This window comes from Molothrus aeneus, chromosome Z, assembly GCF_037042795.1.
Source record: "Molothrus aeneus isolate 106 chromosome Z, BPBGC_Maene_1.0, whole genome shotgun sequence".
Taxonomy (NCBI): domain Eukaryota; kingdom Metazoa; phylum Chordata; class Aves; order Passeriformes; family Icteridae; genus Molothrus; species Molothrus aeneus.
In genome coordinates, this window is record NC_089680.1 from 8,845,486 (window position 1) to 8,912,958 (window position 67,473).

At 50.2% G+C, this 67,473-nt stretch overlaps 1 protein-coding gene across 3 annotated transcripts; it reads left to right on the forward strand.

Moving 5' to 3' along the window:
* The first annotated feature begins 5,954 nt into the window (after window positions 1–5,954).
* Window positions 5,955–41,913, forward strand: RUSC2 (RUN and SH3 domain containing 2). 3 transcript variants are annotated; one of them, XM_066568732.1, is made up of 12 exons: window positions 5,955–6,185; window positions 25,172–27,244; window positions 29,520–30,308; window positions 30,801–31,001; window positions 32,144–32,287; window positions 33,203–33,279; window positions 35,335–35,509; window positions 36,187–36,292; window positions 37,281–37,327; window positions 38,248–39,220; window positions 39,825–39,998; window positions 40,319–41,913. In XM_066568732.1, the coding sequence occupies exons 2-12, from the start codon at window positions 25,279–25,281 to the stop codon at window positions 40,497–40,499; spliced, it is 4,833 nt and encodes a 1,610-aa protein (XP_066424829.1). In that variant the 5' UTR covers window positions 5,955–6,185; window positions 25,172–25,278; the 3' UTR covers window positions 40,500–41,913. The 3 variants fall into 3 exon arrangements, with proteins under 3 accessions (XP_066424829.1, XP_066424830.1, XP_066424831.1); XM_066568733.1 differs by having other exon boundaries at window positions 25,172–27,142; XM_066568734.1 differs by lacking the exon at window positions 30,801–31,001.
* Window positions 41,914–67,473: the final 25,560 nt, after the last annotated feature.

Consider the following 67,473-nt stretch of genomic DNA (forward strand, 5'->3'; position numbering starts at 1 on the left):
TATCCCTGTTACCCCAGCCTCCTTTGGGGTGCAAACATACTGGAATCCTGAGCTGGAAAGGACTGGAGACAGGCAGCTGGTTGTGGGCAGGGTTTAGTTTTCCCATAGATGCCTCAGTAGTGTGGAGGTATGTGGAACTGAGCCCAGCCCTGTGCGAAGCCGTGCCAGCACTAGCCCTATCTGGGAGTTGTGACTTTTTATGGAGCTTGTGAGGGCCTCTGTTCCTGGGCAGTGAAGCATCAATTGCCAGTACTAGGAAGGATTTGACCTCAGTACTGCAAGTTGGGAATTCAGATGGTGATTGGGATGGAGGAACCACCTTGCCCAGTATGATTTTTCTAGAAGTTGTTGCAGATGGTCAGCAAAGAGAGGGAGCAGGACACAAAGTACCCTATTTTGTCTATTTGTTCCAGGACATTTGCTAGTATGTTGTTTGTTTAATAACCTGAAATGGATCTCTTAAGTGCTTGTCCTGCCTCCCTTTAATCTGTGTGTAATTCTTCCATTCATAGCACCCTTTGAGAAGTAAGAGGCAGTAAGCAGACTAGAGGAAGATAACAGGAATGTTGAAAGAGGAACTACTGCTCTGAAGGGAAGTTGTTAGTGGAGATCAGCCTCAAAATGGAAGCTGTCCAGTACGTGAAATGATGCTCTGTGCTCCAAAAAGTAAGACTTCAATAGTAATATTTCCTAAAGACACAAAGCTAAGGAAGCATCATCAGAGGCTGTTCAATGTTATTCAGCAGGAAGGGCTGGGATTATTCCTTAAAGAACAATACAAGCAGGAACTGGATAGTTCAAAATTGAATGGCTGTGTGCCTGAGAAATGAGCAAAAAGTTCAGCTCTGTCTGAAAGCTCACTGGGAGAAAGTGACAGCGGGGGGAAAACTCAGGGTCTCAGAGTGATGTACAAGATAACTGTCAGCATCTAACATGATGTAGCCATGGAAAAGATACGTGTCATCCAATGGGACACGTTGGACAAAGCATTTCTAGCAGACATGGGGAAATTTTAGTATATTAAGGCATGGGAGACCTTGCTTGGAAGACTGTGAACATTTCCAGTCACTCTCTGAAGGCTGTGTGCAAACTGGGTCGGGTCCAGAGAAGGAATATGGGTATGATCAAAGAAATGGAAAGCCTACCTAATGTGAAGTGATTAGAGAACTCAAATGATATGACTTTAAACACAGGCTGGATAAATGCTGACGTTAAAGCTCATTTTTGGAACATGAGTGAATAGGGGTGAGCTGTGCATGGATAAAGATAAGCTGGAAATTCAGAGAATGTTCTTAAACATCAGAGGACTGAACTCAGGGAATTAATTCTGTTAGAAGACAGCAAGCAACAAGAAATGTCCAACTTTTTAAAAAAAACCAGCAACAACTTTCCCCTTTGAAGCCATTTCCTCATTTGGTGGTGTGGCTCCTGCCTTGGGTTGCTAGTCCTGAAGAAATCAGTACTGCTTTTGTGGGCAGTGGGCAGAGTTCACTGGGACACAGGGTCATCATGGTGGGATGGTGAATTCGGATGTTGAGAACGTGTCTTTGACCAGCAAAACCTCACAGACTCCTGTGCCTCTGTCCTCAGTTCCCCTTGGAAAGCAGTCTCAGTGTGGATCGGTTGGGGATCCCCCAGGGAAATGTGAGGGCTAAGGGCAGGCATTTCCACTGTGCTAACATATGTTTTTATCAGTCTGCTTGGATTTTTGACCCCTCACTCAAAAGCTCCTGTGTCTGTTCCCACTGAACAGAAAAGATGCCAAGTGTAGGTCAGTAACAATCAGCCTGCATTGATCTTTGTGTGTCAGTGAGAGAGATGTTGTTTGACCTTGAAGGAATGGAGAACTATTTTAGTTTTCCTTTATGATGAAGTTTCATCATCTGCTTTTGTATTGGCTCCTGTTTTCTGGTTCCTCCTTGCTCCAGTTGAGCAGACCCATGCTCTTAGTTCAACTCTGACCAACATCCCTCTCTTCAGCATTTCCCAAACAGCCTGGATGGTGTTGGTGCTGGGTGGGGTTGCCATGGGATTTAGATTTCTGCCACAAACAATGGGTAAGCAGGGTGGAAAGTTTGAGCTGCATTTGCCTTGCTCTGAGTGGTCCAGCACATAGGAAAGAGTGAAGATGTCCCTGTGGCCATGCTACAAATGTGGCCAGAATGTATATCCTAGGCATGTTCCTGCTGTTGCACATGCAGATAGCAAGGCACAGGTTTTCTGTTGTGATGGAGAGCTTGCTGTTGCTTGTACCACCTTCTGTTTGCTCGAGAGGCATGGACACACTGAAGGTAATGAGGGATTGGTCAAAATGCCCACCCTTTAGGAGGAGGTGTCAGACTCCCTTTGCTGGGGTACAGCTGTAAGCTGGAGGCAGCAGCTGGGGCTGCCTGGCAGTTCCAAGAGTGGGCAGGTTGTGCCCCACACCTGATGGTGAGAGGTGATTAAAGACCTGTCCTAGCATAGTGCTTGATGTCAAAACTACAGCCCAGACAGCTGACTGGAATCTGGGGCTGAGCTGTTTCCAGTTCATGCATCACTGGAGCAGATTTACAGCAAATAGGTGGGAGGCTGGGTCCACTGGTGGGTGATTTTACTGCGCAGTTGTGGCAAAAATGGAATGGGTTCTTCTTGTACGTGGGCATATGCTGACCTTAGCAGCCAATTCCTGCATAGTATATGAAGGAAGAAGCCCAAGACTGAAATGTATTGGGCTTTCTAACACCCAGTTGATCTGTTTGTGACCTAGTTGTTGTCGGCAAGAACTCCAGGTACATGTACAGCTCACTTCCAGTGTGAGTGCAACACCTGTGGCTCCTGCAGAGTGGTAAGCTTTGCTGCAGCCCAGGACTGGGAGGAGGATGTGCCTCCTTACTGGAATTCACAGGTGGGAGATTGTGTTGATTCAGTTCTGACAGCCCTGAAACATGGGGTAAGAAGGCAAGATTGCAAAAATCCTGCCCAACACCTGGGATGCTTGTGGACAGTGAGACTGATATTGCTTAATAAGGAATTTTCTCCTGCCAAGCTACCTACACTGCAGGGTGCTGGAGTCTGTGAGAAGCACCTGACCAGGTGAAGCAAGATGGGAGCCCCTGTTACTGTAGGGGCAGGCATGTCTTGACACCTCCATCTCTCTCACCCTGATTCTCCAAGGAATACAGTCACCAGCCTGCAGAATCCCTGCTTCCTCCTTGCATGACACCGTGGAGTCAGCCATGCTTCCCTTCTTGCACTGACTCATCTCTGTGATCAAATAGAAGTCATCTCCTAGAAGACAGTCTGCAGGAAAGGGCTTTGTTCTTCCTTATTAATTAGTACCTGAGATCTCCTGCTGCCTGCAGAGCTTTGGGACAGGCCGTCAGCTCCTAGAGCTGTTGCTGAGGGAGGCACACTGGGGAGGCAGATGCTGCAGAGGGGCGTGTGCTGCAGAGGGTCGAGGCCATGTGAGTTTGAGATCTGGGGAACATGCAGAATGTATTTTGGGGAGGAGGGTACAGACATTTATGTTGGGAACAGACCTGTAAATAGGAGTGCTTCTTCAGGAACCCCTTGTCTGCTTCACTGCTCTGGCTGATTTTAAAGAAAATACCCCCCGACTCCATCTGCTCTGGTGTGTGTGTGTCTGCTAGCCCAGACAGGCATTGCTGTCAATGAATTGGTTAATGCCAGTGTCCTGTGGCAGGGGCAGGGATGAAGGCAAGCACTCAGCCTGCCAGCATTTGTACCTCCTGGCGTCAGCATTGGCAATGCTTGTGGAGGACTGGGGAGGGCACCGAAATAGTTTCCATTCTCCTCTCTGCTGTGGGAACGAGTCTCCTGGGTAACAAATGCTCCTTGTTCTGCACAGGGCTCCACAGCTGAAACTCTCCATCTCTTTCCTCGCTGTTGCTCCCTGACTGTCCCAGCTGAAGGGGCCGGAGATGTCTGCTTGAGCCTGCCTTAATTAACACTGACAGTACAATGGGACTGGCCAAACGGGGGTCCTGGGGCTGCACGTTAATGGGAGCGCAGTAAATAGTCTCATTTACAGCAGCTTGGCTGGAGCAGAGCCTGCCAGGACTGGCTTTCTGCTTGCTGCAATGGCCAGGCATGGAGGTAGGTCCCTCACTCCTGCATCTTCCTGGGGGATTGTCCCTGCCTCTTGAACAGGACCAGCTGGTGGAGTGGGTCCCAGGCATGCCAGGAAAGGTGGGCAGTGGGCTGGGGAGCAGCAAGTGCTGCTGATAGGACCAATAAACCGACTGTGGAGCCTGACCTCTGGGACTGGTGGAGGGGCCATTCACTGTGGTTTGGAGGTGAGTAGCGGACCTGCATCTGTGATGCTGGCACCAGTGCATTGCAAACAGTCTGCACAGCCTACAGCCCAAGGCCCTTCCTCTTTTCCCAATGGAGTGGTCTCTGAGCTGGGGAGAATCCTGGACTCCTGCCTCTGAAGCTGTTGGTAGGAACCACGCCCCAGTCCCATGGTTTTCTGACAGAAATATGATTTAAATATTTCTTGAAAGACATTTTAAAAGTTTATATCTGAGATAATTGGCAGCCCCTTCCAGTAATAAGTCTAACACTTTTCTGTCATAGCTTTTTATGTCATAACTTTTTTTATTTGACCTCTCCAGAGGCAGAAGCTTCCGTAAAGTTTTATATTGTCTGGGTTGTTGTATTTGTGTTACTTGTTTGCTGCTTTGGGTATATCATCACATAAAGTAAAAAGTACTCAGCCATGTGGCAGTTCTTAATTTCTTAGAATTCTGTGTCCATGTAACAATTTTACACCTTCTCTGCCTTGCTTTGATCTGCTCACTTCCCACAGAGCCTCACTTTAGGAGGCTAGGGTTCACAGGTTTTGCTTTTTCCAGTGTGAGTGGTGCAATTTCTGGGCTGTGCTTGGCTCTATGCAGGGCTGTAGGCATGGGGCTGGATGAGAAAGGGCAGTAATGTGAGTGGTCCCTCCAGGATGGATGCTGCTCCAGTGCTAGAAACATCTGCCCTGGGACAGCACAGGCCAGAGCACAGCTGAGTTTCGGGGGTGTGTGGTTATGCCCCTGCGAGTAGAAAAGCAAAAGCAGCCACATTTGTCCCTTGCACAGCTACTGTGCCCTGTCGGGAGCTGCACTACTCCGCCTATGGAGCAAGTTCCATCCCCCCTTCTCACCAGCTGCCTCTGGAAAGGCAGATATGGAAAAACCCTTCCAGATAGCAAGAGAGCCTGAGCTTTGCAGGTGGTGACCCCCTGTTTCAGGTAGGAAGATCTGCTGTGAGTTGTGAGATGCTAGGATCTAGCCCAGGTCATGGGCTTTAATCACAAACTGCAGCTAAGAGTTGGTGGGACCTTGATTTGAGGTCCCCTGTGAGAGCAGGGACTGCAGATATCCTGCCCCTGCCAGGTGGGTTCAGCACTGTGGGAAGTGGTGGTGGTTGTATCTTGCTCTGGAGGTGTCTGCATTTCAGGGACGCTGTATAGATACTGTTGATGAAGCTGTCTAGGGCAAGCCACTACCGAAATTTAAAGAAGCTTCAGGAAGCTTCTTGCAGTCTTCCCATCCTCCTCCTCCTCCTCCTCTGCATTGCTTTGCAGAATGCCATTTTATCTCTAAGGGTTCTAGCTGCCATTATCAACAGTAGGAACACTCCAGTCCCTTTTGCTTTCCTTTGCAAAGACAGGGTGAAGAGATCAGGCAGCCTGCAAACACACAGCATCCGAAATCCAGTCTCATCACAAAATAGGATGCTGCAGCTCTATTTTACGGCACAGGCTTCAATCTTTTTATTTCTCCTAATGCTGCCTACCTGATTTCCCTGTTCCTGTAAGAATCAATCCTCCATTATCCCCTCCTTTTCTGCTCCCTCCCATTCCCTGCCTTGTCTGAGTTCCACAGGGACTGACTGCAAGCTGAAGTGGCGGTGCTGTGGGCATGCTTGCTCCTTCACACGCAGCAACGTCACAGCAGCAGCAGCAGCAACAGCAGCAGGAGCATCGGAGATGTGATTGCGCAGACCCTCTGCATTGCCAGGGATGCAGCTGTGAAGAAAAAAAAAAAATTCAGGAAAAAAAAAATTGACTCTGTGTTTCCCACAGCATCCTGGTGAGAGAGCACGGAGCCTTCTGGAATCTGAGCGCTCAGGAGTGCCGGAGCAGAGTGTGTTCGCTGACGGGAGACGGGGGACGAAGGATCTGTGGAAAGGTGAGATGGACGAATTATCGGGGTGGGTGTCAGCTGTGCTGCTGGTTTTCAGGCCGCTCGGTGGCCGGTTTGTTTTTGCAGAGGATGCCAGCCAGCCGACGAAGCTTAAGGATTTTAAGGGTTGCTTTGTCTCTTCAGAGGCTGCATTGCTTTGGAGCTGGCTGTGGCTGTCATGGATGGGAGCGAGCGAGGAGGCTGTGGCTGCCGTGCAGAATGTGTGCTTGTCCATTGTAGCTGTGAAACAGCAGCTGTCATGTCCGGGGCTGGCTGTGCAGAGGCGAGTCGTGCTTCGCCCTGGCAGTGCCTCCGCACAGCTCTCCATTGTGCCTGCCATGGCAGCCGAGCCTGCACGCATTGGGATTGTTGTGGTTCCACCGCTGCCATGCTCCCCGAGCATCCCTGGCGGTGATGCTGCTGTGCAGCTCAAAAGCTGTTTTGACAGACAGTGCTTCCATGAAAAGACAGAGACAAAGGGCTCAGACAGAGGAAAGGTTGCTGTCACTGTGGCTTTTGCCTTCTTTTTTCGGCTTTTTTTTTTTTTTTCCTTCTTTTTTCCCTCCCCTAAATACTGGTAAATTGTTTGTTCAAAAGGCATTAGGGTAAATATCATGTCATGTAAAACAATGTTCTTCTGCTGAGTGATACACGGGCAGTGTGCAGGCTGGAGTCCTTTGTGTTGCCAGGGTGTGTCTGTGCTGGCTGTGTAAATGGATGCACTCTCCCTGCCTCTTTTCACAGATCAGATGAGAAAGGTTATCTAGGAATGGAGAAATTACTGCTTTTAATTATTGAAATGAGGGGTCCAGGCTGGGTACCAGTTACTGGAGCTTAATTACATGGTCTTGTTATAGCCAAATCCCTCTTTTCCCTCTCTGCCTTCCTTCTTCTTCCTCCCTCCCCCACCCTCTGCACAAATCCTTCCATTAAATTGCCTCTGCAAATAGAAGAAGGGCTTGAACAAAGAGAAGAATATATGTGGGACAGGGATATAGATGCTGGAGGGGCAACGTTCAGCATGACAGTGAGAACAATAAAGCAAAAGTATAAAAGAATGAGATTTTGGTATATGTGTTAAAGTGACGTGGCTGTAGGGGAATGTGCAAATGGGAATGTCATAACAAAAGGAGATAATCGAATAGCAGATCCAGTCTTTTGGAGTCATGGAAAATGCTGAGTGTGTGGGGTTGCAATTGCAGGATTTTGGGTGAATCTGAAGTAAATGGGAGCCACAGAGTAACATATCATACAGGGTGTGGATTGATGGGTGTCATAAAGGTGTACTAGAGTGCAAGGGAAGTAGAGATCTGTATTTTTATCTCCACACACCTGCAGGCTTTTATACCAGTGTTGCTAAAGAGTGAGCTTGGCTGGTCTTACCTATTTATGAAATTTTTTTCCCATTTGCCAGTGACCCAAGAGTAATTCAGACAAAGCTTTTTAGGCCTATAAAGAGCAACAGGATGACAGGAAAAATGTAGATAAAATGGTAGATGTTTAGCAGAGCTGCAGAGGAACCATGGAAAGAGGAGGCAGATGAGAGGCATTGCAGAGCTGGGGGAGCAGGAGGTTTGGGTCAGAGACCAGTGGGAGAGCACACAGAGGGGAAATTCAGGGTTGTCATTGTCAGAGAATGCAAATGTGTTGTTTCTGTTGTCATTCTCCAGCCTCTCACTGTGTTCCCCGAGACGCTCAGTGCTGTGTGCAGCCCTGCAGGGTTTGTGGGGGTGGGGGTGATCCTCAGCACAGCCTTTTCTGCAGTAGTTCTCCGGAGGAACCATTTTGATGCTGCAGGTTCTCATTTGGTTGCTTCCTCTCTGTCCCTATGGAGTGACAAGGCTCCACTGCCTTTATACCCAGTGATGATGGCAAACCCAGAGTTTCAGTGCAGGGTGATCCAGATGAGGAAGAGACGGCTTCCAGCAAAATCTCAAAGTGGCATGTTGCCTTCTTGCAGATCGATGACAATGTCCTGGAAGCAACATAAAGCTTCCTGAACTGCAGCTCCTTCTCACCCCTGTCTTGCTCTTGGACCTGGGAAAACCTCTCTGTGGCTCCCAGAGTCCAACCCTTTCAGGCTGTTGGGAGCAGAGAGCGGGATGTCTCCTGCAGGTATGCACCAGACTGGGTTTGTGGTGCTGCTGCAGAGCAGGTTCCTATGGGAGATGAGTGGTGGGTAACAACAGTGTGACTGTGTGCAGCACATCATGGGCTGGAGGGCAGGATGTGCAACAGAATGTACAGGGCACACATATGTGCATCAGCATGTGGAAAAAAACTCATATATATATATGTGTGTGTCTGTGTACAATGCCTGCCTTAAGGAATAAAAAAAAGGTGATGCAGCCTCCTCTGTGTGGGGTGGGAATGTCCCCAGGGCATACAGGCTGTGCCTGGCTGGTAGGTACCACTCTTACAAGAGCATCTGTTAAGCAGTGAGAGTGCACAGATAATCTCTGCCTTGAAAGATGGGCAAGAGGTTCTGGTGACTGGAACTGATTGAAATCATCCACAGACTGTGTCTTCCTCACTGCATCGATGCAGATGATGGAGATAAAGTACAGCTGGATCTCTAGATACGAGGGACCTGGACCTGCATTGCAGAAAGTGCAGGTGGCCCAAGAGAATATGCTGTGAACTCAGGAATGGTCTGCCCACTGCTCCATTACTGCTTGCCAGGTGTCTGAGGCTGTGTGAGCAAACAAAGAACAAATTTTTAGTCCCAGACACCTCAATTTTCTTCCAGTCTGATGTTCCTGGTGAGTCAAGATCTCACTCTGGTGTGGTTCCTGATACCCAGACAATACTCTGACTTTTGCAACCCCTTCTTGTGCTTTGCCCTGTTTTTAATTTATTTCCCTGTCTTATTTTTTTTTCTAGTGTTTTCTGAAAGACTTATGTAATAGTAAGGGCAGGTTGATAAATCTAACATGGGTCACTTTCCTTGCCTTTGCGGAACAGCTAAAGACTTTTACCTTTAATATTTGTCAGCCACATGGTTTCACCTTTTTCCTCTCTTTTCTAATGGGTATTTTTATCAATAGTGCAGTTGCCAGCTGTGAGCAACCAGCAATTCTTCCATTGTTCTGGGATCAAGAATATCCTGTCCTTCTGACTTGAGTGCTTTCATCTTTTTGAATTTGTTTCCAGTCAAAAGCTAATTTCCTTTTCTGCACCTTCTTCCTCCTGTATTATCCAACCTGTCATTGCTGCAGCTTCAATATTTGTTTTGCCAAAACAGCACTGAAGGTGCTGTTTTTCTTACCACTAATATCCTTCTTGGTGTTGATTCAGGTTGATCAGGAGCCTTTCTCTTCTAATTTCCTCATCTTTCTTGGTGAGTCTAGATTTTTTTTTAACTTAAATTCAAAATATTTTCTGCAGTACTTCTCCAAGCTGTTTATTCTTGTTGGCATTATAACTGTTTGTTCTGACGCGCCAGAGATCTGCTCTTTAAAAATTAAAAACGTTTCATTACAGCTCTGTTTGCTTTTTACCATTCTGTTTAATATAAACTGGGTCAGCTTGAGATGTTCAATCCAAAGCAACTTCTGTATCATGGGTGCTGGGTGAAAACTCATCTCAGGAGGCAAGGTTCTGATAGTTGAACCCAAAAAAAGTAAATCCAGTGTAAGAGATGTGGAGATCTCTGCTGGTACCTGAGAGATGGAGGATTGGAGGGAGAGGTACCTTCCTGTCAGCTGTGGAATCAAAGCCCATACTGGACAAGATTTTACTGTGGAAACCATTGGAATCATGCTTGTGGAAACCGTTGGAATCTGACTGGGAGTGGAAAGCCTCATTTCTACCTCTGCTGCTTCATGGGCAGTGTTCTGATGGGGATAAAGTGCTTCTGGTTGGCCAGTCCGTAAGCCAAAAGAGCCAGAAGCCCACCAACAGATTCCAGCTGTGTGAGAGGCTGGCAGGGGGTGAAATCCATAGCAATGATCAATGACAGCTGTATTGGTAACAAACCTTAGCAGGGATTTGCCATTACTGTTATTATCTGCCAAGCAGGTTCCCTGCATGCCCTACACTCATCTCAAAGTTGCTTACCCTCCAATGAGAAAGAAAGGGGCTCTCAAAATACCTCTGGTCTCTGATTCTGTTTCAGTTTTCTCTCTTGATGAAAATGATTTTAATATTTATTTTCTGAAAAAAGTGGGTCAAAGCCAGGATATGTGTTAAGATGAGCACAAAAGCAGGCTGGCCCACAGCTCTTTGTCTTCTCACCACAGTTGCGTTGCAGCCTCAGGATCATGTAGACAGTATTTTTTTCTACCCCTCAGACACATGCAAGTACTCCTTACTGGGCAAGGCTGTTGGTTGCTAAATTCACAGGTAGTGGGATAAAAAACCCAACCAAAACCCACTGTGTTTGTTAACTGCTGTAATGGCATGGAGGGGGAAGGCAGAGCTGTAGTGTTGGTGAGTGGCCATAATGTGGCTGATGGCAACTTCTTGCTCAGGCTCAAGTTCTGAGTTTGGGCTCCTGGAAGAGAGACCATGTGTTGGGTTTTGGGCAGTGCTGAGGCTGTGGGGCTGGCAGTACCTTTGAGTGATAAATAATCAATATTTGAGCCATATTGGCAATGCTTTGTACTGACCCTTGGCAAGTGATGGGAAACTGGCCTTGCCACCAAACTGCCACTCTGTGCTCCAACACAAAATGCTCTCTGGAAGCAGAGAACAAGTGTCACTGCCCTGTTATGCTTTTGGGGACAGTGTCAGAGATATTTCACAGTGTATGAATGATACCAGTTCTGTTTGGGAGGAAGGGAGTTTCTGCTCTGGGAGTTGTAGGGAAAAAATATTCAATTAAAATTTGTATGGAAAACCCTAGCAAATATCAGGTTTTCAGCTGATACTTTCCTCAGACCCTCTGTTACCTCAGACTAGAGTCCTTGCTCCCTACCCAATTTATACTAATCTCATCAGTTTGACTCCACAACCTCACCTTATTCTTTATGAACTCACAGTAGCTGCCATTGCTTCTGGGAGAACATGCCCTAAATGCTTTCAGTGTGCTCATTCTTTTCTGTCTGGTCTGCCTGCACTGGTACAGGACCAGCCACAAGGCTGCTTTGCCTCCTTTTGCCTGTAGGCCCAATTCCCCCAGGTTTGTTTAGCAAGATAACTTCTTTTGGTCCCTCTCTAGGGTTCCCTTGGCAAAGAGCAGGGATGCTCAGGCTTCATTGCCACGTGTAAGCCCCTGTGTAAGCTCAGATGGTATAGCTGTACTCCCAGATGCCCTTCTTAGCAGGGAGAATGACCCGTCTTGATTATTGTGCTAGCACAATTTTCTGCTCTTAGCAGGCAGGTTCATTACAGTGTTTGCTTACATGGTGTTTTTCCCTGTAGCCCCACCCTCAAACCTTTTCCAGTAACTCAGGTGGCAAAATGATAAGCCCATACAAGGAGAAGATCCAGTGGGAGGAGTGAATATTTCATATCTCTGGTCCCAAGATGCTGTTGACCCACACAGTGTATCTTCCTTGGCTTGGCCTAATTCATTCTGATGATTGATACCTGGAGTGACACATCTGCCTGGGGTTAGGCTTACTCTGGTCGACCTCTCCTTCACCACTTGGTCTCCTGTGAATTGCTCTTGTGGCTTCTAAGGGGTTTCTTGCCCAAGTATGTCTTAGCCTGAGCAGTGATTGTAGCTCCCTTCAGAAAACCACCAAGATGATTTCAGCATGCATCTGCACTTAGCTATTTCCTACTGGCAACATGCTGCTCTCACTCATCCACAGTCAATGGCATCTAACTCACTCTACTGCTGAGATTTGGCATCTAATTTATTCTACTGTCCTCCAACTGCAGGTTGCAGTGCTTCGAATGTTGTTGAGGAGAGCATTGTCCTTACGCAGATGTCTCCTCCACTTTCAGCCCCTTGTCATGTCCCTCATTTTCATTTCCATAGGCCCTTGCTATTTATAATTACTGTATAAAGCACTCTGAGGGTGGGGACTGCTTATTACAGTAAGCTGACAGCTTGTTTGCTCCAATGTGCTCCTCAGAGTGGCTGGTTTTGGTGAAGCACTTGGTCAGAGGAGAGGTGAGGAGCATGGAGCACAAGGTGACCTCCAGCATCCTGACCCTGGTGAGGAGGGGTAGCCAGTCCGTAGCACAATAGGAGAGGAAGAGGGGGGAAACTGCATGAAAACAGATGTGTCCTGGCACTGACAGGCAGTGGCATGGGCGTGGTTGATGCACAAAGGTGGCAGTGCTCCAGCCACAGCCATTCAATTTATGCTTGGCTGTTATCTGCTTGAGACACCGGGAGTCATTTTGGATCCACTGAGGTTTCTGTGATCTCTGGTTTTCTTGGTGACTTTGAAAAAATTTCAGAGACTGCACAGAATATTTCCATCTTCGTAACCCTGACCTCTCCCAGGCTTTGTGCTGGTGACATGATTTGGTACCCCAAGGTAGAGAAACACCCCAAACTGAAATGATGCATTTGTGATTGTTCCAGGGCACTGAGGAGTGATTCTGCTCTGTACCAGAGCACATTCAACAGCCAGGATTTTGGTCCAGTGCCTTGTTTCTGCTTTCCCCTTGGCAGAGTTGAGGTTGAAAAGAAAAACCACAACAACCTCTCCGCCTGCCCATCAAAATGAAAGGGGAACATTCTTTCAAGGGTACAGGCCACTAGACCTCACTGCTTTAGTGAGAAAAATTCACTTTGGAGAAATATCCCTCAGCCCAGACCCTAGTAAGACTTTGAGGACCCTTTTAGCTCTTGAGGGACCTCAAAGAGAAATTGCTTGTTGACATGCTGAGAATGTATGCAGCCTGAGAGAGCAAGCTCCAAAACCCACACTCCAGAGACGAGGGAAAACCAGCTGCTTTCCTCAGAGAACAGATATATTTAAAAACATCCCCAAATTTATCCAAGGCTACTCTTGTTGGAAATCTTGAAATTTTTTAGCTTGCTGATAAGTTACATAAGTGTGTGTAAGAGAAGATGGTCACAAAAATATACTTCATCTGATTCCAAATTATTAAACTGATTAAATGCATTTCAGCTCATTAAAGCGATATTATTAAACTGCAAAAAGTAACTGGTTGTCACCCTGGTCATAAGGGACATTAACTGGCAGGAATATACATATGGATGTTAATGTATATAAGAAATGGAATGGAAGATTATTTTACTGCTTCTAATCCCACTGCCAATTGGAAAACTGTGTGAAATTAGTCACCCCAGCTCAGAAGCATGAATGCATAGCTGGAGGGAATTGAGAAACTGCCTAGGAAACTGAAAAAGTCTCTGGAAAATGTTCCTAAGAGGAGAGATTGAAAAAATGGAAGTTACTTGTGGTAAATGGGAAACTGTGAGGTTTGTGATATGAAATACTGAACAATCCAGAGAAAGAAAATCATGATTTATGAGGTGCCCTGATTGTAATGTGAAAGCACTCCAGGAAATAAAGGAGGATTATTTGAAACTGATAATATGAATACTTTTCACATAGTGTGATTAATTAGTCCGTGAATCTTGCTTTCAAACTTCAAAGCCCAGCAGTATTCCCAAATGGCTTGGCATTCTTGTGAATAAGACTACCCAGTGTATTTATAGAATGTGTTCAGAAGTTGCAGAGCTTTAAAACCTTGTGGTTTTGTTAAGGCCCATCTCTCAGTGCAAGGGCTTAACACAGGCAAAGGTTTGTCTCAGCTACATCTTCTCTGAGACTAATGGTCCAGAAAGGATGCAACAGCTTCATCAAGAAGGAAGATGTTCAAATGTGAACATGTCCTATCTGCAAAGATCTATGAGCCTGCAGTCTTAAAGTGTCTCCTCAGTTCTCTCAAACACCCTTGAAGTGATTAAAAGCAGACTACTCACAGAATCATAGGATAGTTTGGGTTGGAAAGGACCCTGGAGTTCCCATCTCATTCCACACCCCTCCATGGGCAGGGACACTCCCAGTAGACCAGGTTGCTCCAAGCCCAATCCGACCTGGCCATCCTTTCAGTAGACTTGGTAGGTCTCCTGGAACTCTGACTGCTCTCAGAATCAAGGATCATCCTTGTTTGCCCTCTTTTTTTTTTTTTTTCCCTAGTCAATAGGTCTGTGTGGCCCAATATGATCAGCAGAAGACCTTGGTTAATCCAGGGTTATCAGATTTAGTTTACCCTTAATGCTCTGTTGAGCCCAGTCGTTCAAGCCTAATTAGCACATGAGCTGTCTTGTGGAGTGATATCCTAAAATAAACTGTCCTGAATAGAGCTTTACAAACTGAGCTCAGTTTGGGTTGCCAGCCCCTACAAGGGATATGGTTTCCCTCTCAGAAGGAAAGTATGTGTAATCATTAGGAATGTCTGGTCTGCTTCATAAGTATTTTATTAAGATTCTGGCTTGCCTTTTGTTAGTTCTGCTGCATGGAAAATATTCTGTTATATAAACTGATGTTGTGGTTTCATCCAGAATCTCTTGAGTTCTGCCTTGCTGCCAGCCATGTGAACATACAAACACACCCACACTTCAGGAGGACACTTAGAGAGAGGTTGGTAATCGGACCAAGGATCTGGGAATACTCTTGTGCTTGAGCAGAACGGAAATCTTGGCACTGAAGGTTGGCAAATTGAGTAGAAAATATGATCCTCTCCCTGCCCTAGCCCAAGGACAAGTAATGAAGTTAAATATCCCTATGTTCAAAAGAACTGACAGATAACTACTAGTGTGGCATGTAATTTGGAGTGGAAGGCAGTGGTTCAGGAAGTTACAAGCTCTAAAAATTTGCAAGAATTCCAAAAAACAAAAGGGACACTGAGGGATGATTGTATAGTCTTGTAAATTTCGATGGGCAGTTACAGTGCTCTGCAATGTAAACTACTCCCAAATGAAGGAGGCTGGTTGTGACAGGGTAGTCTCACAATGGCCCAAGGATTTGTTCCTACATCAGACACCTCTTGTCTCAACATTCCAGAAATAATTCTGCCTTTTTTATTTTTACCCACAGTGAAGTGAAGATTCAGGCATGACTGAATCTGAAATGAGATTCAGACATGACTGCAGAGGACCTGTTTGTTCAGCTACCTGGCCAAAAATAGGGTCAAGAAATGCATGATCTTAGCAGTAATCAGGCAATTTCCATTTTCAAATATGAGTGCTAAACAGTCTTGTCCTCCAGCTGCCTTCAAGGGACTGTAAAATCCAGCCTGGGTGTAAAAGCATTTGGGTATCAGTGTTATTATCATATATATCCATGTATTAATATATTATCTATATAATGTATTTCTATTGTATTATAATATATATAATATAATATAATACAATATAATACAATATAATACAATATAATACAATATAATACCAACATCTATATCATATGTGGTCTTAATGTCCTTCAGAAGGCAGGATAAATTCTACATATTAACTCCTCAGATGCTGCTTTTATTGGGCTACTGATCTTTTTTGCTTTATACAATGCTATCATTCCCAAATCAGGGAGTTGCCAGCCTCCAGACAACTATGTATTCCTGCAGAAGCGACACAGGAAAATGTCTTCCTGTGTATCCAGGCATTTCTTCTGGTCTTGGTAGAACAGCCTAGGGCTAGAAAGGGTTAAAGTCTCCTGTAGCCTGAGCAGGAGTCAGCTGTTGGTCACAGCTGCTGATTGAAAAACCATTTAGATGTGCATCGTGGAAGAGGAACATCGAGTAAAAGCAGGCTGCTGCTGGGATGTGTTCTGTTTGTGCCTGATTTTGGCGCTCCTGATTTGTTTGCACGCAGTGTGCATTAAATTCCGTGTAGGATTGCATCATTTAATGCAGCTTTGCAGATGCAGGCATTCAGGCTGCCTGGCAGACCCGATGTCCATCACTCCTAGGTAATGCCATACCTGTACTGCTTCTCCTGTTCACTGGGGTGTGGCAGCAAACCATTGCAGCACCGCTGTGTTCCAGTCTGAAAATAATCCTGCTGGCACTTTTGGACATTTCTAGCTGCTTTATTTACCATTACTTGTGGGGTGATTTTTTGTTATTCCAAGAGCTTGGCCTGGATGTGGTTTTACTTGACTCCCCTGTAGCCGCTTTTGCTGTCTGTTCTGTTTCTGCTGTTGAGCTGCATGAGGTTGCACATCTGTGACCTGCCATCCCAGAAATGTTTGTTTTCACTTGAGAGTGATTCCTATATATGTGGCGCTCTGGGCTGAAGAGACAGTAAACATAATTTTACAGCCTCTTTTTACAGAGTTATTTTAAAGCTGAGTTCTTTATTTGTCAGGCTTTTTCAAGTGGTCACTAATGCTTTTGTCTTGCAGGGAGAGTTTTTGTTCTTGCAGGGATTGTTTTGCAGCTGTGATTCCTGCAGTACATAGTCTGGACAGAAGTGCAATGCCAGTTTTAATCTGCACAGAAAGGAAGCAATAGGGAAGATATACAGCCACAGAGTGGCTGGAGTCTATGTGGATGTGCTAAGCTGTGCTGCAGCAAGACCTTGTTCACAGTGAAGACAGACTGTCTTTGTCTCCATTTTAGGCCTTAGCTTGTCTTTTTCCCCCAAGTCATGAAGATGGTGGAAGATATAGGACTACTTGAGGTAGAGCTGGCCTTGTATGGTTTTTTTTGTGCAGATGAAGACTTACTCCTGAAATTATCCTCCCATAAGCTTTGGATAAGTAGGTCATCTGCTTTGCCATGGTCTGGCCAACACTATGTTGCCTGAAGCCAGATTCCAGTAAGGGTCAGGGAAGAAAATCCAATGCAAGTGATATGTCACTTCTCTTTGAGAGGTCTTTCCAAAGCATGGTGCAGGGTTGTTTGAACTGACAGATGCAAGTAACCAAGGTGACCACAATCACAGCTGCAGTGCAAAGAGTAGATTTATCCCATCACTGTGCTGGCTGGAAGGTTTCAAAAACAAATGGGGATGCATACACTGCTGAGCTTACTCCATCTTAGCAGGGACCAAAAGCACATGGGCCCATTCCTGGGCCTCCACATCTCAAAGGGCCTGGCCCATGTGCAGTGTTTCACAGTTCTGTGCTTTCTGTAACCTCCAAGCTTCTCATCCCTCTTTCTCCCAGCCAGGAGACCCAAGTGTGTGAAGAATAAAGTTTAAATCATTGACAGCATTCTGTTGTCTTCTTCTTCTACAAGACAGAAAACAACACAAAGAAAACACATTACATGAAATTTCCCACAGTGTATAGTCTTAGCATCCCCCAGCTGCCAGGTTGTCTTGAGTGACAATTCTCTTTTTCCCCCTCACTAAATTTTCCACTTTCAAGCCTTTTCTCCCTGCAGTGGTATGATTCTTGGGGTGCTCTATGCAGGGCCAGGAGTTGGACTTGATAATCCGGATGGGTCCCTTCTAACTCAGCATATTCTATGAATCTGTGATTCTAATTATAGGGATGCTACATATCCCCAGCAAGCCCAGAAATCTCCAGTCCTGTTGAGACTATCATGTCCTCTCCATTTCTTGATGTCATCTCAGGAGCCTTCACCCTGCTGTGGACACCTGAATAAGAACAGCTGCCCATTCACCATTGCATGTAGCCCCGTGACAGACTTAGGGAACAGTTTTGCCACCCTGTGCAGGCACAGATCAGGGAGCTGGCCTTGATTCCTGAAGCCGAGCTGAGTTTGATGCCTGACTCCCTCAGCCAGACACTCCATTCCTTGCCTCCTGTGGCTGCTGTGGTGGAGAATTTTGAGCTCACAGTTCCTAGGCATAGAAGGTGGTGGGAAAACCTTCAGTCCAGCTTTCTGCTGGCTTTGACTCAGGTTCACCCACAGCTGATGGCTGTGGTTTTGTCACCACTCAGCTGCAGCTGCTGGTTTGTGGGGTCCTCAGTTAGGCAGGTCAGTAGAAGGAGCACAGTGATGGGGCAACCAGCTGGCAGCCCTGCTTTGCACAAATCATAGAAGCATACCATGGCTTCGGTTGGAAGGGTCATCCAGTTCTGTCCCCCTTGCCATGGACAGGGAAGCCACCCTTTAGGTCAGGATCACTAAGGCCTGACCAAAGCTGTGCAGTTAGGGAGGGGTAGTCTTGGCAACTTTGAATACTGAGTGTGCCCAGAAATTTCATGTACTTACATGATTTTCTTTCTTTCTCTGTGGGTTCTTGAGTGCTCTGGTGACCCTGCAAAACCCAGGCTCCAGCACCCAGTCAGATCTGCACTTCAAAATGGAATTGTGTGATTTCTGCTGTTTTAAGATCTTCAGGAAGCTTTCAGAGTGCTCAGGCAAAAAGATGCTATGCAAGCATAGTCCCTCCTGCTGCTACTGCTGCTGCTACTAGAGAGTCTGTGATAAGAAAGGATTTACTGTGTCTGCAGTTTAATTCATTAGCAATTTCTGTGTGATATGAACAGCTAGAAACATCAGTCTTTTTCTTCTCTGCGGATTTGCATAAAGTAATTAGGAGCATATGTGCTGGGGGCTGGGGCCGGGAGGAGGAGGAGGAAGAGCAGGTTCCATCCCAGAGCACCTCAGTGGATGCTCTGAGTCATGGCCTGTAAATGGCTCTTGCCGAGTGCCACATGCCAGATGATGAGTCACAGAGCAAGGGAGCCCAGAAAAGGGAGAAACTGGTTGGGTCACTGTCCTGGCTCCTATATTAGCTGGTACAGATCTGCTGCTTGAGCTGTTTCTGATGTCTTGTGTAACTCTAAATACACAGAGCAGCTGGGGCTTCTTGTCCTCTGGCTGGGAGGCAATACCTTCCTCACGCTGCCTGTGTCATCATCAGCAATACACACACGACAGCCATTGCTTAGTTTTGTGTGTGCTGGTAACCCCTGGCCCATGCAGCTCCTTTCTGCCAGCAGCAGAAGGGCTGTGACTGACCGTCACGTGCTGTGGTTTCCATTTGGAACACATCATGATCCCATATAGTTCTGGGATGTAATGATACATTAATCATGGGCTTAGTCAGGCTGTCCTGGAAACCACTGGAAAAAGCCCTGGCCAAGGCAGGGCTTTGTGGAAAGAAAAGGGAAGTGGTCTTTTCAGGAATCACTACATAGCATCACAAGAGGGATCAGCCTGAGCAGAGGCAGAAGTTTAGGAATTATTTAGTCTTTCTATTTTTCTGCACCTCCCTTTAAACGTAAAGTGCTGGAATATTCACCCTGGGAGCATGCAGACCACCCTGACTATGCTCCCTGTCCCCTGAGGCAGGGAAGGAGAGCTGGAGGTTTAGGATGAGTTAAACAATAAACATTTCCTTTTACACCTCTTTTTTTTTTTTCATTAAACTCACTGGATGATTTAATAAAGCACTTAATGAAGGTGTGAATTTGATAGAGATGTATTAGCTGGCAAGTAAAAAACAGGTGTCCAAACAAATACCACTAAGTAGACTCATCCTGCAACAACTTGCAGGCTTCCTCACCTCCTCCCTCTGCTTACACATTTCCATGGTTCAGACCCATTCCCAGGCCACTCACCCTGAACCACTTATCCTCTTCTCTGATGCTGCTCCCTGAATGCCCTCCAGTTTTCTGGAATCTTCCTAATGAATTCTTGTTTAAAACCATCCAGTACTTTCTGGCAGCTTTTGTAGTGGCAGAGCTGGGGGCAAGGATGAACTGCAGCATTGGTACGGGATGCAGTGAGCCCTGAGATCCCCCACACTGTTTGAAGGGTGGTTTTTAGTTTGGATCAATCTCCCAACCCTTTTGCCTAGAGGTAGACATACAGGGAGTAAACTGAAAATATCTCTCCCGTGGAGCAAAGGAGCAAAGAGGAGATGTCTGTATTGTGCCTTTGTCTGCAAGATCACACAAACCGTTGCTTTTTGCAGCATTTCTACTGGTGCTTGTTTTGTAGGGCTGTGAGGTTTCTTCAGGCATGTTAGTGCAAATGCATTGTAGGAGTCAGGGCTTCACATGGAACAACCCTCAAAGAACAAGCAGCTCTAATACAAAAGAATTTTTTCTGCTTCTTCTGTGAAACTGAATGCCTAGCTTTTAACCCTGTTTTTGCATATTTCACCCTTGAATGACATGATGAATTTTGGTCTGCCTGAGGAAGGTGATGATGACAGTGAAACCAAAGCCATACAGAAGGAGTCAGCAATAACCCTCACAGTTAAAGGTTTCCTTTGGACACTCAATTTCATGGATGAAGTGACTGAGGTTTGTAGAAACAATAATCTGTTCAGAAAAGCCATCCTCCAAAAAGCCAGCATTGCCTCCAGCTGACAGTTCTGATGATGCTGTGCTTGCTTCCTCATTCTCTGTGCTCTGTGTGCAGTCTTTTTACATTAAAATCACATTTATCTCTCATATCTCTGCCTGCCTCCTCCAATGCATTACATTTTAGGAGGAAGCCTGTGTTACCATGAGCTGAACCCTGTCGCCCCATGTGTCTGCAGGGGATAGCACAGAGCAGGATATTAAGAGTTCAGCTCTAGAACTCCAAAATCCTGGCTGGAGCCATAACAAGTATCAGAGTATGCCTGGAGGTGTGCAGCCACCACACATGACTCGTCAGCCCTTGGAGGCAATTGCAGCCAGGTCTGGTGGCTTCTGGATCTTCTCAGCAGTTTTGCAGAGGCAGGAGTTGGTACCTGAGGCTGAGGAGTCATGAAGCTGCACCAACCACCTTTGAATTAGCAGAGTGTCCTCAGTCTTAGGGGTGTGACAGGACAGGGATTTGAGGGCCTCTTTATAGTGGTCAGCAAGGACTTAAAAGGCATGGTGTGCAGAGCCCAAAGGATTCTGCATGCTCCTATTACCTGCAGCATGCAGCCTCCTCTCTAAAGCTCAGGCATGACCTGATAGGCAGCTCTCAGATCAGTGCTGAACCATCCTTTGCTGCTCAGCACTCACCAGCTTTTTACCTAGAGTTTTGCTGCAGTTAAGGAGTTTTTGTTGTATTTATTTCTGTGGGGGTACAATCATGCATGAGCAATTCCGTACCAAATGCAGGCGTCTCACAAAAAGCTGTTTTCCCTGCTCTGTATTATCCTGTTTGGAATGAAGCATCCACAACGTGGCTCTCACCTTCTCCAGGTAACCATTAGCACCTCAAGGAAGAGCTCCCTGAATAAACAACCCATATCTGCCATGTTGCAGCAGATGGTGTCAGTATGGAGAAGGCAAGAATTCTGACATCTGAAAATAAAATGGCTGATGTATAGGCGTGTCTAGAGTCGTGGTGCTCCCTGCATGTCTCCCTGCCTTGCACTGCTATTATACCTTCTTCTAGGCAGGAATCAGTGCTGGATGCTGTGTTTGTTCTTGTCTGTGTAGCATTGAGCAGGATTCATGACAACAATAAGAACAATTAACTGATTTGGCAAAAAATGTTCAGGTATGAACTGCCTAACCACATCTGTAAATTTCCTGTTGCAAAAGTGAAGTGAGTGCTTTACGAAGAACTGATCAAAACCAGCAAGATCTGAAACTGGTCTGCTTGCTGCATTTTATTCCCCAACGTCAATCCCAGTGTAGCAGACCCTGAGTAGGAAGAGGAAGGATACTTCTGCAGTCTTCCAGAATAAGGAAGGGTCAACTAATGGTGCAGCCTGGGAGGATGCTCTGGTGTTGGGAACCGAACAATCCCTGTGGTGGCAGTGCCATTGCCAACTTCCCTGCACCCCTAAGTCCAGAGGAAGCCAGGAGAGGTTGCGAGGGAGAGAAAAGGAGTAGCTATGGTACAAAATGTCCTGCCTATCCCTAGGGAAGCCATCAGAATGTCTCCTGGCAGGAGCTGTCTGCATGTCACCTATGATCCTGCACCTAGGAGCCTGGCTCTGGGAGCAGGTCGTGGGTGAGGGCAGGGTGGGCATCTGTCTGCTGCAGGTCTCTGGTGGGCAGTGAATTGCAGCCCACCAGGGAGCCTGTGCTGCTGCTGGAGCCAGAGAGCTGGGCAGAGCCCTGTGTTGCAGCCAGAGCACCGGAGAGACAGATGGGAAATGGCTGCATGTCAGTGCTGACATTTTGCCGTCAAATGTCAAAGTGTGTCTGTGCAAGCCTGTCCTCCCACAGTAGCTTCTGTGCTGACGTGAATTGTGTGCTGCTCAGCAGGGCCTGTCAGCAGATGGGTGCTGGTGCTGGGAGCCTGCTCCAAGCAGCCATTTCCCAGAGGCAGCAGAGACCTGGTTCTTCAGCAATGAAGTGCGCTGCCATCGCGGTCTGTATCTATAAAATGATGCTTTTCAGGTGGCTGCATTGTGGCAGCACTTGAAATACAGCAAAGCCTGGTGGGGAGATGTGATGTGAGCATTACAGTCATACACAAGAGCAGAAACAAAGGTGGGGTGGGCTATATGAGAAGATAGGCACTGAGAGACCAGCTTTTTACCCAAAATGCTTGTGAGATGGGAGTGGGAGGACAGGATAGGCTTCTGCTGAGTGCAATAGAAATAAACTCAGATAAACCCAGAGCTCCTGCTGTGCCATCAGTGGTGCACAGGGTCCAAATTGAGGCAGGACACCCTTCCAGCAAGAGAGGGTGTGTGTGTGTGTGTCTGTGTGTGTGTTTGTGTGTCTGTGTGTGTGTGTGTGTGCTCTCAGGGTCAGGAGCTGCTGTCATCCACCGTGGATCTTGAGCAATGGGGTCCTAGGAATCCTTGATGAAGAAAATCTGCCCCCCAGGATCTGGGCTGAGTAGACATCAGCCTCTGTGGCAGCAGCTGTGGGAAAGGAGCCAAAGGCTTGTAAGACTTTGGCTTGTAAGGCAAAGGCTTTTACACCCCTGAAAGGGGTGTAAAGGCTAATAGAGATTTTAGGGAGACTACAGGTGAGGGGGACTTTAGGGTTACACAGTTAATAGTCCGGTTGGATATCCACCACCTGGTCCAAGTGGTCCTCTCTTCCTCAGAGCCTAAACCTGGATGAAACATCCCAGGAGAAGCAGACATGTAGGTGAGGGTTCCAGCCATGTAAGACTCTGGTGGCATCTACCAGAAGGCCTGTCTGTTCTCTGACACTGGTGTTAGCATTAACTTTTGCATTATTGGGTGTTTACTGCAAACATTAGCTCTGTGTCCCTCTTTGTGTTTTTATTTCCTGCCAACATCATCCTGTGCCTCTGAGAAGCACTACTGTGCGTGGGAGGAAAGTATTTCTTTTGATCATTTTTATAATCTTCTAATTGCTATTCTTACATCTTGAAAGAAGTGAAGTTCCTGATGTTTCTGTGTAGCTGTCTCATTGCTCATACTCTTGTTCTAACTTCATTTAACCCACTTTTCTCACTTTCCCTCCTGTGCTCCCATGTGCCTTTGCAGGTCTGCTCCAAATCCATTATCACCCCACAGTAACAAAGGCTGAGGGTAGGTAAGGTAGGCAAAAGTCACTGTGAATACCATTTTCTGGAGTCTGAAGGTCAGTGATGGAGGCCTTGGAGTCCAGAGCAATCCCAGGATCCCAGGATGCAATTTTCAGGGTGCAGTGATCACTGGGGATGCCTGGATGAGTTATGGGATGTCTAATGCTGACCAAGGGTGCTTGGGCCAAGGTTTTCAGAACAAGTGGTTGGTCTATGAGAGCATTAGGTAATTTTTTAATCTCTCAGACTCATCCTGGATCACTGCTCTCTTTTGTGGTTTCTCCCTCTCCTTGCTGCCCTAGCTGCCTGCTGATGCACTTGTCTGTGTTGGATTATCTGATCTGTAGAAGGGAAGGCAAGAGGAAAACCCCCTCCAGGCTTGTGCTGGAGGTGCTTGTAGGCTGGACCTTGGGGTTAGGTGAGGTGGGAGAACTGGGTTTGTCCTTTGCTCTCCCATGTCAAACGCTGGTGAACATCTACAATTAAGATGAAGAGAGACTTTTGGCATGAGCAGAGAGTGATGGGACATAAGGGAGAAGCTTTAAACTGAAAGATGGCATGTTTAGATTAGATATTAGGAAGAAATTCTTTACTGTGAGGGTGGAGAGGCACTGGAACGGGTTACTCAGAAATTGGCCCATCCCTGGGAGTGCTCAAGGCCAGATTGGATGGGGCTTTGAGTAGCCTGGTCCTATGAGGGTTGGAAAAAGGTTTTCTTTAAGGTCCCTTCAGTTCAAACCATTTTGTTATTCCTCTGGCTCTGTAAGAACCTGCTATTTTGTGAGCATGGGGAGAGTGGGACTCTTAGTGCCCTGCCTGTGCTGTGCCCTGCCTGTGTGGCTCCTGGGACTGTGGCAGTCACACTGTTGTGAAGTGCAGCAGGTAATAAGCAGGTAAATGACACAGATACTGTAGCAGAGAGATATTATCCCCTCCCATTCCACAGTAGGGACCTGTTTGAGCTGAGATTTCACCATCAGCCAGAGGTCAGCAAAAGTCAGTGTGCTGTATGGGACCTATTTGACCAATGCCAGTGGCTCCCCATGGTCCCACTGAGGTCATCCACTCCTTTTCACTGGGGAAATCCTTGTGTACATAAGTAGTTGCATTTTTTGGCATGTCCCCCTGACACCATTAAAAGGGCTCAGGACCTCATGGAGTCTCCTGGATTTTGGAAAGGAATGACTTTTTCTGCTTTTATGTTCCAGTCTGCTCCTCTTTCCAGTCTCTTCTGGGACATTTGTGTGTGTCTGTTGCAAGACCTTGCCATGTTTGGTTCTTGGAGGAAAGTTCAATGTACCTAAAAGGAAGCAAAGATGTTCAGTCCAGTGTGAGAAGACAGACTGCTCTCACCAGAGTGCAGTGCTTCCCTTCAGACCCTGTGCAGTTTTCCTATGAGCACACAGTGCCATCTGCAGTGAGGTGTTTGTTTGGCCCAAATCCTGTGCAGCCCTTTGGCCTCATGACTAAAATCAGTTACTCTCTTCAGATATCTTTGAGAGGGGTCAGGTGAAATCACAAGTGTTGTCCCAGGAGCCTGCATAGAGGGTGACACGTTTGTTTTACTTTTTGATGGTTTGTTTCCCAGAAGAAGAACCTCGTGCTCAGGGACTTGTGCTGACAAGGAACCAGTCTGTTTGATCCTTGTCAACACATGAAATCTTCAGTCAAACCAAGGATGCTTTAAATAGCCACTGCCTTTCCTGAGAGGTGACTTCCTTTGTGATTTTGTCTCTCTGTAGGTATCTGAATTCCCTCATGAGAAGTGTCCTCCCTGCCTCTCATGTGCAGCCCTACCTGTTCATGGGTGGTACCAGCTTCACTGATGCCCTGAAGAGTGTTCCTCACCATGGATAGTCCACCCAAACTGACTGGTGAGACGCTGATTGTCCATCACATTCCCCTGGTGCATTGCCAGGTCCCTGATAGACAGTGCTGCTCCATGAGCAAAAGGACCAACCCCTTCTGCCAGCCAGAGCTCACCATTACACGGACCTCTGCTCTTCCAGACAGAGACCTCTCACAGACTGACTCCTTGGTGTACAGCAGCTTTCTCCAGACCTCTGAAACCTCAGCAGAGGCCTCAGATCACAAAGAAAGGAAAGCAAGGGATCTGATTGTCCCTAGCGTCAGTAAGCGACACAACCCTTTCCTGCTGAGTGAGGGTGAAGACCTCAGTATTTTTGGGGATGACTTGGGTCAAAAATCTTTCCACCTTCACAACTCACTCGTTGATGGCAAGCCTCCCTTCAATCTGCAGGATCTGGCCTTGCCCCCTTTCCACCTCCACGACTCCAACCACATTGTGAAATCCTGGAACATGGCCAGCCGGTCTGGTGTGGTGGATGGGCAGGAGGACAAACTCGGCAGTGATGACATCCAGAAGAGGAACAATGCAAACAGGTGCCATCAGGCCTCAGAACGCATGGAGCTGGATGAATGCAGCTGCCATCGTGGCAGCTCCTCCAACTTCTCCTTTGACAGTGGTGACCAGGAGTGGAACCAGAACATGGGTGAACCGCTGAGGAATCAGGATGCCCTGCACAGGACATGCAGTTGTTCCAGCTCAGAGATCCAGCACTGTCGCTGCTACAGTTCGTCAAGTCAGTCTGAAGTGATTGACCAACAGATGGGCTACATCAGTGACTCTTCTTGCAACAGTTCTGATGGGGTCCTGGTGAACTTCAGTGCTCTCTACAACAAAATGAATGGTCAGCCTCAGTCCAACCTGAATTCAGCTAACCTGTCCTGTGACTCTTCCTTCTGCAGCCACTCAGACACAGGAGCTTTTTACCTGGATTTACACTCATCACCCACTGAATCCAAGATGTCTTGCGAGTCGCATAACCCAGAAAGTTCGGGGAAGGTGTGTGGGTGTCAACACTCCTCCTCACCTGTCCTTGATGCTAACTGCAATTCCTACCATCTCCACTGTGAGCCTTGCACATCGGAGAGCTCAGACCTCACTGCCTGCTTCCAGAGCCAAGCGCGGCTTGTTGTGGCTACTCAGAATTACTATAAGTTAGTCACATGTGACTTGTCTTCCCAGTCATCCCCCAGCCCCGCGGGATCTTCCATAACTAGCTGCTCAGAAGACCAGACCAAGGGTAGCCCAGCCCAGCCCACAGAATACTATCTGTTCAGAAGGCCCGACCTGAGACAAGAAGGCAATGTAGAGTGCAGTGAAGAGGAGCCAAAGGGAGAATCCAGCCAGAACATGATTGAGGGTCAGGTCTATGTCAATGTGTCACCACCGAACCTCAACACAAGCCGGCAGCGATCCAGGAGCTACGATCAGAACCTGGACAGGAGTCCTGGCAGCAGGCTGGGCTCCTTGGAGCGCATGGTGAGCTGCCCAGTCAAGCTGAGTGAAAGTCCAGCAATACCCATTCAGAGCTCTCCCCCCAAGAGGGTGACATCGTTCGCTGAACTGGCTAAAGGACGGAAGAAGAATGGCACCTCCCCTCCGCACCGCTCCAGTGGTGATTCTTCCCTGGAGTTCTCTCCTATCCCTGAGACTCAGCGGGATTGCCCAACCTTCCTTGAAGAAAGAGCTCGGCGCAGCCAGAGTCTTCCACCCATGCCCTTCATCCATGGCCTGAACCGGAGCTGCGAGGGCTTCTGTTTGAATCATGCTTTTGGGGACAGCCAGGCTTTGTGTTCCACCAAAGACTCCGTCTCCAGTGAGAAGGTCCCCAGTGGGCATGGGGCAGGTGAGCAAGCCTCTCTCTCCCTGCTGACGGAGGCAGATGCCAGCTTCTCGGGTGGCTCTGCCAGTGGCCACGGACAAAAAGATGTTAGAGCCCGAGCAGACGGTAAGGAGCCAAACAAGGCAGAAGGGAGAAGTAAAAAGGAAGGCAGCTCGTTGGGATATGAGGGGAGTAGCAGGGAAACCTGCATGGTGATAAGAGACCAGTGTCGGGGCAGTTTGGTTCCTGGTCTGCCAGACCCTGGGACAAAGCCTTGCTGTGCTTTGTCACAGAAGCCTTTCAGTCTCATATCAGGGCAAGTGTCTTGTCCTTGTATTTGTAAAGCCTTCTGAGGGTTTGTTCATACCTCTCATATTGTGTTAGCAAGGACATGGCATTAATACTGAGAGAGTCTGTGCAGCTTGAAGGGTTGTATCCCTTCCAGGGTATTTACCGTGCTTCTCCATGAGAATCACCTGCCCTTAGCTCCTAAGACGGAGATGTTTAAATGCTTAGCAGAGTCAATGTCACAACTTTTGTTTTTTGGAGTTATGTGGGGCAGAGGTGGAAGGGGAAGAGGCACAGCCAGCATTCTCCTTTCCTTGCAGGTCCTGGAAGCTCACACAGTTTCTGCTAGGACTTAACAGTGTGAGTCCTGCAGAGTCTAATCTGTATGTCTCTGCTGGAATATCCTGGTTGTGTCCCCCACAGTGCTGTGGATTACAGCAAAGGTTCCCAGGGGGAGCCACTGTCACAGTTACCTCTGTGGGGAAGCTGTAATATGTGACTTGTATTCCCCCTTGATTGCTGTCACTTGTTCTCATGAGGAAGCTGTGTGACATTCCCTTTGGAAGTATGGCCATTTCTCCAGCACTTTGGGAGACTTCTGTCTCTGCCCTAGGCAGACATTATACCTGCTTCACAGGTAAAAGCCCTTCTAAAATGCCTCTAATTAGACCACTGCAGTAAATAGCCCCTATTATGTCAAAAAATTCTTGTGCCCTAACATACTGTCTCCACTTAATGTTCTGAAAATATCTGCAGGAGGTGAGAACATGTGGTTTATTGCCATGGCAGGGGCGGGAGAGATTTTGGCCTTTGGAGTAAAAGGTTTTTAGTTATTGTCTTGTTTGTTTATTGAGCCTTGAATGTGTGCTTGGTGTGGGATGGCAGTGAAGGTAGGTCTCTGCTGGGGGAGGGCAGAATGGCTACAGCCCTCTTAGCTTCAGAGGGAGGGTTTGGAAGGAGCAGGCCCTGCTCAGGAAGGAGGGGGCAGACAGGAGCTTTCAGGATAACATGTCCCAGCAGTTGCTGCCCACCATGCCAATGGGGTCCCTCCTTCTGCACTGTGACAGCAAGGCAGGCATCAGGGCTGTGCAGGAAGCTCCTGCCTGTAGCTGGAGATAGAGGCATATCTGCTGTGCTCCAGAGCAGTGTGCAAGCCTGGAGGCTCTGAGAGGGGCTAGAGGGAAAGCAAGCCCTGCTAAAAGCTGGCTACAGGGAGAAAAGTCTGGAATACCCTGCAGGCAGCGGGTACACCAGGGCTGATAAGGGATCTCCGTCAGGCCCACATATGCACCCAGTGCTCTGTGTGTTTTGGACTGAATGCACAGTGTGTCACACTTCAGATGTGTCCCTCAGGATATTTGTGGCTCCATCAGGAGCTGGAGGCACATAGATCAGCCCACCACACTCCCTCAGGACCTCCTAGCACATCATTTGCTGCAGCAAACTGTCACTTTCCAGGGTTGAAGGTGGAATGTTGGGAATGTCCTGTTTAGGTCTGGTAGAGGCATGAAGGATGAAGGAAGCTCTGTGTTCCAAAGTAGGGGCAGTTACAGTGAAAAGAATAGGGAGGGAGAAAGGGAAGCAGGCAGTCTTTGCTACAGCACCAATATATTGTGATACAGGATGCAGAGCTGCAGTGCTATTGCATGTAATGCTTGTGCTGGGCCATGCAAGTCCACAGTGCATGTAGGAGGGGACAGTCCTTTGGGATGAGAAATCTGACTCTACTACAAAGTGCTGGGCATTGGCTTTGTGGTACTGCTTGGGCAGAGGCAGCTCAAGGGCAGGCACCTGATCCCATGGCTTTGTGCTTTCCAGGGGGCAAGAGACTGGGAAAGGATATGAAGCTGGTGACCCTACCAGGATGGACAAGGTCCTGGTGCAGTGCTGTGCTCTTCCAAACATCTGGAACTCTGCATTTGGGGCCACTTATCTTTTATCTTGCCAGCTCTTGATGTGTGTAACCAGTTCAGACTTGAACGAGTCTGTAACTGGCTCATCCTCTTCCTCCTGCAACAGAGAGCACATTATTTTTTGCCTGTATTCTGCCTGGCTGAGGATGATTGTTGCTCTGCCCATTCCTCACACTTTCTTCCCCTTTCTCTCCCTGAAGGTGGTGGCACAGACAGCAAACCTGTGGTACGCTACAGCAAGGACCAGCGTCCCACAACTCTGCCCATCCAGCCCTTTGTTTTTCAGCACCATTTCAGCAAGCCACCCAAGGCACGTGCCCTGCACAGCCATTTTGCCTCCAGCCTTTCCCAGCTCTACAGCTTGTCCAGCAACCGGCCTGCCAACCAGCAGATCTCCACTTCTCAGTCCTCAGCCTTGGCCACCTCGGCAGAGCAGGCAGCGGTGGCGGGGAGCCAAGCCCATGGCACGCTCGCGACCCAGCAGCGCTTAGCAGACGGAGCTGCCTCGCGCGGCGATGGGGGCATCAAGAAGCCTGGCCCCGAAACAACCCGTCCATCCCCGCTGGGCAGCTACTCCCCCGTGCGATGCAATGTGCCTTTCTTCCAAAGCGTGGACTCCTCTTCCTCACCCATCTCTGAGAGAGCTGAAGACAGCCAGCCCCCCAGAAGCAGGTCCTGCCCCATCTCTGCTAACCTGCTTCCCACGAGGTCATCTCCTGCTGTCAGTGTCATGCAGCCCACCAAAGCCACCAAAGCTGACACCCTGAGGCAAAAGGAGAACCCCAAGCTGATTCCCAAGAAGGAGGCCCCGCTTGAGCCAAGCCCACCACTCTCCGAATACCGACTCCACAGTGGGTCCCTCCCGCCCCTCTCAGTGGGTGGCATGTCCATGAGCAGAGTAGGAGGCCATGCAGATTCACACTGGAGAAGTGGCAGTGAGACCAGCAGCTCTGGTCCCCTGAGCAGCATGGGAGTACGGCCTGTCAATGGTAGGTACCCATCCTCCAGGACCTGCTAGTCTGGAGCATCTACAGCTCCCTGTAGCTATGTCTGCTCCCTATAGTGCCACCATTTCCTATAGCCACAGACCAGTATAAAAGTGCATCTGGATGCTGCAGGAAGACCTGCAATAAGGGCATGTCCCTCCAGTCACAATTCCTACACTGTGTCTCCAGAGAGTGCAGTGTGGGCTGCTGGTCTTACAGCACCCCATGCCAGGTGCTTGCACCCCAAACCTGCTGCCTCTGTGCCTGCATCCACAAGGGCACCCAATCTCCTGCACTGTTTTGCCAGGCAGTGGCATCCACCTGTCTCCATGTGCATGTGCTAATGTCCTGAAATGCTGCTGGACCTCTGAGTAATGTGCTGTCTCTCTTTCTCTGTCCTCCATCTTTCTCTTGCTCTCCTTTCCCGTCTCCCTTCCGCATCCTCCCGTGTGCTCTCGTCATCCTGTCTGGTGCTCACTGCCCGCGGCATCCCAGCGAACCACCTCTCCCCCCAAGCGCTGAAGTGGCGGGAGTACAGGCGGAGGAACCCCCTGGGTCTGGACCGTGTTTCAGGGCTGCCCAGCTTAGCGGGCAGCCTGGACAGGAGGCAGCAAGAGCCTCGGCTGAACCGGGGCAACCCCATCTTTGAGCTCCCTGGCGCTCTCAGCACCAGCCATTTCCACTGCAAGCTGAACGGTGCGCACCACCTTTCTGCTGGGGGGTCTTGGGAGGTGACCTTGGGACTCAGGCTCAAGTTAAGCTTGGATTCATCACTGCTCTGCCGGCTCAGGGCAGGAGGGATGATGCATCTCTTTGCAGTATAGCTGAAGGGTTCAAGAGGAAGGTGAAAATTGCCTCATTGGTTCAAATCTTTGTGGAGCCTTCCTCCTCCATGAAGTGAGAGCAGTCAGGTCCAGCTCTGAGCTGGGTTGAAGGGCAAAATGAATGGCCCAAGAGCCTGCTTAGACCGCAGTAAGTGCTCCTGGACTGTGGTTAGCTTGTAGTTTGTCTCACACAGGAGTTTGGGCCCTTGGAGATCTCAGATCTGTGTCCCATGGTGCCTGACCGTCCTGTGCCCCAGCCCTGACAATGTGCTGAGTGCTGAACTGTAGATTTCATGAGGCAGCTGATAACACTAAAGACCTTCACAGGACTCTATCTTCTGCAGCCTTTGCCCTTAAGGTCTTCCCTGTCCTCCAAAACCTGTGCAGGAAGGGCTGACAGGGGCAGGCTGCTTTGGACTGAACCTCTGACACTCCTGTGGGGAGAACAGTGTGGTCTGTCTGTGGGAGGAAGAGCATTCTACAGGCTAGCCTCAAGCCATGGAGGGAATTCCTCAAAGCTTTACTCCACCAACCCAAACAATTTCTCCATCTTTCAAGGAAAAATGCATGGCACAGAGTCAAACAGATGGAAGTCAAGCACATGGGAGAACTCCTATGTATGTCACCCTTTGGAAACAGAGGCCATCCCAGAGAACAGGCAGCAAACATGCAGGTTGTTGTCTGTGGATGCCTGTGTGCCACAAGTAATGATTTGCTCTGTGCTGACTTCCGACCCTGCTTGCAGCAGCATGGGAAGTCTGGTGCAGCATTTCCCTTAGCCCTAGCCCATGGGAGTGAACTTCCCACAGCATCTTCCAGAACCTGTGGGCCCCCAGTCAAGCTGTAGGTGGTATTGGGTAGGCCATGGGGATCAGTTGTGCAGGCACACATTGCAAACCACTGCTGGGGTAGCCACAAGCCTGTAGCCTCAGCAGAGGACAGGTGGCATGAAAACTGCTGCTTCAGTGTGTGGGACTGGGGCTGATTCTTGTCCCCTCTGTCTTATCCCTGCAGGGCAGTCTATGAGGCAGCTCCAGCTTACCTACAATGACTTTTTCCCTGACTACTTCTCGCTAGCGGAGAAACCTCCTGCTGAGTTCTGCCTCTCCCCAGATGGCAACACAGAGTCCATCTCCATCGACTTGCTGCAGAAGAACGGTGAGTCCAATCATCTCTGGTGGACCATGTAATGTGCCATGGAGTGTGCTTGAGCTGCTTCTCCCAGGAAATGTGATTAGAAGGGATCTTAAGTGCACAGGAATGAGCAGAGAGAGCAGACAGGCACAGGAGTGTGACCCTAAGGCAGGGCATGCTGCCACCCCGGGCTCTGTGTACAAAGGTAAACCTGCGTGTATCTGTATGGTGTTGCAATGTGCTAATCTGAGATTTTGTAATTTGGGTTAAAAGTCTGTTCAGTCCTACATAAGTAGTATAAAATTGTATCAATTATATAAAAAGGTGGGAGAAAAGACTCCAGAGCAGGACGAGATATGGCTGTGGTGGGATCCATGCTAGGGGCAGGGCTGGCAGGACTTGACAGCTGATTTGTTAATCATTTCAGAGGCAAGGGATGTACAGAAAGGTTCCCATGCCTTTGCCAGCTATGTGCTCATGATTACCAGGTGGCAGCTTTCCCTTCTGTTTCAGTTTTGTTCTCACATTATCCTGGTGCATGTGACAGATTATACACCACTGGCTTGTTACTGAAAGTCATGACAGAACCTGCCAAATGCAAGGCTTCTGCCCTGCCAGCCTGTGGCATCAAGACAGCAAAAGACACATTGCCTCAGATCCCATCTCTGCTGCCTCAGGGCATGGGGTGTGGAGGTGACGGTCCCTGTCCCTTGGGAATATTGACAGGTTGTCCTACTGGCAGTCTGATAGGTGAGTGCTGGAGCCAGCAGAAGAGTTTTGGTGAGGATTTAGGAGAGTCTCTGCGTGTTTTTTGGCAGAGAGCGCTTGTGTGTAAACGTGGGCTTGCAGTGCCCCTATCTGATTACTTCCAGGAGTGTTTTGTCAGAGTCCATCCCAGCAGCCCCTCAGGCAGCTCTTTGACCTGTTGTTTTCCACTAGGTCTTGTGAAGGCTATCAACACCGCTGTTGACCTGATTGTGGCTCACTTTGGAACCAGCAGGGATCCAGGGGTGAAGGTATGTCTTGCATCCAACTCCATTCTGGGTAGCACAGAGAGTACAGAGCAAGAATGCCTCTCCATTCTCTTCCAGTCAAAAACTACAGGTTATCTAATGAAGGCAGGAGTACCAAGAACAAATCAAACAACGGTGATGGCACACCGTGCAGCAGATACTAAATCTATGACAATTCCTGTTGCATGATGCAGTATGTAGATGTATTTAAAGGAAGATCAGAAAAACACAGGGAAATGATGTTTATTAAACACATAGGAATAATGTCCAGCTTAGACTCTGAGTTGGAAGTAGTTGTAGGCTGTGAAAGTATAAAGGGCAAGTATTATGTATGTTTGTTCTGTTTTAACTCTTTCTTTATGTACTTACTATGGCTCTTTATAAGAAGAAACACCAGACCAGCTGCCCTTCTGCTCTGATGCAGCACACCCAGCTCTTTTTTCTCACACAGTGGAGAGATGTATTTCCCTCCTTCACATGTCCCATGACTCTGGTCTGGCACTGGTGCCAGGGTACAGTGCAGTGTTCCCCATCCCTCAGCATTTCACATTTTAATATGAGATATTGAATCATTTTAATAATGATAAAAAGGTGCATCAGACTTCACCCATCTGGGGCAGCTGGTCACACCCATGGTAGCCCTTACCATGAATACATTAGAGTATTTAGAGTACATCTAAGGGGCTGGCTGTGTTAGGCCCTTGCTCCCCTCATTTCCAATTTCTGGAATTACACAGAAGTGCATCTAAGTTTCCCTGGAGCTGTCTGTATTTGGCCTGTGCTCCCTCATGCCCCGTTTCTGGAATAACACAGAAGCAGAGCAATTTTGCTTGTGTTTGTACCAGGCATTGTTTGCAGTCCTGTGACACCCAGCATGTTTGTGGTGCCTCCTCTTAGTGCTGAATGCCTGGCTTCAGCCAGGCGACTCTGGGCAGCAATGTGACACTGTTTGGACATGACAACTCCCCTGGCATGCCATCCCCAAGGAGAAACTTGACTGGGACAGATTCCAAAACCATTCAATCTTATCTCAGAGCCCAGTGTAATTTTGTTCTAATTACAGCTGTTTCTGATGCAGAGATTGGTGTGCAGCATAACTGGAGCTGTTGAGATTCCCATGGCTTTTTAAGGCTTCACTGTGAATTTCTAATACTTGCAGTGTAGGTTTGGGGAATAATTGCAACATTCCCCCATTACTTTGCTTATCAGACAATGCTGTGGTTTTAGCCTTGGGTTTCTTTATACATCAGTGTGCCAGGGGCTGAGCATTCACCTGTCAAAAGGCAGCATCCATCCCTGCTGCTGCCATGCTCAGTGGATCTGACAGGATTATTCCTGAGCCAAGTTCAGTTTCAGTTCAGGGCTTTTGTGAACCTGTGCCAACTGGTCAGTATAATTCCAGCTCAGCTGGTAAAATCTGTGCCCTGAGCACCATTGCCTGACCCATTTGGATAGACCCCTTGGCAGCTCAAAGACTGTAAGCAGCAGAATATGTCCCTGTTCTGCTGGTGCTGGGCTCTTACATGGGCTCTTACATGCCTCCTCTTCACCTCAGTCTGAGCTCTGACTATCCATTTTGCCCTTATCTGTATATTTATAGTAATCTCTAGGAGTTAGAGCTTGACATGTCACTGAGTTAAGTGTTCTATAACCCCTCAGTGCTGGTAGTTCTATGTGGGTTGGTGCTTCCTAATCCAAAATTAACTACAAGAAAATCTACAGCAGCAGGAATATCCCCAGCTCCTTTCTTCCTCCAGCAGGAGAGCCTTGTTATCCCTCTTGGGAGACCCAGGCATCCTTTCTCATTGGGATATCCTCTTCCCAATCTAGGATATTCTTTTTTCAAGTTATTGCCTCTTCCCAGCCTGGGGAAGAGCTTGCAGAGAGCAATCCAGAACTGATGTATGAAGCATCAGGAGTGAAAGCAAAGATCCTGCATGTTCAAGGAGCTGCCTGGATGTTGCTTGCTGGGTGTCTGTAGTGGTACTGAACTGTTTCCATGCATCTGTACCTTGAAAACGGTTAACAACACTCTCCCTGTTACCTGTTTTCCATTAGGCCAAACTTGGGAACAGCTCTGTGAGCCCCAATGTGGGGCATCTCATCCTGAAATACCTGTGCCCAGCTGTCCGGGACATTCTCAGTGATGGGCTCAAGGCTTACGTCCTGGACATGATCATTGGCCAGAGGAGGAACATCCCCTGGAGCGTGGTGGAGGCATCCACCCAGCTAGGTATGGATGCTGTGCAGCAGTGCCTACGGTAGTTGTGTTTGGGAGGTGCTGTGGAAGGTTGGCTCTAAGGATCAGGCGGCAAAACACCCATTTTCCTGCTTGGAACAGGGTGCACATGTACCATCTCTTGCAAGAAGGGAGGGACACTGAGCTGTTCTTCCCAAGTATTTATTGTCATTTCCCCTGAAATTTGCAAATTCTCCCATAACAGGCCAAACTAATAAAAAAAGGAAGGAAAAAACCCCAACAAAATTAATTCCACATTGTTTTCTGCATCATACTGGGAAGCCTCATAGCCTGACTATGACAAATCTTCAGCTCTGCAGTTATCTCTATGACTGCAGACACCCCAAATTATAAGCACACACCACAATATTCTCTTTATATGCTGATTTTGAGCCAGTGGCTGTGATTGTCACTGAAGTGTGGGAGGCAGGTCCTGGTAGTAAAACTCTCCCAGAGTTTTGGAGTGGTGGTCTGGGATGGATCACAGCCCATCTCCCACGTGTAGTCTGAGTGTTGGTATGGAGTGAGTTCACATTGGCATGGTGGAGAGGCAGTGCACACACAGACATGGACGCCCAGACAGTGTCTGTCTTGCCTTGATGCTCCATCCTGTGGTGCAGTTTTGGCTTTGCTCACCACAGCTAATTTCAACAATTTGCTTCTCTCCACAGGGCCCTCCACAAAGTTGCTGCACAGCCTCTACAGCAAGATCAGCCAGTACACAGAGCTCACCAACCACACCATGCGGTTCAACGCGTTCATCTTTGGCCTCCTCAAGTAAGCAGGACCCCTCGGGTGGCTGGACCTCCCTGTCCAGGGCTGGCCGCAGCTTTGGTCCTTGACTGCAGGCAGGCACAGTTGACCATGAAACAAACTTAAGAATCTGGGAAGCCACTTCCCAGAAGCAGGCTAGGGGAAGAAGAAGCTGTAAATCTCAGAGAACTCCTTCCAGGTCAGGAGTGAGAATGAGTGGCTGTAGCCAAGTGAAGAACTGGGTCAGTCTGTTTTAGCCCCAAAACATCAGGTGAGAAAACTCTGTCCAGCTTCATATGAGGTTAGACATAATATATGTATGAGTTACTCTTGGAAATTCCTCTTTAAACCACTGTTTCCTGGAGCTGCAACAGATCCCAAGGCATGAGGTTCTGAAAGAGAAATTGCCCTGGTCCAGGAGTCCAGACTGCTGTGTTTAACAGAGGAAGGCAGCAATATGTTTTTGTGGGTGAAGGGATAAGTACTGCTAGGATGGTGTTTCCCTGCTCCTCTCTGGTGGTTAGCAAGAGCTCTGGCAGTGGCAATGGAGTTCCCAAGATCTCTGGAAACTCTTAGAATTCCTTCAGGCAGGAACAAGCTCTGCCCAGCTCTCCCCACACAGGGTGACCCCATTCTCCTCCACTGGCATATTTTGGGCTGAGCCACCAGTACTGGTCTTAGTGTTGTAGATCATTTGCCTCTTCCACAGCAGCCTCTTCTCAGCAAAACAAAGCTCTATCAAGGACATAGGAGCAGAACAGTGAGGAATCACGGTTATTCGTGGTTACAGTTGCTCATGTAAAGCTGTGTAGATGTTCAGTGACAGGCTGAGTGTCTGTGATAGGAGCATGCTGATGGGAGCAAGCCACTGTCCTTTCTGTGAGCTTCACAAGCTCATGCTTTGTAAATGCCCTTTTCCAGCCACACTTCTTGTGGCAGATCCATGAGGATGAATGGGGTTAATAGATTTTCACTGTTTCTTTCTTACCCTGCTAATTTTCCATTCCTGCAGTATCCGGTCCTTGGAGTTCTGGTTCAACCACCTTTACAACCATGAAGGTAAGAGCCTGAAGGCTGTGGGGGCTGCAGTGGGAGCCAAACTCTGCACACAAATAGAGCATGGGACGGAAATGTGTTTCTCTTGTTGCTCTCTCAGCTTGGGCTGCTCTTCTCTGCCCTGAGGTGAAGGACTAAGCTATTACACAGTCTCAAAGTGGCAGGGAAATCCCAGGTGGAAGTCCAAGCATCATGCAGCTCCTTCCACCTGAACCTGGACTTCCATTCTCCTTCCTTCCCATAGCTAGTACCCAAGGCTTTCAGTGCAGATCCCTCAGTCCATCTGCAGGAGATCAGATCTATGCCTCTCCAAACTTCTACGTTCCCTGCCCAGTGCCTGAGAGTTTTGTATGCCTGGAGATGTGCACACTTACCTTTTCAGGCATGGAAGATAGGAAGATGCGGAAAGGAAAACCTGACATACAAAAAGCAGATTTTACTGGATGTATCTGTTTTATAGTAGAATAGAATAGAATAGAATAGAATAGAATAGAATAGAATAGAATAGAATAGAATAGAATAGAATAGAATAGAATAGAATAGAATAGAATAGGGTCTATGCTTATCCTGGATTTCTGAAGCAGAAGACGGCCATTTATTAGACCATAATTAAGACCTGGAAGTGTGAGCAAAAGCTGGGGCTGTCAGGTTATTCCCATCTTTCTTCCATGGCATTTGGTGGCAGAGGTCATCTGGGCTGATAATCTGCCAGGCAAGTCCTGGCTGCAGGTACAGCTGGAAAGCTCTGTCTGGGCCAGTTGCTGAGAAGTCACAGAGCATCTGCTGCTCCCTGACCCAGGCCTGAGCCTCACACTGTGACCAAAAACAGGTGTGCATCTCCTTTCCTTGTAGCTTCACCAGCTTCGTGGTGGCTTGGCAATGGTGGCAAGAGCATCTCCTCTAATTAATGTCTTTTCCTACAGACATCATCCTGGCACACTATCAACCAGTGGGCTTCTTGTGCCTGTCTCACAGTGTGTGCCAACCTCTTTTTGAGGAGCTCCTGCTCCTACTCCAGCCTCTCTCCCTGCTGCCCTTCAACCTAGACCTCCTCTTCGAGCACCACCTGATGCAGATGGGCAAAGAGCAGCAGCAGCAAAAGGAGCTGCTGCGTGTGAAGCAGGACCTGCTGCTTTCTGTGCACTCCACCCTGCAGCTGATGCGGACCCGGGGCAGCAGTGAGGATCCTGATGGCTGCAGCACCGCCCCTGAAACATGCCAAGGGGGTGCCAGAGATGGTGACATCTCACCAGGGCACAGCCCGCAGCAAGCTGTGAGTGAGAAGAGGGTCAAGGGAGTGGGGGCCTCCTCCGGAGAAGGTGACAGGGAGGAAGAGCAGAGCAAGATGCGAGAGAGCACGTGGGAGGGGAAGAAGGACAAGCAGGCAGGCTGGTGGTACCAGCTCATGCAGACCTCTCAGATTTACATTGAGAGTTCAGCTGAAGGCTCAAAGTTCATCCGCTCGGAGAAGAAGAAAGCAGCTTTGAATCCTGCACCCCGGTCAGTGGAGACCCAGAAGGCACCACCTCCTCGAGAAGGAGTGGTGGAGGGTGCAGAGGCTTGTCCCATTGCTGAGGGCACCTTGGAGGAGAGGCCCAAAGCAGCCAGCAAGCCAAGTCCTGAAGCCATGGAAGAGCCCTTGGAAAAGCCCCAGCAGGTAGTGGTCGGTGAAGAGATGAAGGAACGGAGCTGGCCCTTCTGGATGGGCAGCCCCCCAGACTCTGTGCTTACAGAGCTAAAGCGCAGCAAGGAGAAGGAGGCTCAGCAAAGAGTGGGAGCAGCAGCAGCCCCCCAAGAGGACAGCAGCACCAGTGCATCAGAGGGCAGCCAGCCCATCAAGTGGGGACACTTGTTTGGGTCCAGGAAGGTACAAAAAGAGCCCAGACAACCAAACAGGTAAGGGCAGGGGTGGTTTGGGGCTGAGAAGGTCTGGTTAAGGTGGAATGTGGCAGCACAAGTGGAAGTCAGGCCATGAGCTGACCGCTGGGCTACACCATGGTGGTACATCAAGGGTCTGTAACCCTGCTCAGTCCTGCCAGCCTGCCTTAATTCCTTCCATATCCTTGCTCAGTCTATCTCATAGGCTTTCCTCTTCTACCTGAGCCCTGTCACTGCCTTGGTATCTAAACCCTGCTACATGGCCCCATTATCACCCTATCCCTCTGAAAACCACATGTTGAGAACAGAACACAGAGCCATCGCTGTTGCTTACAGCAGGTGTGCGGGAAGGGTGAAGTTTCCAGTAGCTGAGATCCCTGTGCACTGCCTCTCCCTCTATACACCCTTATTGCTCCTGAAAATGACTACTGGAAATGTCCTTCCCAGTCCAGGCTGTGGTGTTAGATCTGAGACCCCCCTGCCTGGAGACCCAGGGCACTGCTTAGAGTGCATTTAGTGTGTGAAGCCAAACCTCTAAGGTGTGACCTTGCCATGAGAGCACCTGCTCTGTTTCCCTGGGTGCAGTTTCCTGCCATTGACTGCTTCTGTCTCCTCCTTCCAGGTTGCCCTCCGGCTGGCTGAGCTTGGACAAGTCCGTCTTCCAGCTGGTGGCCCAGACAGTTGGGGCTAGCATGTGGCGTGAAGCAGCCCCGGAGCCAGACCCTCCCCATCCAGAACCACCTGAGGCACCTGCTGTGGCACGACCAGTCCAGGCGATGTCTCCTCACCCTACCTGGTGAGTGGCACCAAGTGGACAATCCTGCAGGTGCTGGAATGTGTTAGGTTGAGGGTGGCACGGCTCTGCCTGTTGCAGTTTGCATGGCCCCCTTTATAGTCATGGACCAGAGAATGGTTTGGGGGGGGGCAATGATGCAGCTTGTGCACTGATCCACCACAGCTCTGCAATCTGCAGGTGATGGGGAGCTGGGAGGGCAGCTAGGAGCCTAGCTGGGGAGGGAAGCAAGGGGTATTTTCCTCTCCCCCTGGGCCTGTGGTGGTCCCTGGGTGGGGTGGGTGTCCTGAGGTCAGCTAACCCTACTTTCCTTCTGCCCGCAGTGAGGTGAAAGCTCTTTGCCATCACATTGCCACTGAAGCAGGACAACTGAGCTTCAACAAAGGGGATATTCTGCAGGTCATCTCCAAGGTGGATGGTGACTGGCTGCAGTGCAGCCTTGGCTCCGAAAAGGGACTGGTGCCCATCATGTATGTCACCCACCCTGAGGATGAGGACTATTGACACGTTTAGGAGGCCAAGCACAGTTCCCTGGGCTCCTCTGGGGTAGCCTACCCTGCCAGAGGAACAAACACAGCTTCTTGCTAGTTTCTTACCTTTCCTGCCATTACAGAATACAGTAACCGTAGGTGGTTCCTTCTTGCTCCTCCTTGTGCAGCTGCCAAAGGCCAATTTAGCCCCGCGGGGTCTTCTGCGAGCTGCACCTCGTATTGCCAGGCATCGCCATGCATGCAGCCACACCAGGGACCGCCTGACCCCCCCCTCCGCCCCTCACTGTCTGCAGCACCCACAGGCCATGGACTTGTACATTACAGGAACCCAGGCAGTCCCTGCCAGGGCAGCGCTGCCCCGCTGTTGGGTGCTGGAGGTGCAGGATGCTGGCCATCCCCTGCCTGGGGGTCCAGTGCAGTCTGCAGCATCCATCATCCCCAGCATCCTCAGCTGAAGGGGTGGGAGCACCCTGCATTGGCAGGGTCCCTGCAAGGCTGGGCTAATGGGCTATGTTTATTGGGGCACTGCAAAGTAGGCTCCTTCACATCGGAGCATCCCTGTCCTAGTGTGCTGTAGTAGTTCCTGGTGGGTTGTACCGGGACAAGTGTCCTGGCAGTGCCACACTGCAGGGCTGGGGCTGTGTATGGCCACAGCCAGGGGAGGGGGACGGGGTATGTGTGTGAGTGTGGAGCAAAGGGGTGTGAGGGGCTGTGAGGAAGGCACGGGGTTGTTCAGTGTAACGTAGGTCCAGGATGGGTAGTGCCACCCTGTGCAGAGATGGGTGCTTTGGGGGGAGGCCGTGTGCCCTCCACACTGAGCAGGGAACTGGTGCCTGGGAAGCCCTGGGATGCTCAGTGGAGGGCGCTGGAGGGGAGGGAATGAGAGCAGGGTCCCTGTGTGGGCTAGGGATTTGGGGGCAGTGCTCTCAGCAAGTAGATTGGGGGTGCTCCTAGAGGGAGCTGGGGAGCCTGGGGAGGGAGGGGTGGTGCTCCCTTTGGCACAGGGTTTCTGGTCTTGCTGAGCAGTGCCGTGGGGTGGGGGGGATAAGTGTTGTGCACAAACACAAGGGGATACTGGAGGTCCTGGGGTCCTTGGTAGAGGCAATGCCAGTCAACCCCTTCCTTGCCATGTTCATGCCGCCTGCTGTAGTGGGGATCTTCACCTGCCTGTCAGGTGGGGAACAGTGTTAATGAAAGGCCATGCCAGTATTTGGTGCCATGGCCGGCTTGACGCTGTTCACAGCATCGTGCCTGGGCTGGCTTCACCATGGCAAGGGGCCCTGGTCTTGCTAGGTTACCTCCTGCTTGTACATCGCTTAGCAGATGTTGCACCATATTTAATTTGTATCTCCCTGTTAGAATGAGGTGTCTCGCCTTTATTTATTTCTTTATTTATGATGCATATTAATAAAAAAGGTGCTGATTGAGCTCCATGCTACCCAGATTTATCATTTCAGCAAATCCCTGTGAAGGGTCTGTGGGTTACCTGTGCTGGGACACTGCACTGCAGGCTTCCTCCTGCATTCACCACAGCCTACACCAGACCTTCAGGAGGACATAGGTTGCCCTCAGCAGTCCGACCTCTCAGTTCAGGCCTGAGGGGTGAGGGAGTGGGCACTACATATAATGTCTTGGGGAAGCAATGCTGTTTGGGGTTCCTTTTGCATTGCTTGCAGTCACCCAAGCTGATTTAGACAGGAGATCACACCATCTCAGCCTGGAATCTGCTCCTGGGGGTCATGGGAAGGTAAAGGTGAAGGAGGGGTTGTGGTCTGGGACCCATAGTCTGGGACAACCTGGCCATGAGTTTCAATGGCTGTGGGTCACTCACCAGGAAGGACTCCAGAGATTCTAAACTTAGACTCAAAACAAACACTGGGCCTCCAAGTCCACTATGAACCCCAAAAGCCACTTCTCTTTACCCTTCAGCAGCTCAAAAGAAAAAGGGAAGAACTCTGCTTGTGACCTCAGGCTTCGCTGCAAGAACATCATTCTGGAGTTTGTTACATCCATGTGCACAAATGACATGCACATGTGCAGTGCATCAAAACTGCTGAAAAAAATCCACAACTGAAGCAGCATAAACCCCTGTTCTGGCAGGGAGCAGCACAGAGCAGGCAGGGCCGGCACATGAGCTGCTTTAACTAAACTCTCAGAGGGGGCAATGGTCAGAGCTGTTTACAAGTTCCATGGAGCCAGGCTGCTCTCTCTGCATGCACTGGCTGTCCCAAAGGAGGAAGGGGATGATGTGCTGGCAAATAGCCCCCCAGGGTGCTGAGTCAGGCCTGGGGCAGGAAAGGGGATTTCCAGCTGCCTGCATTGTGGGCACTGACGCTGAGTAGCTCCCTGGGTGCTTGCTGCTGGGGTAGCCTTGGGTGCAGGGGAGCACAGAGGGGTGATTACAGTGTCAGAGGCTGGATTTGGGATTGCTGCTATGGAACTTGCAGCTGCTGAGGTCTTCTTTGGGGTCATCTGGCTGAAGGCAAGCAGATCCAGGTTGGTGGCTGTCAGTCTATGGCAATGAGGAACTGGCCACAGGGCACAAAGCCCATGAATCCTGCAAGGCTGAAAGTACACAGCAATGTGTGTGGGACATTGGGATAGTATGGGACAACACTGGAGCTGTGACTGGGTGGCCCTGCTGGTGGCCTGGTCCTGGAGGGTCACCTGTAGGATCCTGATGGGGACATGGGCCTATGAGCTCTGTCAGGGTCATGCTAAGCAGGAAGAAGACACACTGGGTGTCCATAGATACTCATCATGGGGGCTCCTTCTCTCTGGGGACACTGCTGGTCCAGGCCCTCATATGTCTTGAGGCACAGAGCCAGGCCAGGGCAGCTCTGGACCAGCACCAAGATGCAGTTAGTCCTGCCAGTCTCTTGACACCTGAGCAGCAGCAGTGTTCTCCTCCTCCTTTCAGGTATCACTGAGCCGCTACTCAGCAAAGTTGCTCCTGGCTTCCTTTCAGATATCAAAGCAGGTCTCAGCAACGTGCTGGGCTCTGTGGATGAACCCTGGGAGCAGAGATTCATCATGTAGAAAGCAAAAAAGAACCCAGTTTCATAGTACAGGAATCTGATCTGCATGCTACAGAAGCTGGGGGGATGACCTACATCACTGTGGGACCCAGTGCTGGCAGGAGTAAAGCTGTGGGATGACAGCAGGGCTGGGGCAGATTTAGGGAGTCCAGATGGGAGCCCAGCTGTGCATGACAATCTAAGGGAGGACATGTGCCAGCTGAGGCGGGGGGGACCTACTGGTGTCAAGTGCTAGGGGTTCCTGACAGGTCCCCTTGGACCTTCTCTGCCCAGGTCATCAGGACCTGGCTCATCCTCAGGGCAAAGGCAGTGACCATGAACCCTGGATGTCAGTGCTGAAGGAACTCTGGAATGCATGTGTCCGATGGAAAGGCCTGATACATACTGGAAGAGAGAAGGGAATGCCTTTCCTTCCTATGTCCTTGCTGGCAGCCAGATCCCATGCTCAGACTATAAGTGTGCAGAGGGCAGTGACATGCGCACACACACACACACACACAATTAATAGAATCAAAGACTGGTTTGGGTTTGAAGGGACATTAAAGATCATCTAGTTCCACCCATGCTACTGAGGACAGGAATGCCACTTACCAGCCAAGTTGCTCTGAGGCCCATCCAGTCCAGCCCCATCCTTGAACATTTAAAATCCCACAAATTTCCATTCAGCAGCTGCACCATGATGGGCAGGGGCTGCCATGCTGGGGATGGGTTTGCAGGTGGCTCTGTCACCTGTGGCCACTAGTTTGGGGTCATAATACGAAGTACAAGCTCGCATTAACCCCTGAGAGCTGTATGTGAGCTGAAAACAGCTGAACATCCAGCTTTTGGGTCAGCCCAGCTGCAGCCTAGCCTGGGGTCAGGCCAGCTCCCTGCATTGCCTCTGTCCCAGCCCGAAATCCCAGGAGCCACTTCTCAGCTCCCTGGTCGGTGCGACTGGACTTGCGGCAGCAGGCCAGGATGGCTGAGGCCTTGTCCAGCCAGAGGAAGGACAGTGCTGCTTTTGCAGCCCCATCCCGGGGCTCAGCACTGAAATTGGCTCCTGCCGTACTGACTTCCTCCCCTGAGCCCTTCTATGACTCCCTCTCTGCCTCAATGCCTCCAGCTGTACAGTGAAACCCACAAGGCCTCCTCTGAGTGAACTGCAGCGTCGCCATTGCCCATGAGCGGCCTTCATGGCCCAGGCCCTTTTCCCTGGCAGGGACGCTTATGGGGTGAGCGCCAGTCTGGCACCAGCAGCTCTACGTCTTCCAGGGGAGGGCTGACAAGCCAGATGCCACACCTGGAGAGCCTCATGCAGGGGAGGATCATGTATGGGTGCAAGCTGACTTCCAGCTGCAGGCCAAGACCTTTCAGACACTGCTTTCTTCTCTGTAGTGACCAGTGACAGGGCCTGAGGGAATGGTCTGTGGTTGGGTCAGGGGAGATTTAGGTTCAGTATTAGGAAAAGGTTCTTCACCCAGAGGGTGGTTGAGCACTGGAACAGGCTCCCCAGAGAAGTGAGCACACCACTGAGCCTGACAGAGCTCAAGAAGTTTGGACAGTGCCCTCAGGCACGTTCTGACTCTTGAAGAAGTCGTGTGCACAGCAAAAATTTGGACCTGATAATCCATGTGGCTCCTTTCCAGCTCAGCTCATTCTGTGATTCAGTGATTCTCCAAGGCATGGCCAGTGATGGAGCCCCTGCTTCAGAGGAGAGATGCAGACCTCTTTGCACCATGGATACACCTTTGGGAACAGAAATGTGAAATGAAAAAAAGGAGCAGGGTGTAGTGCTAGTGCTGGTGATCTTCAAGGCCTCTTATGACTGGTTTGCAACACCAGGCAGGGGCAAGCAAGGTGTCAGTGTGTGGCTTTCCACATGAACCACAAGACAGATGAAGATGGGGAACTGAGCTCTGTGCAGGAAATATGGGCCAAACATGTTCCCAGGAAAGGGCTGCCTGCTTGTGACAGCCGGAACATGCTTTGTTTCTATGATACTGCATAATTACCAAAGACTGAAAAGCTCAGGCGTATCTTAATCAGCATCAAAAAGGGGAATTATGTGGAAATGAGAAAACAGATAAAGCAGCACGGTCACAGTGTCCAGCAATCCTGCAAAGAGTTAAGGCAGAGCTTTCAGAGCTCCTGGTATCAAAAGGTAAAGATGAAGCAGCAGGAATAATGACCAGAGCCAGAGGTTATTCAAAACAGACAGGCTCCTTCAAAGAGAAGAAGTCATGTCTAGAAGACAAAAATAGTATCAGAGAGATAAAACATAAATTCTCGATAAGGCAAACAAAAAAGTGAGCAAAGAACAGCCTATAGAAGCAGCCAGCAGCCCTTTCTGCAAACACTTAACTCCAGATCTGCTACAGTGTCTGTAGGGTAGACAGGAGAGTGTGTCTTTGCAGCAGAGCGGCGTCCCTGGGGTGACACAATTGCTGCAAAAATGGCTCCAGAGCCCTGCAAGGTTGGTAGTGAAACAGGGCACACTCCTGGCAGCATGCCTGGACCCTGGCATTGCAGCAGGACACAGTTCCTTACCTACACCTGCCGAGACCCAGCCTGCCCATCCTTCCAGCTGAGCCAGACCTGCTGGGTGCAGGTGTCTGTGTGGCTTTCAGTTTGCCTGGTGTGACCAGAAGACGTTGGACCCCCCAGAGAAAGCAGAACTGATTCCCAACACCCGTCCATCCTCCCTGCCAGAGCCTGGGTGACACTCAAGGCTGAATTTTTATGATGTGGAGCAAGGGGAAGTGTGAAGAATTAGAAAGTTTCCTGACAACTTGCTTTGTCCATGGCTTTTGAGGTTTCATGTGGGCCATGAAAGATTTTCAGAGACGCCAGATACTGGTAATCTAGAAGCTGAGAGCCATTGTTCTGCTGGGAATGTTGCACAGTGGGACCAGGAATGTGATTTTCTTAGACTTTTTTAATTTATGGAATTCTTCTACTCTTTTTGCAAAGATCTTCCAAGCTGAAGAACCTATTCCTACTGACACCATTTGCTTTTGTAGCTCTTTAATTTTTTTCTTGAAAGGCCCAGACGCACAAAGGGGCAGGGAGAGGTAACCTCTGAGTTGCTGCTGTTGCTAACGCAGAGCAGCAGTCGCTTCTCTCCACTCCCCAAACCTCCCAGCTACCTGAGACAGAGCACACCTACCTCCCAGGTAGCTCCCAGGCTGTGCCCTGCTGCCATGCCAGGGTCCTGTCTGTGCACTTGCAACCCCAGGACACCTTTTCCAGGACAGATATGTTTGAGTACAGTGAACTCCCTATGGGTGAGCTTCATATTTGAGCAAAGGAAATAAATAGGCAGGCTCATAGAGGTGGGGACTCCTGCCACTGCAAGCTCCGTTTGCAGGAAGAGGTGAAGCATAGACAAAGGAGACTGGTTTTCTGAGCCTTGGAGGGAATGTGGATGGGCAGTCTCCTGCTCTGTTCCTGAGACATAAAAGACTGCAGGAGTATCTGCCCCCAGTCAGCTCGTGTGTTGGCAGAAAAAGAAGAAAACAAGAATTCTACCATTATTTGCTCAGGATTAGTTTTTGGGTGTGCCTGGGGGGAAGATATTTGGAGAGGGCCACCCTGCACTGGCCTGTTCAGTGCTGCTGAATAAAGGTTTTGCAGGGTATGCAAATCAGCAGAAAGCAGAGCCTGATCCCCGGTGCACGAGCACGTGTCCTTGCTGAGGAGCACAACAGAGGAGAACCATCACAGGGGAATGCAGCCTAGCTGTGAAGCCTCAGAGAAAACTTGAGGGCTTGTTTTTCTCCTACTTCTGTGTTTCAGTTGGGATGCAGGCCAGGCACATCCAGCAAGGTGGCTGAGGAAACACAAATTCATCATCTCCTGCCATGGACTTCCTCTGATGGTTGGGTCTGCTGCTGTGGCCAGTGCTATCAGCCTCCAGTCTGCACAGACAGCCTCATCAGCAGTCCCTTTTCTGCCCTGCTGCCTGTGCTGGCCTCCTACCCTTCATGGTCCTTCCTGCTCCCATCAAGTTTTGACAAAAAAATGTGCCACAGCAGTTGAGTTTGAGGGCTCCAGGGCTCATGTCCCCTTCTGCCCAAACATCTGCTCTCAGTCCAATCCTAAACAACAAACACTCCTACCAAAACCTTGGCTTTCCATCCATGGCACACAATGCCAGGTAATTAAGAGTATCTGTGCCCTTCAGAAGTCCTCTTTATCACAATCCTTATCACAGCAGTAAAAAGGTGAGGATTCTCCTGGTGTAGTCACTGCTTGAATATCTGGGTGAGTACGGAAGACACATCTTCCAGCTAAAACCCAGCCATGAACCAGAACACCTCACAAGTCCTTCTGAAATCTATACTGGGAGAGGAGGCAGCCCAGCTGTCATTAATAGCTGATCCTGACAGAAGACCTAAAAGCTGTGGTTTTAGACAAGAAATTAGAGACAGCAAGATTGCAAAAGGGTCATGGAGCTGAAAGAGAAAGAAGGCAGCGCTATACTGGCAGAGTTTCCCTATCCAGTAAGGAAGCTTCTTGCACCATATGTGATTTCTCTGCATGCCTGTTTCCTTTCCATGTTTGCACCACTCACAATCAGATGGGTGTGCAGTGAGGCAGCCAGGGTAGCTGAGACCTCAGTCCTGCCCTGGAGCATAGGCAAACATGGCCCTGCAATGGATGCTTCTCCTGCTCCTCACACCTCTGCTGGCAGCACAAAATCATGGTAAGCCCTATCCCAACAATTATGGAAAACCCCAGGGAAGAGGTAAGCAGTGCTCCCTCCTCTCCCTGCAAGAGAAGGTTTTACTGTGCTCCTTCTGCAGAGCCCCTGTGCAGCCTTATGGTGTGCAGGATACAGCAGCTGTATCAGGGCAGTCTGATGTCCACACTGGGGCCCAAGTCCACCAGCTGGGTTGTGGTTAGGCAGAGCTCTGTTTGGGGATGGAGGGCAGCAAAGCCTGGGCTGCTGGGAAAGCCTCTATGTGTTCCTCCATGGAGCTGGAAATACAAGGTGTCCATCTGTCCTGGCACAGTGTCAGGGTGCCATGTCCTCACCACAGAGGAGATGGCTGCTGGTGCCCCACCAGGACCTGGGGAGCCATGAGCTGAGCCCCTGGGTGTCCAGGAGAGCCTGGGGACAAGACTTATCATATTCTGGAATTGCTTTCTAATGCACTTCCTTGGTGCTGGAAGGATCAGGGCACCCCCAGGGTTCTGCTGGGCTCTTCCTTCCCTGACTGCACACTTTGATGCCAGCAGAGTCACTGGGAATTTGCTCACATGTTGTCTGTGCTCCCAGGAGGCTGCACTGTCTGGCAATTGAGCTGTGGGTGCAGGAACTGTGACCTTGCATTGTTCTGTATCTGTCTTGGAGTATTTGTCTAAACTAATTTTCTTGGAGCTAGGTGATAAAAATCATTAAGCTTGGAGCTAGGTGATAAAAATCATTAAACTAGCATCTAATCCTGTCATCCTGGTTTGCTGTGGTGTTGTATCTGGGTGGATGCAGGCTAGAGAAAACAGCTGATCTAGTGGCTGTGACAGAGTACAGGGAATGGGATCAGAAACTTAAATTGCTGATGTGAAGTGACATCAGGGGCTGTACTATGTGAGAGGTGTCACAGGAGCCTGTTTCCAGGGAAAATGTGGCTGGTTGCAGAGAGTGTAAGCACAGCACACTGTCACGCAAAAAACAAGGGCTAAAACTGCAACAGAGGATGTGCTCCTGTCCAGTGTCTTGCCATTGCCCAGATCCCTGCTGAAGCTGTTCTCCCAGGCCAGCATGTGCAACCATGGCTTTCCTGTTTGTTTTCAAGGGGCACACTAAGACCAGGATCCATCTGTGTCGTGTACAGAGGGACGCAGCAGGGTCCTGTAGGCCTGCAGACTCTTGTCACACTCTGCAGATCTCAGTCACCCAGCCTTCCCCAGAGGAGTCTGGCACTGCCTGTGACACAGATGATATTGCTGAGTTTGCACCTTGGTGCTTGTGAGAAGAGGAACGAAGACAAAAACATGTGCTGGCCACACCCAGCAGTGTGAGCAGCCCTGCCCGCATCCTCAGCACGTGGGCTCATCCCATCCTGGCACCTCTGCTGAGCTCCAACCTGATAGATCAGGGGCCTCCTCTTGCAGAGGGACAGGGCAAGGAAAATGGCCCCAGTGAGGCAGGAGGGTCTGCTAGGGTGGAACGGGCTGACAGGGGCAGTGGGGCAGGGTAAAGCTGTTGGACAGAGAGAGGGAACAATTGGGTGGAATCCCTGAGCACATCCCCTGGCAGATACCGGGTAAAACCTGTTGTGCATAGTGCCACAGAGAGCAGTGCAGGGAACAGCAGTGCAGCCACAGGCACACACAGGATGTGGTTTGCACGTGCGGTTGGCCCTGCTGCTCAGCTCCCCCTATCATGGGGACACTGTGCACTGGGCAGGGTGCATTGTGTCATTGTCCTATTGTCACCTTATTGTCTTGCTGTGCTGCTCTCACAGGGAGTTTTTCCTCCCTGAAATGCCATACCTGTACAAAACTCTCCTCCCCTTACAGCTCCAGTGCCCCTGGAAGGCAGGTGGGGAAGCTTCTAGGGCTCGTTTTCTGTGCAAAGGGTCTGGCATACAAGCTGGCTTGGATGCCTTTTTCATCAAACTTGCTTGACACTGTGTGTGATCTAGTGGCAGCTGACAAGAGGTTCTAACCAGGAGCACAGCTGCAATAACCAGGAGGTGGGAGGATGGTAGCTGAAAGTAAGCCATAGCCAATCTGAGAGGGTTTGTGCCAGCCGGATTCCAAACTGTGCCTAGAGTACATCCTATGGGGAACATGAGTGCTAAGAGGTACTGCAGTGAAGTGCCTGAGCGTGGCACCTTAGGGGTGGTGAACTGTGTGCTCTAACATGCTTCCACTTCCCATCACCAGAGCCAAAAAACGAATTTTGCCTCCTGTTCTTAGACACGTGTCAGATGTCCTTTAGCATCTGGTGCACCAGTACAGGTTAAAGTGCCACCATTTCCCAGCTCTTCTCACAATGCCTTGTTCAGTGACTTGCTTTGCCATCCCCTTTCCCTGCCATGACTCCCAAGCAGAGCATCCCCAGGGTCTCTCTGCTCCATCATTCTTACAGACCTGCTCAGCAGCTTTGGTTGCTAGTCAGGAGCACAGAGATGCTCTCAGACCCGTGTTTGTGTTTGCAGTGCCTTGCAAAACAACTCTCCACTGGTGGAAAGAGGGATTGCTTTTCTTAGCTCCTCTCAGCAAGCACATGGCATCAAACACAGCAAGACTGCAGTGCACTTTGCTGTCACCTCTCTCAGCTGCTGAGCTGCCCTGCCAAAAGGGGTGAACTTTGTCCTACTGCTTTTTAGATTTCACCTTGTCCTTTCTTCTTTGTGTGTGAGATAGTACAGTGTAAGAAAGGACACCTTCTGCTGTTAAGCAGAGGGCTGAACCCAGGAGCCTGACCTGAATTATCAGCATAGCTGTTTCTCCTGACCCTCCCCTTCTGGCCCTTGCTGGGCCTTTGTTTAGCCTGCCAGGCTCATAACTCCTTGCAGCAGGGACAGGCAGTCCAGACATTTCTGGAAAAGGCTTTCTATATTCATGGGTAATAAACAATATCAGAGAGGAGAGTATTCATTTAATAGCTTCAACTAGGAAAAAAAAAACAAAACAGTAAATATCTGCCTTTGGAGGTAAATAGACCAACCTTTTGTTACCACTCCTGTCTCAGGCATTCAGCATTTTCCATTTCACAGTGAGCTCACATTGCATGTTACAAAAGGTACCTATTTGGTCACATCTACTCTATATTTTCCTTGCTGAAATTTCATTTGACTCAGCCTTCTTCCTCTAGCTGGTGCATTCCCCTGTAGTGGTACTCTCCAGTCACTGGATTCTTTGAGTATGGGAATGAGCTGTGGGCTCTGCCTGCCATTTCTGATCTCTCCCACCCAGCCCCTGGGCTCTGCTCAGCATGGTCCATGTCCAGCTTGGATGTGGGTGCTGTTTCAGCCTCTGTCTGCCCCTGAGCACAACAGGGGCACATCTGGCAGGTCCAAGGGCACAGGGGAGCCTGGGAGGAATTTAAAAGTGGGGCCAAATGATCACCTCCCTTCCCAAATTCAGAGAGATGCTGTAAGACCCATGTTTTGTTCTCAGTAGCTTACAGTACAACTCTCCAGTACAACTGGAAAAACAGTGGTTTTCTCTGTGGAAACAGTGGTTGCTTTTCTTAGCTCCCCTCAGCAAGCACATGGCATCAAACACAGCTCAGAGGGCTTGGGAAGGAAAGGATGAGTCACAGAGGATAGGAATCCCCCTGGTGCTTGCAAGGGGCCCTGTGGGCAGAGAAGAAGCAAGGAGGGAGCACGAGGGTTTGCCCGCAGGGCTGCTCTCCTGTGTAGTCTTTGTGTCTGAAGGGCAGACACACTGCTGGCACGCTTGTGTGTAGTGGTGAGGCGAGGTGGTCAGTGCCACTACCTTCCCTGCAAATGTCCTCGGAGGGAGAACATTTGGGCAGGCACAGGACATTCACACACTCAGCACTCAAGCACACCACAGCTAGCAGGCAGGTGAGATACAGGAGGATCTTCTGTATGGAGTTCCAGCAAGGGTTTATTAAGGTCTGGTGCTGAAGGAGTTCAGGGACAGAAGACAATGGACAGTAGAGGGTCCAGGGTATAAATATGCAAAAAGAGGGTGGAGCAAAGCATCAGGGCCAATCAACTGAGGACATAGGTGCAGTACAAAGGGCAGGAGCCAATAGGGAGTGCCAGGGTGGACAGGCAGCATTGCATTAACCAATGGGGAAACAGGGAGTGGATATTCTAGAAAAAGATCATATAGGCGTAAAAGGGGTAGTGTCGGCCAATGGAATATTCTAGAAAAAGATCATGTAGGCGTAAAAGGGGTAGGGACGCCCAACAGGCCAGTGGGGAATACGAACTGGGGTAAATTAGCATAGTGCTGCAGAGGACCATGGGGGAAGCTTTCTGACCCCTAACCTCTGGGGGATGCCTCCAGGGCATTGCCACTAGCCTTCTCCCAATGGGCTCACAGGCCCCCACAACTCCTCCTTCTTGTTTAATTAAAAAGGCTTCTCCCATGGACCTCTGCAGACACTTAATAAAACACAGGAACCTAACTAGCACAATGACAATCATAATTAAAACCCAAAACAGTCCCTTGACAAAGGATGAAACTCATCCTGTGAGTCCCATCTTTCAAAGAGTTCAGTAAGTTCATCAGCGCTTTTCTCAATCTTGATGTTTTCTGTGAGCTCTTCCAGCCCCTGGATACTTGGATTGACCTTGAATGTGAGGATAAGTTAAAACAGCACATCCTGACAAAGTCTTGACAGCCATGTCCATGGGCCAGCAGTAGAAAATCTATGGCTGCTTAGGTATGTTGACAGTGCATTTTCTACGCTGTCCATGGACAGACACAAACTGTCTTGTTGGAGGGTTGCTGCCAGGGGGACCCAGATGTTTTGGGCTGACTGCGGGACGATCTACGTGGTCACTGGTGGTAGGGTGAGGAACATCCAGAGTGTGGTGGTGAGTAGCTGGTAACTCATGGTCGTGTCCTAGGAAAGATGAGTTCTTCCTGGGAGTCTTAAAAGGAAACTTGTAACTGGGGAAATAAGTAACTTCATAACTTCTATTGTTGTCTTCTTCCCACAACACTCCACCCTTTTTTCTGTTTTTATCTTAGAGGGATGTGAGGGAAGCGAAACCAATGTAACAACTTAGAGGATAGCATAAAATAGCGATATTATGAAAGAAAAGGAAGTTAAAAAGTAACAAGGTGTTAAGATGGGATATAACTTATCCCACATGAAAAATCCAGTAGGCAGTTTCATGGGCCAGGAGAGGCAGAGCTGATTTCAGAAGTTGGATCTGTGCAGCATGTGGTTCTTTTCTTTCTTCTCTTTCTCCTTCTCCAGGCTGTATGTGTATGGTCTGTATCTTCTTCTTCTGGGTCTTCAGGAGTTCTTCTTGGTGCTGTGTCTGGTGGCTCTAGATACAGCTTGATGTTTTGCCAGTGTCTTGGTTTGAAAAGCCAGGTGGCTGCTAAGGAAGGCAGGAGCCTCTCCTAAAATGCAAAATGTGAGCCCCCTCCCTCCAAATTGTTATAATTTTGAAATTAAAGGGCTCTCAGGCAAAGATATGAGAGCAGGAATAACAGTTCTTTATTAGGGAAGAAAATTTTAAAAATAAAATAAACAATGCAGTAATAAAAAACAACACTGACAGAGTCAGAATAAGACCTGACACCCTCTGGGTCAGGATGTTGGTAGCAGTCCCATGAAATGGTGGCTGCAGTCCTCCTGGAGTGACAGATGTAGTTCTGCTGAAGCAGTGATCCTGTAGAAAGGGTGTAGTCTTCCTCTGAAGATCCAGTGGTGGTGTAGATGGACCTGGCCTTCCTCTGGGAAATCAGTGGGAAAGGGCTGCTCCTCTGGGAATCCAATGGAAAATGCTGCCTGTGGTCTTCCAAATCTCTGATTATACCCATATAGGAATGCTTGGCTCCTCCCTCTGAGCTTCTCGCAATGGGATGATGTAATTTTTATCATTCATGCAGTGACATTCAAGGGCCCATTAACAGAAGATATCTCCCCGGAGGGAGGATTGGTTGTGGAAGAGATAAAGAAAACTGCCTAATTAACAGAAGATAACTGCTTCACAGCCAGGAATAGAATACATACCCATTTCCAACCTAAAACAGCCAAGGATCCACTTTGGGCCTGATCCTGTGGACACACAGGCATACCCTCTCCCCCAAGCTATTAATTGGAAAGGGCCCATTATCCGTTTGGTTTTGGGGTCCTCGATTAGCACAGGCGGATTCTCTATGAGCTGAGCTCTGGTACTATTTGAGAAGCACCTGACAATGGGGGGATTTAGCCCTGCAAATGAATTATTAAGAAAATTGATAACATAAAGAGCCTCGCACAATCTTTCAATGCTTGATAAGGTTTCAACCTCCCCCATGCTGGTGATCAATGACCCGCTTGATGGCACGGTGCGCCCTCTCTACAATGGATTGTCCTGTCAAGGAGTGGGGTATGCCAGGGGTGTGCTTCACCCCTCACTGGCTAAAAACTGTTAGAATTTGTGGGAAGTATAAGCAGGACTGTTGTCAGTTTTTATTTTCCAGCTCAAGGTGGAAAATGCAAGGAGGAAGTGTTTGATGACATCTTTTAGCTTCTCTCCTGCATGAGCCAAGGTGAACACAGCCCCAGAGAATGTGTCAATGGACACATGAATGTAGTTGAGTCTCCCGAAGGGACCATAGTGGGTGACATCAGTCTGCCACAACTGCAGATTTCCAAGGCTGCAGAGGTTAACTCTGGCTCCCATAGAAGGCAGGTTAAAGTCTTGGCAACTGGGGCACAAGCCATCAATTGCCCTGGCTTGATCTTGTGAAATTTTAAACATTTGGGTAAGGGCTGGAACATTCTGATGAAAAAATTGATGGCTCAGCTTTGCTTGGTTGAATATATAAGGCAAAGTAGTTTGTACAACCATGGCCAGAGCATCAGCTCTCTGATTACCCTCGGCAATTGGTCCTGGGAGGCCAGTGTATGATCTCACATGCATAATATGTTATGGTTGCTCTCAGTGGGAGAGTAGATAAACTAGTTTCAAGAGCAAATTGTGTAAATTTGGATTGCAGACCTCCTCTAACAATGAATGTTCAGCTCTCTCAGCTACCCCATCAACATAGGCCGAATCTGTGACCAGATTTAGAGGCTGCTTGAACTTCTCAAAGGCCCTGACAATGGTTGCTAATTCTGCAATCTGTGGGGATCCCTGAACAATTTGGACATCAGACTCCCGCTCCTAAGTGTTTAGGTTCTTCCAAGTCATAACTGACTTGTGGGATCTGCCTGAGCCATCAGTAAAAACTCTCAGTGCCTTCAGAGGAGTTCTACTTTTTAATGATTTTGAAACCAGATTAAAGGTTGAATTAAAAAGTTTGCATTTTGGGAAATGAGTTGAAATTTGACCTGGGTAGCTGTCAAGAGTGAACTGGAGGTTCTTGTTTGTCTGGAACAAAATATCCAGATCTTTTAATGTCAATAGTAGGTACATGCATGTGAAATCACACCTTGCCAAGGTCTGGAGGCATGCTCTGGCCTTTGCGATGAGCCGAGCCATCAGGTCTTGGGGTCTTGTAATGGTTTCAATTGGTTGGTGGGACTGGAACACGCACTCTATAATTAAAAGTTGGTCCTTCAAAGTGGGGTCCCATTGAAGAATTAATCCATGGAACCCAAAACTGCAAAACAAAAAGGCAGGCTAGGGTCTGCGGGCCTGTCTCGTGGTCAGTGCTTTGGATCTCATTGGTCAATACCTTTTGGATTGCTACCTTGGCCTCTGGAGTGAGGGTGCACTGTGAGTTGAGGTCCTTGCAGCTTTGCAGAAGGTTGAAAAGCATTGCAAGGTCCTCTCTCGTGATCCCCAGCAGTGGACAGACCCAGCTGATGCTCCTATGGAGCTGGTGAAGATCCCTCAGGGTCCTTGTGTCATCTTTGATGGTGAGCTGATGGGGTACGATGGTCCGTTCGCTGATTTGGAGTCCAAGGTAGGTGCACAGGCAGGTGTGCTGAATCTTTTCCATTGCAATTTCAAATCCTGCCTCTTTGATGGCATGGATGGTCTTTTTCAGCACAATGTCCAAATATGTGTCTGTCTGGGTACAAATCAGAACCGTCCATTTAGTGGAGGACAATGGTGTCTGGAAACTTTGTTCTGAGAGGTGAGAGAATGTGGGTGACAAACCACTGGCACAAAGATGGAGAGCTCTTCATGCCTTGAGGGAGTACCCTCCCGTGGTATCTTTCCAGGGGGCTTGCCTATTCAAGGATGGGGCAGAGAAGGCAAACCGTGGGGCACCTCTGGGATGGAGTGGGATGTTAAAAAAGCAGTCTTTAATGTCAGTGACTGCCAACCTCCTATCCCTGAGGAGCATTGAGGGTGAGGGCAGGCCAGGCTGCAGGTGACCCATATTTTCAATGACATCACTGATCTTTCTGAGGTCGTGCAGGAGCCACCTGTCCTTGCCAGGGTCTTTGATAACAAAGACAGGGATGTTCTAAGGGCTGTTGGTTGGTACGATGTGGCCTTTGGACAACTCCTCCTGCATAAGGGACTTGAACGCTTTCAGCTTTTCAGCTGGTAGGGGCCACTGGTCCTCCCACATGGGTTCATAGGTCTTCCAGGTGAATGACGGAGTGCCACACTCCACAGTGGCCCCAATTAGAAATCCTGTGGTCTTGAAGGGGTCTCTCACCTTGCCCCCCATTGAGATAATAGGTCCCTGCCCCATAAGGTAATGGGAGCCCTTACCATGAACGGTTCTACCGTGGCCACCCCACTCTCAGGTCCCTCAATTAGGATAGTCATTTTGCTCCTCATGGAGGTGGCAGCTCTTCCAGTCCCAGAGATGACCCTATTCACAGGTACCAATTTCCAGTCCAGTAGCCACTGGGAGCAGGCGATGATGGTGACATCAGCTCCAGTGCCCACCATCCCTGGAAGGTAGCTCTTGTCTCCCTTTGAATAGTTTTGAGTGTTGTGGAGGTCTCACAGCTACCAGGAGGTGTAGAACAGTTACAAAAGGAAAAATGCTGAGGCCCCCTTGCACTGAAGTCCAGGCCAGCCATGCTCGTGAGCATTCACAACCCACTCAGCTCCTAAGCTGCCTCAACTGCAGAGTTTCCATCCCCTCAAACTGCTTCTTGCTTCAGGCCAAGCCTCACATGACTCTTTTCAAGCAACTTTGTTCACATTTCTATGGTACCTCTAGGATCAAAGAATAGCCATCAGTGAATAATCTTCCTAGGGGCACAATTCAGGGCCCTGAAATGCAAATTAAAATATGGAAAATGCTTTCGTGAGTAGCTCTCACCTGACTGAAATACTTGATGCTCAGTTTGCCAGTCTGAGGCTATTTTTTTTCCACTTATTTGTCAGGGGTTTCATTCTGTCTGAGGAGGTGCAGCTGGTGTGGTCCCCTACTGCATGAGGTCTGCAGAGCACTCCTGCTTTCCTGGGAGTCCTGGTGCCACTTGGGTGTTGTAGGAAGCAGTGCAAACTCTCTGTGCCTGCCTGACTGCACCCTGGTAACACTGGACAAAGTTTGGACAGCTACAGCTAAATTTGTATGGTGGAGGAACACTCACGGAGAGTTACAGTTGTTCTGTGAAAAGTGGGGTCTGGTCAGAGGGTAGAGACCCAAATTCAAATCCATGCAGAGAGGCAGCAGCACTCCTGTCTAGAATTTAATGAAAATGAATATGAAGATTTCCTTCAATCAATTGCCCAATCTACATGCTGCAAAATAACCAAATGTGCAGCTGGTGAAATACCTACCTGCTCTAAGCCCCTTCAGCCCACTCAGATGAGGGGGTGTCACTTGGGTGAGGATGGCAGAGAAATGGGATGGGAGGTAGCTGCTGCTAGGAGCCAGCAGATAATTGTGAGAGGGATAGAGCAGAGGAAATAACAAGTGTAACATCCAGAAAGAAAGCAAAGTGGCAACTCTACTGGGATTTTGCTGCAAACAAGTGTGCCTGTGGGTGTGAGTAGATCGTGTCCAGCAGAATGACAGGAATGCCAATGAGTGGTGCCAGCAGAGTCTGGTGCACTCCCACAGCCCCTGGATTTGTGGGAGAGAGCAGCGTCCCCCAGGCTGCTGGACCCCTCTGGCTGGGGTTTCTCCTCAGCAGCAGGTGGGCAGGATAACCCTGTGGATAACCCTCCTGCACTGCCCTGAGGGTGTGGGGAGGGATAAAGCATCTGGGGGATGGGGCTCATCCTGGGAGGTGCCATCTCTGCCACCCCTCTGAAGAGAGAGGGATTGGCACCCCTCTGCATGGAACTCCCTCATCCTCATGGATGCTGCTGGAGCCCAGTGACCTCAGGCTCTGACTCCTGGCCTTTGCACACAGGAAAATGCAAAATTCCCTCCGACTGGGACACCAAACTGCGGTTTACTCCGAGGAAGAGCTACTATGCCTTGTACGAAGTGGTGCAGGTCAGCTGTGTTGGGAAGCTTGTGCCGTCTGTCCCACAGATTGAATGCATTTCCAGAGGGGCCCAGATCCTGTGGAATGAGATTCCCACCTGCAAGGGTAAGCACAGCCCTGCACCACCCTTGCCCAGGGCCCTGAGCTGCTGGCAGACCCTCTGTGACCGGGTCGTGCAGATGACAGTGCAGGAATGGCAGACCCGGATGCCTTGGCTTTCCCCATGTCCTGGCACTGACAAGGCTCTTTTTGTCTCAGCACCTTGCTGTAGGCACCTGCTGGGCTCTGTGCTCCTGGGAGGAGTTCAAAGGCAGGAACAAAGCTCCCTGCACTGGGGGCTACTGTAAGCCCTGTGCCTTCCAACACTGAGTGGGTGGTGGGAGGGGATGGAACTCTGTGTGAAGACTGGGAAGGAATTCAGTCCCTGCCCAGCTTTTCCCAAATGGAGCCTGAGTTGAGAAGCCTGCAAGACTGTAGTAGGCATGGATGGGATGGCTCTTGGGGTGGTCTGCTGCCACCAATAACTGTGTCCTAGGCTGCAAGAGAGGGATCAGCAGTTGAATGTGGTGACCAAAGGAGATGAGCCCTGTCCAAATCAGAGCAAGAGATATCTCAGCAGACCACTTCCCATCCTGCTTACATGAGCTCCTTCTCCTCCCCAGGGGGATGCCAGCAGCCCCAGTGGGACTCACAGCTCCAGTTGAGACCAAACCAGAGATTTTACATGGTCAGTGAAGTGGTGACACTGAGCTGCTTTGAGAATGACGCTCCTCCCCTCGCTAAGATCAGATGTACAAACAGGAAGAATCCTTGGGAGGTGTTGGACATTTCAGGAAAATGGCACAGGTTGGCTCAGACCCTGAGCTGCACCACGGGTAAGTTGGGAAGCAGTAGGTCTCCCCTGCTACGTGCACTTCCCACTGTGGAGGGGACCTGGACATCCTGCTGTATCTGTGAGACACCTTGGGCACAGCTCAGAGTCAGGTCCCAGCTGGGAGCAGTCTCCAAGGTGGGGAGGGTGAGAAGCATTCAGTGTGGGACAGGTTTTCTCTATCCCTGCATCTCCCAGGCTATTCCTGAGTTGTATGTCACGGGAAGTGAGAGGGGATCCGTCCCCTCAGTTTTCACCTCTCTCCCAGTGTCCTGTATCACCTCCTTGCCCTGGCACATGCTCTTCTTCTGCTCTTGGGGGCCCTTGGCTTTCCTCATGGTGTGGAATGCAGACATTAACCACAGTCCATGATGGAAAAGCCTTGGTCCTTCTCCTGCTGAAGCATTCCCTCGCTGAGAAGGACTCTCACACTTTCTCCCTGACAAAAGTCGGCTAGGCTGGAGATCAGGCCCTTCAGCCCCAGCCAGGACCATGGAGACATCCAGAGCAGTGGGGACGTGGAGAAAATAGGAAGGATAACCCCAGCCCAGCGCTCATGGCTGCCATGTCCCCTGGCTCTCCTGTGACTGTGACCAGCACGGGGCTCCCAGGAAATTCATCCAATTCAACAGGGCAAGAGGAAAACAGAAGGCCCACAAGAGCTGAGCTTTTTCATTCCTCAGCCCCTTCAACTCCCAGGGATTGCTTACTGCTTTTGCAAGGCCTTTGAATCGGTCTTTCTGTAATCCTTTTATTTAGGCTTTGCTTTCATTTTTGCACTCCTGGAAGCAGGACTTGTATGCCAGATTTCCCAGTCCCAGACACACAGGCCCAGGTTGATGGCATTCTCCTGCTGTCCTCTGGGTTCCCAACCCTTCTGCCCTCTCTGCTGGTATTCAGCCAAACCCAGGGCTTTGCTTGGCCTGGCTGGACTGCTTTGTGACTCTACCTGTTCTGTCTGGACAAGAAATAAAGGCTTATGGATTGGAGGGGCTGCCTGTCCCACACAGCTTCTGCCTGCTCCCCTCATTGCCCCTGTGGGGTGATATTCCCCTGCAGGGAGCTGACTGTGCCTTGTTGAGGGGAGCCACCAGCAGGGCTGCTGTGATCCTCTATTCCCCTGGTGCTGCCTGACAGCTTTTCTGACCTACTGAGCTGAGCTGGACAGCTCTAATGTGAATTTGGAGCACATGTGTGGTGGCAATCCATCAAGGGTGATGGCTCTCCACACACATTTTGGCCAAGAGTGTATTCTGTGCCCATGCTGTGGTATGTCTGTGCCTTCAGCTCCCTTGTTGCCCCTGTGCCAGGTCAAACCTGGAAGAAAAGCAAAGATCAGGGGTCACCACCACCATGGCCTTTATTGGTGAGACACAGGACACAAAGCCATGGGGTCACTCCTGCTTCTGAGGTCTCCTGCCTTTCTTTCTGTGGTGCTGCTTGAACCACATCCAGGATATTGACGTTGAGACACCATAGCCTGGGATTGCCATGGTGCAGCCACAGGCTGATGGCAGAGCCTCTGTGGAGCTGGTAGGGCAGTGGCACTTGGAGCAGCACCAGGAAGATGCAGCCCCAGGAGGAGATTGTGTGGAGTTTGAAGGAGCAGTTCAGCCCTGCAGGACCATGGGTTGTCCCACTCTTGGCTCTTGCTGACTTTGGGCTTCCTGTTTCTCCCACAGTTGGACAGATATTCTGTGCCCCTGAGCACCATGGATCTTAAAGCGGTTGGAGACTTCTCTGACCAAACACAAGGTGGGTGTTGGTGCTACCCCACTTTCCTTGGCGCTACCTGAGGGGACAAGGAAACCTCAATGGGACAGCTGTTCTCCTGATCCTTGGCAAGGAAGCATAGGTGAAATCCTGGTGCCTCTGCTCTGGTCTTCATGCTCAGGCTGTGATTCCAGATAAGTTCCTGCACAAATGCTGGGCAGGGTCAGGTTCCCATTTCAACACTTGGCCAAAATTTGGAGACAGTCTAGCCTGTGTTCTCCAGCCACGGAGGACCCTTGGGGTGGTTTTTCAGGAGAGTGAAGCATCTTGGGGTCATGCACATCCCTTTTTTTCCCCTCTTGCTTCCACTGTTACTGATGAAGGGCTGTTCCAGGGAGTCAAAGTCCCATCCAGAGACAGGCTGTGGTCATGCCCCTACTTGAAATTCCCGTAGGTTTCAAATGAATTCAAATAACTGAGGGCTAGTTCATAGCAGAGCCCATACTGTTCCTGTGGATCAAAGGATGCACATGAGGCTCTGGTGGACCAACACCTGCAGTGGCATGTCAGCATTGGTCTCCAACAGCTTCCTGACACAGAGCATGCCACACACAGGTGCAGTCCACCCTCCCCATCCCAGCTGGAGTCCACCATCCCCAGCTGAGGAATCCAGGCATGTGCTCCAGGAGCTGGAAGGATGGGCTACACCAGCACTGGAGCCAGCTGGATTTGGCAGGAGAGCCAACATCCATGACACAAAGTGTTCAGCAGCCAGGTGGAGCAGAAAGGGGCCACTCATCATGTAGGATGCTTTGGTGCCCCCTCAGTTCTGCAGAACCTGCCACTGAGGGAGTGGGTGTGTCCCAGCAGCAGCAACTGCTGGGAGGTTTCAAAGATCTCATTGGCACCTGGCCTCAGGATGATCTGAGCACAGAGGGGCTAGGGCAGCTACTGGGACAATGCAAGATATGGCTCTTGTTGTGCTGCTGCCATCCACACTGGGTTGGAAGTCAGCACCTACCACATTTTTAATGAACTGTCTGCGCCTCCTCTTCAGCATCCTCACAGCCTGGGACACATCCACCATGCCCTCACTTTGGATCTGCTCACACAGGAAACCAGCAGCACAGAAGATCCCACTCCGGCTGGCTCCATCCCTGTGGAGGAGGGCAAGGGGAGCCTCATTTGCTCTGGGATGGCAGGTGGCAGGGCTGAGACTCAGAGGTGTCCCCCTAGACCCCCACACTCTCAGGATGATCTTGGCCACACGTCCCCCACCCAACCAACCTCCAACAGGGGAGCCTTCCTCCCTCAACCGCGCTGAATTCATATGCACACATCCACCCAAGATGGAGCTGTCCCCAATGTCACTGACACAGCCTGAGCTGTGTCCAGCTCTGTGCCATGGCTGCTCCTCCAGGAGACATCACTCACCAGCAGGTGACAAGGATGTGTCCATCCTGGCTCTGCCGATGGTGTGTCTCCACCTTCCCTAGCAGGCTGATGATGGTGTCAGGGTGTGGCGGAAGGCGATGCTGCATGGGCCAGTCTGTCAGTTGATGTAACCGGATTTCCAATGCAGATTTCTTGGGCTAGTGGGGAAGAAAGACAGGGGGCTGGGCAGAGCAGAGACCTATTGGCTTCATGGAGGGAAGGGGAGGGACAGCGCATGCCAGTCCTGCCTCAGCCACGCACACTGGATCAAGGGAGCAGCCCCACATTGGGAATGCCACTCCAGACGTCGCTCTTCTCCAACAAGTGCTCTGAGAGCAACAGACAGAGCATAAGAGAAGAGCTGAGCTCCAGGTGCAGCTCAGACTGACACCAGTCCTGTGTCCAGCTGCCTGCAGCAGTTCCCCTTCCATGAACCACTGAGATGTACAAACTCCAACCACAGCTGCTGTCCTCCAGTTGGAGGGCACACAAAAACACCTCTGAATTCTACCTGTGCCTGCAGCCTCACTTCCTTGGGATTAACCTCTCTGCCAAGGCAAAAGACTCTGCTGTGGCCAGTGCCCTGCCAGGACCCCACCAGATCCCTGTGCCATCTCTGTCTGGGACTTTGAGCCCAAATTAAAGCCTATTGACAGCTGCTCTTCCCAGCTCATGCAAAGATTCTTCTCAAAGGAGTTTGCCAGCTCTGAGCAAAGGGCCCACCTGCTGCCTGTTGCTGAGGACAAGTGTCCAGGTTGTGAAGCCAGCCCCAGGCTCCTCTGAGATCAGCTGCACATGGAAGCGGCCATAGTCATCTTCGCCCTGGCTGGGCCAGAACCGCACGTACGTCTGGGGGAGGGCGAGAGGTGCCTGATCACACATGGCCCCGCCTGCAGGCAGGGCAGAGCTCGGCCCCGCACATGGGGGGGCTCACACCAGCCCCTCGCCCATAAGCCACATGCACATGGCTCTGCCAGCCACTTGCTGGGCACCAGCCCAGTGCTGCAGCCAGAGAATAACACTCCATCACACAGGACACCTGGGTAGGGCTCAACAAAAGCCGAGGGATGCTCATTTGCAGCGACACCAAGGACAGCCCCCTGCTGTGGAGCTGTGGAGCTGGGACTGTCCTCAGGGCTCTCCCAGGTGGAGCCCCCAGGCTTGCAGTAGGTCCTGCTGCAAGCTGGGCTCTCATGGTAAGATCCATGCAGGGCCAAAGGCAGAAACCACACTGCTCGGCCCCACAGGGAACCAGGAGAGGGGAGAGCTGTCAGAGCTTGGGCTGCTGACCTTGTCCAGCTCCTGGAGTTCGTTCAGCACAACTATCGATGTGCAAGTGTAATCCCAGACCAGAGCCCAGAAATCCACCAGCGTGGTGGGGAAAGGCAGCTGCGTGATGATGATTCTCTCCTCCTCGGTGTACGTCTGCAAAAGACAGGACGATGCGTGTGAGGAGGGTGCCAGCATCCCCGAGAGCCCTTCCCACAGCGGCCACGGCTCCCTACCGCCCTGCTGAGATGGAGAAGGCCCAGGCAGCCCAGCCCTGCTCAGAGCAGCTCATGTTAGCGCCCCGCTGCCCTCTCAGCTCATCGCAGCCGGGCTCAGCTCGCAGCAGGCTGTGGCTGGCACACGCCGCTGCGCTGCCCGCGCAGGCAGGGCTCCGCCGATCGCGGTCGCGGGGGCCATCTCCTGGCAGCAGGGCCAGCAGTCACCGTGCAGCAGCCCGAGGGCGGGGACACCTCCCCCGGGCTGGGGGCTCTACCCTGGCCTGGAGCTGGGCTGCGCAGGAGGGGCCCGGCTGCCCCGAGCAGCTCCCGCTCCCCCGGCGGCCGGAGCCTTACGCTGGCAAAGACGGCGTTGATGTAAGCTGGCGAGCCGTCTGCGTTCACCGAGGACATCAGGATGGGCCGGCAGGAGTCCGCTGCGGAGGCAAGGAGCAGAGACGGGGAAATCATCGCTTGTTGCCTCCCTACGGAGAGGCAGGGGGCTTTCCCTGCAACACGTACAGCCAACATAGCTCCCTGCACCATGGGTTGGACAGGATGGAACGGACAGGCACCACCACACCCACGGCTGTGACAGCTCAGGGCACCCTGATGAGGGGTGCCCAAAACACTGTGGTTGGGTGCACAGCAGATCCACCCTCCTCACTGCTCCCTGATGTGCCTCATCTGAGCTTCTCCACTGGCAAAGTTTAGACCAGGGACATATTTATCCCAGGTGTACCCCCTGTGCCTCCAACAGGCTCAGAAGGAAGCAGCCTAATCTGTATTTATTATCTACTAACCAGAATACAACAACTGCACCCTGAGCCCAACCTGTCAGTGAGATGTGCTGGAGAGGGAAGCAGCAGCAAAGCATCGTTCCCCCCATGCTGCTGTCAGGCTCTGGCTTTAGAGCAAGAGGCTGCCCAGCCCTGCCAGTGTTACCTGGCAAGATCCCTGGCTTGCGGTTCTTGGCTTGGTTTCTGGGCTTCTCTGCTTCTCTGCATGGCAGGAGCTGGAACAACTCAGAAAATCTCTGCAGGGCCTGTAGAGATGATTCACCCAAGTCAGTCCTGCCTGTCAGCAACTCACCTTCTTGGGCCACTGCAGAGAAATGATCCCCCATCTCCATCCCACTGCTGGGGAGGGGAGCGGAGGGGGCTGGCATCACAGATGAGCCCTCACAGCACCAGTGCACCGTCTCCTGGTGGTACCTTGAACTCCTTCTCCAGGGCGCTGCTGCAGCCTGAGGTCTCATCGTCTCGCAGGGAGTGCACGCGGCTGGCGATGCTCTCCACGGGCACCCCGGTGCTGCCACAGAGCAAACCTTCCAGAAGCGCCTCGTACAGGAAGCTGTACTGCTCCTGCAGGAGGACACGGCTCAGCTGCACAGTCTGGAGCCAGTCCAGGAGGAACCCTGGAGCTCCAGATCACCAGCTGTCCTCAAACTGTGCCAGAAGTGAGCCAGGTTCATCCTTCACCTTCCTGCCGTGCATCCCTGAGGCCAGACACTTCTCATTGCAGGCAGCCCTACTTTGGGACACAGCCAGCAAGTCCAGCAACCCAGACAAGATCATCTTCCTCAGGTTTAGTGCTCCCTCTCAGACCAGACCCCTGCTCTGGGGAAGGCAGCCTGGAAAACCTGCAGACTAGTTAGACCTTGTACAAGAGGCTGGTTGGTGCAGCCCAACCTGGTTTTCTCTGAAGGAGCCCAGCACTAAGCAGATCATGGGGACATAGTCCCTAGGCCAGGACACTGCTGCCCAGGAGCTCCGGGAGGGCAGACATCCTGAAAGCCAGAGGCACAGGTAGACTCTCGTTCATCATCCTTGCCTACAAGACAGCCCTTCTGTGGCAGGGTGACTGATACATACAAATGCTGCTGATACCTCAGAGAGTCTCAGGGAATGAAGATTCCAGCTGCTTTGGACACAACATTGAAAAGATCCTTCAGTCTCCGTCACCTGGTAGCCCTAGTCCCTGTGGCTAGATCAGGAACAGCATGGCTAATGTGGCTTTGCATGCCACATCTCTGGGAAAGGTGGTGTTGACAGCAAAGGGTTGAAAGCCAAAGAATGGCTTTCATTCAGAAGGAGCATGGTGGATTGTCTCAAGCGGCCTTACAGCTGGGCATACCAAGGTCTGGAAAATGACAGTGTGAGAAATCCTAGATATTGTCTATAAACAGCCTACTGCTGTTTATCCTCTCTCTGCTTTGGGGAGTAGAATCCATGTAGAGGGAACACTGGTGTTTACAGAGACCTGGAGCCCATTGCCATGAACGTGGTTGAGCTCCCTGTTTTGGGAGACATCAAAGACCAGAGATCACAAAGACACAGAGGAGATCATAGCCCAGCTGGTAAACTACACATGCACAGGCCTTTGTTAAATGGGTGAAAAGAGCAGCCCCACTGCCCCCCAGGATGGACTGGGCCTGATGGTGCCGGTGTTCCTACTTATGTGTTACCTCCTGGCATCCTCCAGCCAGCGAGGTAATGAAATAAATTTACTCTTGGCATTTCAGCCATGGTTTTGCGGTTGTTCTGGCCACTCGCCTGTGTCGACTCCCACAGGTGGGCATTGGATCTGCAGCCCGAGGCGTGGAGGGAGCAAATTCCTCACCTTGGTCTGCACCATGCTGACCCGCTGCTCCCGCAGCTGCTGCACACAGCGAAACACATCCACCTTGCCCTCAGCCTTGCCCATCTTCAAGAGGAAGTCCAGGGCGATGAAGGTGCCTGTGCGCCCGATGCCTGCGCTGCGGACACGGAGCAGCGCGGGTCAGCGCTGCCCCCGCTGGCCGTGCCCCAGCAGCCAGACAGCCCCAGCGCGGTACCTGCAGTGCACCAGCACGGGGCCCGCAGGCGCTTCCAGCACCCTCTTGTTCACCACCTCCACCAAGCACAGCAGCTGCGACGGGTTTCTGGGCACCCCGTGGTCCGGCCACAGCAGGTAGTGAAACTGCTCCACTGCTCTCGGCAGAGCACAGCCTGCCTGCAGAAAGGGAGACACAGCTGGCAACAGGCAGCTGCAAGCGACCAGGAAACTTGTGTCAAGTGATTGCCTGCCGACAAGGAGGCAACAGTGGAGAAAACCGCTTGAGAGGGGCACCAGCACAGAGTGCTCCCTGCAGCAGCGCACCATAAGGACTGCTCCACTGCAGCTCCTTGGACACTAAAGGGCACATTCACCCATCCCACAGCCACGCAATTCATTTTGTCCTCTGCTTCACCGTGAGCAGTGAACGCAAAGCAGGAAAAGCAGCTCGTGCCCCAGAGGGGAATGATACAAATCACAGCTTAGGGTATTTCCACAGTCATCAAAAAGCCCTGGCTTGCCCAGAAAAGATCTACCCTAAGGCTGTTACTACACTGATGTGAATGTAGTCACTTGTTACCAGCCACTGTGATTTTCCCTAAGCATCACTTTCACTTGGCATGAACTAATGCTACATC

Coding starts and splice junctions, on each gene's coding strand:
- RUSC2 (XM_066568732.1), top strand. CDS start 25,279: ATGGATAGTCCACCCAAACTGACTGGTGAGACGCTGATTGTCCATCAC. Junction 33,280..35,334: donor GCAGGGATCCAGGGGTGAAG/GTATGTCTTGCA, acceptor GTTTTCCATTAG/GCCAAACTTGGGAACAGCTC. Junction 35,510..36,186: donor GGAGGCATCCACCCAGCTAG/GTATGGATGCTG, acceptor TTCTCTCCACAG/GGCCCTCCACAAAGTTGCTG.